Source organism: Empidonax traillii, unplaced genomic scaffold (assembly GCF_003031625.1).
Source record: "Empidonax traillii isolate 1590-97213 ecotype Southwest subspecies unplaced genomic scaffold, ASM303162v1 scaffold20:size5563877, whole genome shotgun sequence".
NCBI classification, from domain to species: Eukaryota; Metazoa; Chordata; class Aves; order Passeriformes; family Tyrannidae; genus Empidonax; species Empidonax traillii.
In genome coordinates this window covers 2380669-2431348 of record NW_020955213.1, presented here as the reverse complement: position 1 = coordinate 2431348, position 50680 = coordinate 2380669, and the positions used below count along the sequence as shown (strand labels likewise).

At 44.9% G+C, this 50680-nt stretch overlaps 5 protein-coding genes across 13 annotated transcripts in view; 3 read left to right on the top strand and 2 right to left on the bottom strand.

Annotated features, from left to right (window-relative positions):
* PGRMC1 (progesterone receptor membrane component 1) overlaps positions 1–4978 on the top strand; it is a 5293-nt gene extending 315 nt beyond the window's left edge. Inside the window, exons 1-3 of the mRNA XM_027898699.1 lie at positions 1–40; positions 1796–1951; positions 4045–4978. The exon at positions 1–40 is cut by the window's left edge and continues 315 nt beyond it. Of these exons, the coding sequence (XP_027754500.1) occupies positions 1–40; positions 1796–1951; positions 4045–4145 (297 nt within the window). The 3' untranslated portion in view covers positions 4146–4978. The remainder of the gene's footprint in view (positions 41–1795; positions 1952–4044) is intronic.
* A 2442-nt stretch (positions 4979–7420) lies between these two features.
* Positions 7421–17245, bottom strand: LOC114065059 (A-kinase anchor protein 17B). 7 transcript variants are annotated; one of them, XR_003572868.1, is made up of 5 exons: positions 14346–14532; positions 12290–12526; positions 11250–11441; positions 9941–10105; positions 7421–9379 (listed from the first exon to the last, which is right to left on the bottom strand). XR_003572868.1 is itself a non-coding variant. In XM_027898657.1 (5 exons), exons 3-5 carry the CDS (start codon positions 12377–12379, stop codon positions 9243–9245), a joined length of 1728 nt encoding a protein of 575 aa, XP_027754458.1. In that variant the 5' UTR covers positions 12380–12526; positions 15826–15922; positions 17189–17245; the 3' UTR covers positions 7421–9242. The 7 variants fall into 7 exon arrangements, 5 of the variants coding, with proteins under 5 accessions (XP_027754458.1, XP_027754482.1, XP_027754466.1 ...); XM_027898657.1 differs by lacking the exon at positions 14346–14532 and adding exons at positions 15826–15922; positions 17189–17245 and having other exon boundaries at positions 9941–11441; XM_027898681.1 differs by having other exon boundaries at positions 10391–11441; positions 14346–14527.
* A 4910-nt stretch (positions 17246–22155) lies between these two features.
* Positions 22156–40849, top strand: SLC25A43 (solute carrier family 25 member 43). Its single transcript, XM_027898610.1, has 6 exons — positions 22156–22454; positions 24979–25220; positions 26190–26362; positions 37321–37455; positions 38492–40323; positions 40428–40849. Exons 1-5 carry the CDS (start codon positions 22183–22185, stop codon positions 38693–38695), a joined length of 1026 nt encoding a protein of 341 aa, XP_027754411.1. The 5' UTR covers positions 22156–22182; the 3' UTR covers positions 38696–40323; positions 40428–40849.
* SLC25A5 (solute carrier family 25 member 5) lies at positions 38656–43668 on the top strand. 3 transcript variants are annotated; one of them, XM_027898636.1, is made up of 6 exons: positions 38656–38770; positions 40680–40745; positions 41644–41809; positions 41922–42408; positions 42524–42664; positions 43280–43668. In XM_027898636.1, exons 2-6 carry the CDS (start codon positions 40696–40698, stop codon positions 43435–43437), a joined length of 1002 nt encoding a protein of 333 aa, XP_027754437.1. In that variant the 5' UTR covers positions 38656–38770; positions 40680–40695; the 3' UTR covers positions 43438–43668. The 3 variants fall into 3 exon arrangements, with proteins under 3 accessions (XP_027754437.1, XP_027754429.1, XP_027754422.1); XM_027898628.1 differs by lacking the exon at positions 38656–38770 and adding an exon at positions 39297–39399; XM_027898621.1 differs by lacking the exon at positions 38656–38770 and adding an exon at positions 40465–40550.
* A 4838-nt stretch (positions 43669–48506) lies between these two features.
* CUNHXorf56 (chromosome unknown CXorf56 homolog) overlaps positions 48507–50680 on the bottom strand; it is a 4932-nt gene continuing 2758 nt past the window's right edge. The window contains exons 2-3 of the mRNA XM_027899890.1: positions 50463–50677; positions 48507–49709 (exon numbers count right to left, since the gene is read on the bottom strand). Coding sequence (XP_027755691.1) covers positions 49647–49709; positions 50463–50677 — 278 coding nt within the window. The 3' untranslated portion in view covers positions 48507–49646. The remainder of the gene's footprint in view (positions 49710–50462; positions 50678–50680) is intronic.

The following is a 50680-nucleotide window of genomic DNA, read 5'->3' as shown; positions in this document are numbered from 1 at the left end:
GTCTTCGACGTGACCCGCGCCAGGAAGTTCTACGGGCCCGGTGAGGCCCGGGGCGGCGGGGCGGGGCGGGGAGGGGTCGGTGCTGCCGGGACGCGTTCCCTCGGTGCGGGCTCAGCGCGCTCCGCGCTCCTGCCTGACCCGCATCCCGGCCCGGCTCCCGATCGGGAGGTTCGGGAAGGGCACGGCCGGCTCGGAGCCGGGAAGGGTGCGCGCACCTCCCGGAGAGGCGGAGGGCAAGGTTAGCGCTGCCGCCCGGGCTCCAGGGTCGGTCCTCGGTGGTGCAGAAACTCCGGCTTTGCGAGCTTGCGTTGCTTCATTATTCTGTGTGTGTGCCCATGGCAGGTTACATGTACCGTAAGGGGCTGGGCGGCTTCGTCGGCCTGGGGTGCCTTTGCCCGATGCCAGGCGGCAGAAGCCAAGTGTTCTCTTGGTGTTTACATTCCCTTCCCAACTTTTAGTGGACATCACTCTGTTGCATAATATTTATACTAAATACATACCAATTTAGATTAAGCCAGATTCCTAGCAGGAGCATAGTTCAAACGTGCAAAGATTGAATAACCTATGCTCGTAGAGCAGCCAGTGATGAGGGGGGTGGGAGTATGTGCACCCAGGTACAAGAGTTTAATCACCTCCACGTGGGCATGGGGGTTTATTTTTAACAGAGGCTGCCTGTTAGCCTCACTCAGGCTTGCTGATTTGTACCAGGACCTGTCTGGCATAACCACTCCTGAGCTGTCCAGACAGCTGGGAGCTGCAGTGTTACTTAGAGACAAGGAGAATAGTGCAGGACGCACAATGTATTTGTAACTGTTATCAGTTGTACTTTTGGTCCAGACATAGACTGGAGACTGTCACTGAATGATGCCAGACTGTAACTTTGCATTCTGCAGCAGTCAAGATGATACGTACAGATGAGTTAGATGTGCAGTTTTGTATTTGTGCAAATTAAAAACCACTTAAAGTCCATACTTTGGATGCTGCCTTCCCTGACAACAGTAAAAGCTGCCCCTTGGACCTAATTTGGTAACTGCTGAATGGTTCACCACAGTGTCTGGCTGGTGTGGTTTTCATTTTAATGGAAACGTAAGATTCTTTTGAGAAATTTAGGAAAAAGCATGCTTTGGGAGGAGTGGAAGATGGCATATGCTCTAGAGTAACCAGCATTCACATCTAACTTACTTAAGCTCCCTTAAGAAGAACTTTGAATGTGTAGTTGCAACATGCAGTATCTCAAATTTTGGCTTGTCATGCAAGCAAGTTAATCATTACTGAAGTTTATCAAGAGTCTGTCTTGGTATCTCTGATGTTCTGTGAGTTGTATGTTTTGATAATTTGCATTCATCTCACATTTTGAAAGTTTTAATAGATGTTTTTTCCAAGTTAGTAATTTTTGATATCTGCACTACTTTTTCTGTTGAACCATCCTTTCATCTCTTTAAGTCAGGAGCATCTCTGGGAAAACTTTCATTTCACCTGACTTAAAAATCCTTCCTCTGTTCCTTGTGCTTCCCAGGTAGTGCTTATCCTTACCCTGTCTGTATGGGCCATGCACCACTGTGGTTTAGCAAACTCAGCATCTTTTTCTCATTGTTTTGTTTCTTGCCCTCTTCCTCTGTTTTCCCTTATTACCAAGTAGCATAAAACTTAAAAACATTTCATAAGCTCGAGGCACCTCTGACCCACAGGTCAGGGTAGGAACTCTTTATCTGTTTTAGTCTGGGGACTCTGATCCGTGAAGATCACACAGCATCCATTATCTCTGTAATAATGCAGCTTATGTTTTTGTTTTAAGAGGGCCCATATGGCATTTTTGCTGGAAGAGATGCCTCCCGAGGTCTTGCCACTTTCTGCCTGGATAAGGAGGCACTGAGGGATGAGTACGATGACCTCTCTGACCTCAACGCTACACAGCAAGAGACCTTGAGGGACTGGGAGTCACAATTCACTTGTAAGCAATTTTAAACCTATTTACAAAGAAGTCAGTTACTGGTGTGTAAGAGGGGAAGCAATGGTTAAAAGGCTGTTACCAGCTGGAAGCATCAGTCTGGAAATTAATACCTTGGTTTAATGTTACTAGAATTACTGTTACTTAGAATTGAGAGAAATGTCGGGTTCTCCTGCATTCTCCTTCCCTCTGTTCCCTACTGAACTGGCAAAGATACAAGCACTCTATCACAGGGTAAGGTCTATAAGGCCACCCAAAAAGTAGACGAGATATGGAAATAAAGACCGTGTTTTTGATAAAGTTAAGACCCCTTCTATAGAGACTGATAGATTTTAATGCTCTGAAAAAATGAAGCTTATGTTCCATTCAGATTCTCAGAAACAACAGTAAAGTTTGAATTATTACTTGGGGTTTAGTGGTTTTGAAGACTGTTTAAACTAGGCCTTTTCCCCTTGGAGCTCTTGATAGAACTTTTTTTACTCCCAGTAAGTTATTCTGCATGGCCTTGCTGGTGACTGTAGCAGATTCATAGACAACTGTATTCAGTTGACTTTCTCCCTCAGGAAGTGATCAGGAAAATGGGCAAATGTCCCCCCTGTGCTTGCAAGCTGCCTGGTGTGTACCGTGCCAGTGATGGCCAGAGGAAAAAAAGGCAACTTGCACAATTGAGATGTTTGTTCTAAAAATAACCGAAGGAAGTCACTTTCATAGTAGCCTTGTTTTATGCTTAGTACTAAAAGTTTAAAAAAGCAATTCCGACTGGTTTGTGTCATGTGTCTCCACTTGTTGCTCAAAACCCACTTCAAACCACAGTTTTATGGAAGTTGCTGTGCCGACCTTGTACCAGGGCTTGCCCACTAGTATGATTTTTTTCCCCTCCTATTGCATATCTTGTTGATAAAAAATAATTTCTCCATATCTCGTGATGCCTTTTAAGTGAGTGAACACCAGGGCAATTATTTCTATTCATGTAAGACAAAAAATAAATATGTCAGTTGCGTGTCCTGATGAATTTATATTTCTATACCCATGAGGGAAATTGCATATACCAAAAAGTAGTACAGTGGAAATCAAATGTGTTTTGTTTTTAAATCTAGTGTTCCAAGATTTACTATAACTGGCTACAGTGGAGTTTTCCTCCACATCATGTCATTAGAACATCTCAGTCCTGACCTGATGTGCCCCTACTATTTTGGCTCTCTTCCTGTCTTAATCAAGACTGTTAATCATGCCACACTGAATGGCTGTTTTATTTTGCTAACAAGCTTGTAGCAGAAACCAGAACTATGCTACCAAATATCTGACCTAAACTGGCGTTTCAATGTACCTTTACAAGAGTTGAGCATCAGGACTGACAGTGAACTGCACTCTTTTTATTACTGGGTTTCTATTAAATATGCCAACTAGTTGTTTTCAATTCTTGTAAATTATAACAACAGTGCTAGGCCCAGATACCTGTAATCAGGGGCATCTTTTGCTTCGTTGAAGTTGACAGATGGGCAACGCAATATAGCTCTTAGTTCTTACATGTACACAATCTTGGTGTTTTTACATGTTCAGAATGAGATATAAAATAAATCAGAGGCTTAATCACATAATTGGATAACAGGTCCATCTTTATCTTCGAGAGAAAGGATCTCCCTTCTGACCTATTGCATATTTTCAACACACGTTACAAAAAATAAAAACAAACCTTCAAAGTTGTGTATATGTTGTGCAGATGCACACATGTATGTGCATGTTTAATATGTGATGTAAATACTCCAGCAGTGCCATTGGTTGAAAAACCACCTTTGACACTGGCAAGAAAAATAATCTAATCCAAGATTCTGTTTGTTGTCTTTACATTCATTCATCTTTTGGCTTAGGCAATAGAATGAGAATTACAGTTACATTCACTTGGCATGATTCTTTCACTTACTACAACATTAATAGTAATTCAGGTAGTTGATTTTTACTTTCCTCCTTCCCCACACTGTTGAACAAGTTGCTCAGAGTTATTATAATACAGGCATTTTGTTAATTCAGAAAACAGAGTTTAAAAAGGTACATCTTCAGGGCAGAATAATTACTTGGATTCTTTTTTTTTTCCCCAGTTAAGTATCATCATGTTGGTAAGCTGCTGAAGGAGGGGGAGGAACCCACTGTGTACTCTGATGAAGAAGAAAAAGATGCCCAGAGTGCAAAGAAAGAGTAGAAAGCGCAGTGAGGAACAATCTGTGTTTGAATCGTAAAGGATCATTTGTAACATTCCACTTCTGTTTAACAAGGTGCAGCAGCAGCAATGCTTACAAAAGGTCCAAGAGTTACAGTGAATTGTTTCTCTTCAATGTTTTCCTTCTCAAATTCAGTGGTAAACTACTGAAGGTCTGTCTTCCTTTAAACCCACGTAATCAGAAGAGTGCACAACAAATATCTGTGCAAAAGTAAACTGCAATTTTGGCAATAAAGGACTATTCCTGTTTTTCTGCTATCACCATTTAGTGCAGAGTAGGTCGAAATCCAGTTTTTCATTAACAACCTACCACTGTGGACACAAACTCGAGTAACTTCATGTATGCAACACAAATTCCACTACATCTTTTGTTTTAACTTCTGCAGTGTGTGGCCCTTGGGCTGTAGTTCCTCTAGAAAAGGGACTATATTTTATTTGTCCACAAAACACTGTACTCATTTGTTGTGCAATGTAATTCAATATTATATAATTTGGCTTTTAAGGGTTGTGTTAGTGGTTTACAGATGAAACACTACCTTGCTTTTCAGAAAGATCAAGAATTTTTCAGAGGTTAAATCACTTTTAGATACTTTAAAATTAATAAGGACTGATGAATACTTGCTGTATTCAACATGCATAATTCTGCATGGATTAATATACTTCATTCACATCTGAAGTGTTACAAAGGTTTAGATACTGAGTGGAACTAGGCATCCCTAGAGGTACACCATGAAGTGTGACTGCACTAGACTGCTGTTCATTCAATTTTCTTAGTAAAACTCTTCTGTTAATTTAATAAAATTATGTTAAGTATGGAAGATCATCTGCTCTTGATTCCTATGCTTAAAAAAACCCACAAAAGTTGCTCGTATGGCATAATTAACAAGTGCTCTTGTACATGCAGCTTTAACTAGCAGAAAAATGTTGCTGGTCAATGTAACTCACACAAGTTTCCTGTACACAATAAAATAACATGGTGTAAGCGATTCTGTGCTGAGGCCCCTGTCACTTTGGAACTTTGCCATTGGAAGAAATGGCACAATCTCATTGATAACCAGCAGTGGTATACCGGGGGATGTGACCTTTGAGTTGCTTTTTACTTACTTGCTCTCTTGGCTCACATCTATGCTTAATTACTGTGTGACCTGCCTCCTACCAAAGAGGCTGGGTAAATGAATCTGACCACGGAAAAATGTAAATGTGCTCCATCATCATCCAAAATACTTCTGTGAAACTTTCTCATAAATTCCAAGATCAATAATGATTTGCTGATCACCTGTGAATGTTTTTTGTGTTCAGGTGATTCTGCTGGTGCAGAATATATCCCAGGGTGCCTGTCTGGTATAGTTCCCTCTATTTCATTCCTCTGGCTTGGCTGTCTGGTCATTTCAATTTGGCAGCACGACCAAAATGATGAACTGAGTCCTGAGTGGGAAGGTGTAAACTAGGCAGAAGTGTTCAGAATAGAGTGCATTGCACAACAGCAGCTTTCATAAACAAATTGACACAACACGGTAAAAGTGTCTGATACCATCTGTGGTGAGAACAAGTGACTTTCCCTCAGTCCAGACATTTTCTATTGGTTGCACTGGGCCTTCCAATGAAGAACACGATTGTTTGACAGCATGAATAAAGTGGTACTGTATGAACTACTTAATGAAGGTCTAGAGACAAACATAGATCTTGTCATGACCTTTGTGTTGCTGTTTTATTTTTAGAGACATTTATACTCTTTGCAAACTACTACTAATGGTTTACCTCAAATTGGAAATGTGTTTTTATTTGTTTAAAGCAGAAAATAAAATACTCTTGCATAATGGTGGTGTTTGTTTTTATTAACTGCAACCACATGTGACACCTAACCCTCCTCTAATGTCTTTCTCCAATGTCTTAGTTTATCCAACACAGATGAGTGTATGTTCTAATCAAATGCCAGTAAATGCAGTTCTGTGTAGCATAACTTTAGCAGAATATTAAATAGACAACATGTTCATGTTGTACAATATGCTTTGCTGTTGCAAAAGACTTGACCAGGTCTTGCAACTTGATCCCTCCCTTCAAGAGTGACTGGCAGCAATGACTATACAAAAAGAACCACGCCAGGCAGCTTATCAGGCTGTCCATTAACCAGGTAGGACATGATGACACACTAAGTGCAGAGACTGTCACCAGTCTCCCTCATCTGAAGTGTCCAACACCTGTTAGGAGTGTCATAAAGGAATACTCAAGGAGCTCCAGGACAAATCAAAACAAATGAACAGCATCTCATTTCCAACCAGTTCTGTCATACTGTCAGCTGCTTTGTAAAATTCAGATATTCTTTTATCTGGACTCTGCCTGCTCTTAATCACCACTATTAGCTCTTAATTCCTGCTGTTTCAGCTAAACAAAAGTTCAGTAACAAATGCTTCTGTTGAGAGTTATGTAAGGGACTTTACAAAAGGTGAGGCATTTCTATGCATTGCCTGGAACCCCTGGATTAAGAAGAAAGGGCTTTATGTCATAATTGCTGTATTGTATTTCAAGCAGATGGACTGATGTAATAATGGGCTTTGTGTATTTCTGCTTTAAAACCAGCCTTTAGGATTCTGACTTCAGTATTCAGTACAAGGTACAACCCACAGGTCACGTATTTTCAGTAACAAAGCCTTGTTCAACCAACTTCCCTGAGAGGACTTCAGTTCTTACCAGCTCTATGAAGAGGCATTTGCATTAGTTCTGTACAAAAAGTCAGATTTGATTGCAAGGTCTGCAGTCTCAGGGCCCTAATTCATAGGTGTCTGTCAGAGTAAAATGTTTCCATAAAAAGAACCCAGCCCCCCCAAACACCAGGTGGGCACAACAGCACACACCAGGCTTGAACTGAAAGGTGTTCTGCATTTCCACTGTTGAACTATATAAATGCTGCCTTGAATGTATATTTTAACCTAATAATTGTTCTAATTGCCAAAATATTCTGAGAGGGTGGTGAGGCCCTGGCATGGGTTGCCCAGAGAAACTGTGGCTGCCCATCCCTGGAAGTGTCCAAGGCCAGGTTGGACGGGCCTTGGAGCACCTGGTCTAGTGGAAGGTGTCCCTGCCCATGGCAGAGGGTTGGAACACGATGGTCTTTAAGGTCCCAATCCAAACCATTCCATAATCTTGTGAAAAGTAATGAGTTAATATTAAAACACTGAAAACAGGTTCTAAATAATGTCACCAATAAACAAATAGGAATCACAAAGGTTCTGTTTCGGTATGAAGATTACAATGGTGTCTCAATTTAAAGTGCATGCATATTTTATTTACTAACAAGTAAGTTTTACACAGAATGAGGTCTTGTAGACAGAGGATTTGCTTTATCCATTTAAATCAATATAGGTGCAAGAAGCAATTGCAGAACTGGAGTGTTTATTTGTTATTGAATATTGTGACAGCACGTTGATAAAACACTGGAAATTTACACTGAAGGAAATCCTTTGTTCCTTCTCCCCCAGATTAACAAAAAGAAATAACTTCCTCACCTTTAATCGAAAGGCCTGTCTCATGGGAAATGGGTACTCATGGACACAGAACTGTCTATAGATTGACAGAGGGGGAAGTTTTGTCATCTTTAATCTGCAAATATTGCATAGAGAAAAAACACCCTTGGTATGTCACATCAGTGCAACTGAAAACATTTTACACAGTCAACAAGTACAACAGTTGATCTTCATTAGAACTGTATAAAATACTAAAAAGGAGACTTAAGAGGGGCATAAATGTTCTCCAAAACAGTCAGAAAATATTTCTGTCAAGAAAATAAGATCTTTTTAGATCTTTAGATTAACACTACTTTGAGTAGCAACCATTTGTCATTCATGACCCTGAAAAGGCACTCAACATCTGAACATATGAACAGAGAAGACTAATAAAACCTGGCTTAGAAGCCTGCAGGAATCACCAGTATTGAACACTGGAGGAAAATCTATCTACCACAAACAATTACAATTATTCTTTTTTATTACTATTTATTAGAGCAGAAGTTACAAACATGGGTAAGATTCTATGTAATGAAGGCAACGTTTTCACATTAACTTAATCTACTGACATGTAATAAATAAAGCATAATAAAATGAAAGCTGCAATAATCAGCGTATTGAACTTTGAGCTGGTCCTCTATATCTTGCTAAGGAACTTTGTCCAAAAGCAATTGTGGCTGTCTTGTAGATATAGCCAGCTGAATAAATATGGATATAACTCAAGCTCCTAGACAGCGTTTTCACATTTTTACCTACATGCAGCACAAGTCCGACAACATTTCACAATTCCTCTGGAAATTATTTGTAAGCAAACTCGTACTAAATAGCTACCTCACCACATGTGCCTTCAAAATTTTGTGAACAAACTGTCAACCTGCATTTACAGGGGACTGTCAGCAGGCTGAGAAGCATTGCCCTTTCATTATCGAACACTCAGAGCTTTGCTTAGACGACCGTTCAGATTCCTGGGATCACTACATGGAGCACAAGTTCAGTGAAATCCTTCCTCCCAAAAACCAGCAAGTTTTCAGAAACACCTCTAGAATTGTGAATAGAAAATAAGGATTTTCCCAGTGTGGGTTTTATAGAAGATGGGACTTTTTTCATACTGGAAATCTATTACTTCACACAATTGAGTATATATGTCCCCCACACCTTTCAGCCCCATCATTAGAACAATCTGATTGAGGAGGCACTTCATATGCTTGCTCTAGGATTGACAAGTACGGTTTTTTCCAATGACTCATTATTACTAAATACTGCGATTTTGATATTTACATGATTCCCTACATTTAATCAAAGTGTAACACTCCAAGATCTCAATCCACGTCCTTTCAAATTCTTAGCAGCTGTTCCATGAAAGTTTGTCTGGCCCTGGGGAAAGTTTTGGTCCTCTGTTATCCAAAAGGCAAACACAGATTCTGCTTTTGTGGCTCACTGCACCAGTTAGATATTCTAACCAAAGGAATTCCTAAGCAAAAAAAAACCCAAACCAGTATTTCAGATACCTTTTAATGATCAAAGGCCTTTCTTCTCCCACTTCTGCACAAAAAATTCAGAACTATTATATCATAGGTGTTCAGCATCCTCTTCTGGGTTCTGTTCCACAGAAAGTATCTGAGCAAGGGTTTGTCTGAATTATCTCAAGAGGAAATAGAGGGCATCCTCTGACATCTGCATCCATCTCTCTTCTCAGCATTAGTTTCCTCTCATCTCCTGTAGATGAGAAAAAGTTACGTGAAATGAGTTTGTCAAGCAGGCAGGAAGGGAAAAGGATCTGGGGAGGTGACTGTAAAGTATCCACCAACCAGCTGAAAGCACAGTAAATTGTGAAAGGGCTGTAACAACTGTCAGTAGCAATCCTGTATGAAGATCAGATGATTACCTACACAGAAATTCACTCACCTCTGACAGTACTTCCCACACAGCTGTGCCACATATTAAGTGCATACCAATGTTTTATTTGTCTAAAGCATGTTGTGCACATGGATGTTGTTTTAACAGAATAAGCACCCATCTGCAAACTCCCCTGCCAGATACTTTGCTACCCAATTAAGTAGATGAATACTACTCTTCAGCTGCAGCTGTGTGTACTGTTTCTGAGCTAAACTGAAGAAATCTGTAATTGCAGAGAAGCTGCACTGTTTCTTTATGCCACAGTTATAATTTTGAAAACTCTTTTTTAAAACACCATTCATCACTGTAAGAACTGTGGCGACCTCACCTGCAGAGTCTATCAAATTCAGTTCCCTTAGTTGTGGTGTCCCTCTTTCTCACCTCTCCTCTGGAGGGTCTCCTGAAGGGGTGAGCCATCATGAGGGGTAACATCTGGTGCTGCTATGGCAGTGTGAAGTGTCTTGAATTTCACTTTTTTGTGGAACATTTTCTTACATTTTCTCTGTATCTTTCTGAGTGATTCCAGCTGCATGCAACTGTCTGTCTCTGAAAAGCCACATTCATCAGATAAAAAATTAGGAGAAAGCTTTTTTCGCTTTTTCTTCATTTTATGAGCATTTCTCTCCTCATCTGTGGATTGTCTCTCACTTTTCTGTCCTTCATATCTTAATTTACTACTAGACCTCTTGCATGACTTTTTAAGCTTCTGTTCCCACTGCCTTGCCAAGCCCTCATGGACAGAATTAGAACAGGAGTTACATTTGTTGGTTTCCTTCTCTTGACCTTCCAGAGCTACATTTTTATGGTAAACCAGCAATTTTCTTTCCCCACCTCTTGCAGGCAAGCACCCTCTGTTACAATTGCTGTGAATTTCTTCACACCTTTTTTCTGCTCTCTTCATTGAGCCACCACATGGCTCTCTAAAGTACTCGGAGTCACTGATCTCTTCCAACAAATCCTTTAATCTGAAAGCAGATCTACATGTTTCATATGGTACAGCGCCTTCATCTCGACCATCTTCTTGTTTGAATTCCTTATCACAAGAAACAGCAGTGCACTCCAAAGAATGATTCAGAACAGCATGTGGTAAGTTATCAACAGTGAGTGAGTCATTCCTCTGCACTTGAAACTTTTTTGCAAGCTTGCCACCATGGGCTTTGTTGTCTGACACTTTGTCTGTTGATTCAAGTTCCCCAACAGTGATCACCAGTCTATAATTACTACTACAATTTGTTTTGTAGAGGTTTTGTGCAGGACTCACTCCTCTGAGGTGCTGCCCATGTTTGTTACTCAAGCTGATGTCAAAACCACCACTGTCACCAACCACCACTCTCTTCCACCAGGACTCGCTCGCCGTGTTTTTTGGCTCTAGGTAGACACGTGCATAATGTGGTGTCTGATAGTAGTTCAGTAAATAATGGATGAATTCATCAGTCTCATAAACCTTTCGCTTTTTGCAATCATCTTCCTCAGCCACTGCCTGTGTGTGAGCTGCATTCAGCGCTGGGTGGTCCCTTCCACCGAGAGGTTCGATGACCCTGCCGTCTGGGGTGACCGTAATCAGCAAAGATCCACAGCCAGAGGAGTCGCACAGGTCTCTGCCAGGCAGCCCCTCAGAGCCCGGCGCTGGAGAGGGCTCATTTAACACCGTCCTGACTATGTGACAAGCAGTTGCATGGAAATTACGCACATCTCCCTCCTCACTACACAAACCACCACCTTTTCGGGTTAACAGGCACTTAAACTCTTCCTCATGTTTCAGCTCTTTGTGCGTGTGATAGTGGGAGTTAATCAGTTCCTGGTGTATGCCTTTTAATGCTGTTTCAGAAAAAGAACTGTCCTTCCTTATGCCCAACGAAGGATCCACTTTTTGACTTGCCAACTGTGAAACCAAGAGAACAGAAGTTCATTTAACACGTTACCTTCATAACTAAGAAGGCCAATGTCAGATATCACGGGGCCCTAAAATTCATGCAGAATGGCAAGGGTAGCCTCTGACTTCAACTCATAGTGCATTATAGACCTCTAGAAATCTTTTTACATCTAGGACTGGGGAAAACATACACTTGTTAAAAGCTTGTAAGCTAATCTTTTTGAACAAATAGCAAAGACAAAGTCATGTTAGAAATCGAAGCCCCAGAAAAACTAAAACCCGTTTTCATTTAAATTCTTCTTTTTAGCCCAAAGCACTAAACTAAACCTCCAAACATTAATCTGTGTGCAAAACACTAAAATTTTTCTTGCTCCTCTACTCCCTTTTTCAAGACATTAGCTGAATCAAACTGAAATAAACTTGATAGATTAGTGTTGGCCCCCCAGAAAGAGAGGCTATTAGAAATGCAACTGGCATAATCTGTGCCAATTTAATTCAGTCACTTGTAGACCTGAGACCAAAACAAGCAGAGTCCCCACCCCAAAACTGCTTCCTTGCAATGCTGGATCAAGTCTAATAGAGCTGATACAGCCCTTCCACCCCTATTTTTTATTCAGTAATGAAAATGCCTCGAGAAAGTACCAAAAGCAAAGTTTCTGGCTGCAAATGCACTACATTTGCTCTCAGGGAAAGACTGAGAAGAGATTGTCACAAGACACAGAACTCAGGCCTTCTCACTGTTTGGTCAGCCCCAAGGAATTTTTCTCAATAGCATCAAGACATCAAATGTCTAGTGAATTATTCAAGCTCTAGTAAATATCCTTCAACATTTAAAATATGTTTTAAAATAGTCTTACTTTCACACGATTTAACAGCACTGTAAGCAGTCTGATAGACTCCACTCTTCTCTGAGCTAGCAGGGATTTCCTTTCTTCCCATTCAGGCATATTCTCTGGCCACTGCTGTTCTTCAGCTGGTACCTTCTGCTGCTTTGGGGGATGTTTCTCATCTCCATCTATCTGCCTCTCTTCTCTCCTCTCGAGCTTAGCTTTCTTTTTTCTCTCTTGAACTTCTTTTCATCACCACGACTTTTTCTAGGTAATTATCAATATGGGACAATTTAGATGACACTTGTTTTACAGTTTGAGTCCTGGAGAATTGGATATAAGTCTTTGAAGTGCTAATTATAAGCAACCAGTTGCCAAGAATCTCATGTGGCTAACAAGGAATCTTGTTTGTTAAAATAACATGTTTAAAAAAACATGGCATAAAAATTACACACACACAACTGATGCCCACAGTTAGAAAGTTCTTTGTTTCTTCAAATTGTTTGTATTCTAATGTTTTCTTTATAAGCACTGCCAAGACAACAGCATCACATGATTCTTTGTCTCCAAGGACACAACTAGAGACTAATCATTTGGATCTAATTCTTAGATTAACAAATCTCCCCTACAGATTAGCAGGAGGGTCCCATTTAAGAGGTATTACCAGAGTAATGCGGGGGTTACTGCTGAGCAGAGCTTACCCAGAGCCAAGGCCTTCTCTGCTCCTCACCCCACCCCACCAGAGAGGAGGCTGGGAGGGCAAAAGGAGCTGGGAGGGGACAGAGCTGGGACAGCTGATCCCAGCTGACCCAAGGGATATCCCAGACCATATGGCCTCATGCTCAGCAATAAAACTGGGGGAGAAGGAGGAAGGGGGGACGTTTGGAGTGTTTGTCTTCCCAAGCCACCATTACTCATGACAAAGCCCTGCTGTCCTGGGGATGCTGAACACCTGCCTGCCCTTTGGAAGTGGGCAATGAATTCCTTGTTTTGCTTTTCTTGTGCACATGACCTTTACTTTACCTATTAAACTGTCTTGATCTCAACCCATGAGTTTTTCTCACTTTCACTCTTCTGATTCTTCCCCCCATCCCACCAGGGAGTGGGAGGGAGGCAGCAGCTGTTGTAGGGTATAATTACCAGCTGGGGTTAAACCACAACAGGCTGCCACTGCTTTTTGGGAACCTTGCCCTGCACAAAGTAGATCTACCAAATAAATAATCAACATGACACATCACGAAAAGCTCCATAAAATTCAAGGAACAGTGTTCATACAAATAATAAGTGTTTAAAAATAGTTTTTAAAGAAGCACTTGAATAAGGAAGAAATAACAACTAAACCTTTTAGAGACCTAGCATGCTATGCTTCCACTGCATGCCACTATGCTCTGCATTCTGAGTGTTGGGGTTTTTTAAGACATGAAGGTATATAACATGATTAATTACTAATGACAGTTTAGGATGCCATCCAAGCACATTATCTAGAGAATCAAAACTTCAATATGCTACTATTACTCATATACAAAATTTAAGAACACTGCCCTAAAGATATCAACGATGGAAAAATAACATGTAAAAATGGGTAAAGACAGAAAAGTATTAATTTCTAGCTTTGGACCTTCCAGTCATTGGGAGGCACCTAGAAACGCATGTCACTTAATTTTATTTAAGGGCTTAAAGACATTATTTATGATGTTGCAGCATGGAGCAATACAAAAAGTCCATGTGCAGAAATCTTAAGCAATCAAGCCTCAGATCAATTTGAGAGAGAGAGCTCTCTGATTTCACTCTAGGTCCATAGAGTCATAGAATAATCCCATCTGAAAGGAACCTTGGAATGACTCCAGTCCCACCTTTCTCATAATCCAGACCCCTGCATCAGATGCCTTACACAGAATTATCAAGATGTTTTACTTTCTGACATAAATTAACAACTGACACATACATAGTAGTGTTTTAAGTTCTCCAACTCCTGTTTCCTCAAAGCCTGGATTTTCACATATCTGCTCTTCCTCTATTTTACTCGGTATGAGGCAGTGTAACAAATCTCAAGAAAATGGGACATTCTCTAAAAATATACTCTCACCTTTCAACCCCCTCTCTTTTTTTCCCCCTTTTTCGAATGTGCTCCTGTTCTTGCAGCTTTAGTCTTTTCAGGCTTCTCTGTCTTATGGCTCCTTCACTAAAATGCCTGGTTGTATCAAAAGTCACCTGTCACAGAAGAAGCAGAATCAGACTTAGCAGTCCAGTTTGCTGTGTATTTTTACAAACACAGACAACATGCTGAGCAAATACAAGACCCCAGGAAACTCCCAAAGCACCACTACACTCATGAGAATGTCTCTCTGTACCCTGACATACCAGAACATCTCCCACAAATGTACTGAGGAAAAGTTAGTGTAATTAAAATTAAATTAAAACAACCAGGAATCTCTGGAAGCAGCAGCTACAGCACAGACTGCAGGACTGAACTGCTCCTCTTAGGGAACTGCTGCCAAATGCACTCAATCAACCACAAGTTTGTCAGGCAAGGCTGAATCTCTCAGGATTAATCTCTGCATACAGGAGAACATGTATATAGACACACCTTCAGTATCTCATATAAGCAAAGTAGATACACCCAAAGTACTTACTACAAAACTGAAGCAGTCAGTAATCTCTAGAATCGTTTCTTCCCACTACGCATTAAGATGAAGAGATTCCTAAAGCTAAAGTGCAATACCAACTACGCTTCTTCCATCACACTAAGATTTGTGGTGCAGCAGGTTAAAGCATCCAGGACACTGCTGTTGCAACCTGTAGAGATATGAAAGTCAAGCCTGAAGAGCAGTTGCTGTACCCAAAATCTCGTTCTGTTTTGCAAGTACATCTCCTATTAAACCAACTGGTATTATCCTACCCTTGCAGATCTTCCTTCATTTATATCCTTACACCACCATGGCTGCAACCATGTTGCTACTGCTGTAATAAATCACCTAAAAGTAAGCCCAAAACTCTCTTCACAGAGCTCAGCAAGCTATAGTGGTTTGACAGTGCACAGTTACCCTTGTTCTTCTTCGCAGCCAGGTGATCTTCAAGCACCAGAAATGTATTTCTCATCATGCAACTGTGTACAAAGCACAGAATTATCTACTGCCTGATCTGCTGAATTGCCGTTCAGCAGCATGGCCTTTTGGAATCAACCCTGACATATCAATAAGCTGTTATCTTAGGCTTTAACTGTTCCAAATGAATAAATCACAAGGAAGATGACATTCCACCTCTTTACCAAATTATTATTATTTTCTTTTAACTATTCTGTTATAATATTTGGAATACATCTGCCCTTGCACTAGGGTTTATTATGGTAACTGCAGGCTGCCCTTATCTTACAACACCCTAATATGTGTTACCTAAGTTCATACTTTAAACAAAATTACACTCTAGGGAAACATTAACAACCTGGCAATATCTGACCTGAAACACTCCTACAGTCCACATGAGCAACATGCAAGTAGTGGGAATACTTTGATCCAAAGGTGCCCCTCATATTTGCTCACGGTACTGCTAACTCAAACAGCTCTTACCATCCCCAGTTTCCCAGCTGGTCACTCATGCCAGGCCCTGGGCCATCACAACAGTTTCAGAGACCATACCATCTACTAAGTCAGGAAAGAGGGTTATCTTGAAGAAACAAAAATAAAATATTTTGCCAGGTTACTTTTCAGACAACTGGTTTCCCTGCCTTCAAGCCCAGAGCAGTCCCAAAGCCCGAGAGGAAATATCCTAATTCTGCAGAGGTGGGTATGCAAGAGCACCTACCAGCAAATGCAATGTGGCAAGTATATAAGTTGATACAAAGCAGCAGAGAGTTAACCACACAGGGAACAAAGCTGCAGTTGTTTGGCCTGAAGAAAAGGAGGCTCAGGGAGGTCCTTAGGACTCTCTACAACCACCTGAATGGAGATTGTAGCCTGGGGGTCAGTATCTTTTCCCAGGTAACATATGACAGGACAAGATGAAATTGTCTCAGGTTGCATCAGGGGAGGTTTAGATTCGATACTAAGAAAAATTTCTGCACTGAAAGGCTGATGAGGCATTGGAAGAGGCTGGAATCACCACCGCTGGAAGTGCTCAAAAGATGCGTGGTTGTGGCACTTGGGGACATGGTTTAGCGGTAAACATGGTGGTGTTCCCAGGTGGACTCCACGAGCTTAGAGGTCCTCTCCAACCTTAGTCATTCTATGACAAATGTCTACCAGGAGACAGTCACATGCAGAAGTTTAAACAAGAGGTTTAAGCGGATTTTTAACAGATGAGAGCAGTTTATCCACCTAGCTCTGTGCAAAATTAAGTGAAAAGGAGAGATAACCAGATGCATGACTGCTCGCACAAACATCTCAATAAAAGGGACGTTTCGAAGCGAACGCTCCCAGCACCGCCGTGCCCCATCCTGCCTGCCCGAGGTAGGGATACAGCAAAGCGCCCGCCAGCCCCGGCCCGAGGGCCGCCGGAGGCCGCGGTGCCCGGAGCTCTGGCGGGTCGGCAGCGGCCACAGCGGAGCCCGGCCCACCCCCGCAACACCAGAGACGGCGACCCGGGGGGATCTGCCCTCTCTCCAGCCCCGGAGAGCTGCGGGCCCAGCTCCGGCCGGTCCGAGCGCTACGGCAGCCACGGGCCGGGCCGGGCCACTCCGGGCCGGGCAACCCCCGGGCCCGGCACCTCCGCACGGGCCGGGCTCCTCCGGCCGAGCCCGGGGCCGCAGGAGAGGCCAGGCCAAGCCGGCCCGTCCCAGCGGGCCCGCAGGCTCCGGGCAGCCCCGCTCCGCCCCCAGCGCCCGGCGGCCGCGGCATCTTCCCCAGCCCAGCAGGGCACCGCACCCCCCGCCCGCCCGGCCCGGAGCGCCCTCCGCCGGCAGCGTCCCGCTCCCTCAGGGCCGGCCTCCCTTACCCTCCGGCCGCGCTGCACCGCCGGCCCTTCGCGCCACCACCCCGGGGCGGAGCGCGGCGGCCGCGGCAGCGCCGGGGGGACCCGCCCCTGGGGCGCGGCTCGGCCCGGCCCTCCCGCCCCTCCCGCTGCTCCTCCCGCTGCTCCTCCCGCTGCTCCTCCCGCTGCTCCTCCCGCTGCTCCGCCGGCCCCGGCCCCGCCCCGGGCTGTCCTGCGGTCACCGGGCTCCCGTAAGGGCGCGGCCCGGCCCTGTGGTGGTCGGGGATTTCACGGGTAGTTTTGAGGAACGATTTGCGAGGTAAATCCCGGGTGGTGCCGGTGGGCTGCCCTTCTGCCCGGCTTTTTGCCCCTGAGGGTTCGCACAGCCCCGGGCTGCCCCTGCGCGCCCGGCCTCGGCTGCACCCTCCTGGACCCCGCATCCTCGGCCTGTGGGCATCGTGTGTGGAGAGTGTATTAAAAATATGCCAAAGAGAAAGGGTTGCCCCTCGGTAACTGCCTCACTCGGGCAGTGTGAAGGCCTGGTTGTGATACGATACGGTGTTTTCCTTTGTCCTGCAACACAGGTAGCTCATCCACCACAGCTTACAGGGTTTATGTCTGGCCTTTCCCTGTTTTAGCACTGGCTCGTAGATGCCCAGTGGGAACGCTGTGCAGGTGTCTCAGCACGGTACCAAGGCTCCAAAGGATGCCAGCACATTATTCATGTGCTGCTGGAGGTACCAGCGCTTCCCAGCCCTTGGCTGTTCTGCCTTTAAGATGCCCAGTGGAATTCAAAGTAGGGTAGCCATTCATTCAAATACTCCCTTTTTTTTTTTCAGTGTTGTTTTTGTATCTTGCAATCTTCCAAATGTGACTCTAAAACATAATGTATTTTTTTATCTCTCATCCCTTGTGTTAGACACTTTATCTCTTCTCCTGGGGCAGTGCAGTTGTAAATATGATGGGTGAAGATCATAGGAGATACACAGGGCTTGGGCTGCAGGCAGAGTGTCATTTGCCATAGTGGAATATCCTGCCTGCTGGGATTGAGCACTGTGCTGGAGCAGTATGGAGAGTTACTCCGGGAATGAGCAGTAAATTGTATTTCCTCTGGGAAAGGAGACAGGGCAAACTGATGTTAAGGAAATCACTCTGGCAACATTCTCATGTTATGAAGAAGTGTCTTGTCATATTAATTAAACATGCCAAAGCCAAAACTAATAAAAAGATGATTCACTTTTACACAGTGGATGAAAGAAATTATCCCATTTTACAGAGTGTACAATAAAACGGTGGAAATCATTACTACAAAGAACATGGGAGACTGAGCACCTTGCTTCAGGTGCAGGTTTGATGTTTACAGGAGCAACAAGACAATACAGAGTTGTTTTGCAGATACAATTTTAAGCCAAGATTAGTTATCTCATTGTATGCAAAAGATACAACATTAGAAAGAGATCTTGGGAGTATAATTGTCCCATCTTTCCCTCTTGCAGAGGAGTTACACCTCCCTCTGCACCCCGCAAGCTTCTAGGCTTTATCCCATCTGTTACCTACCTAGATTTGCTCTACTCTTAGAAAAACTTTCTTCTTAAAACTGGACATAGCAAGGAAAGAGGAAACCCTTGCCTGAACAAGTCATATGACATCTTTGAAAATCAGTTCAGGGAAAACTGGTGTAGAGCCAGCTCATTTGTTTGTTCTGGGTTTATTGTCATTTAGCTAAAGTGGATTTGAAGTGAATCAACTTTAGTGCAGAGAAATTGCAACATCATAACCAGCTACATTTCAAATGGGTTTGCTTTAAAACCTGGAAATCAATGCACATAGGCAAGCTTCTCTGGAAGCTTCAGGATTAGGCTGGGGAGGAAAATGGTTGGAAGAAGACTCGAACATGAAGTGTGTTTATGTATGTGGAAGGAAGAATCTTCGCTCTGGTTCTGCTTATGGCTTGGTAATGTCATTCCAGGAGCTATGTCTGTATTTTATATACTGCTCAAGTAATTTAAAAGCTAAGCTAATTTTCCCCCTGTTGAGACTATATATGTCCCTACCTCTAGGTTGTACAGTCTATAGAAGAAATCAAACCTCAGAGTTGTATTTCATTTTGAAATAGAACACTGAGACCTGTTCCAAAGGACAGCAGGAAACCTGCACAGTTTCAGTTCATGAATAAAAGTGATACAGCCTTGCTTCATGCAGATGGCTGTCACTGTGGGTTTGACTCGGGAAACTAATTTGTGCACTGCTGAGATATTCTTTCCCTAGATACTGATGTGATCAGTTATTGAGTCCAGCTGACACTGTGAGTCGCTCGTGGTACTGAGAGGCAGCTCGTGATGAAGTCACAGGAGTAACAGTGTGAGGTTCTATTTCTGGCTCAGTCACAGACGTCCTGGGTTATCAGAGGCAAATCTGCTAATTTTTGCTATCAGGCATACAGACAACCCAGCTGCTTGCTAGAGTGGCCTCTCCTCCCACCACCAATGAAGGAATGGACTGAAAACACGTTGTGCTCTAGGAATCTCCAGCAAATGTCCTGGAAAGCAGTGGCAACTGAATGCCTCTGAGCAGGGCTAAATATAGAGCTTTTCTACCTTATATGTGGGGGTGGCATGGGCAGAAAAGTAGGTTCTTTGATAGCTTTTTTCGTTCTCCCTCCCTCATGTCAGAAGATTTCCGGGAAACTTTAAACATATTCTTGTTATGTACTGACGTGGCACCCAAGGAAGACAGTGTCAGAGTAGAAAGGAGTTTCATTTAGAAAATGACAACACGCTCCAACATCACCTTTACTAATAAAACCAGCGTGTGACAGATCTCAGTGCTGTGCCTGATTCTGATGTCAGCCATCCCTGTATCGTGCTGAAGCAACTCACTGATAGTGATCAAACTATTTGCAGTCACAAAACCAAAACCAAACAAACTCAGGCAACCAAACAAAAACCCCACCAAACCCAACCCAAACCAAACAAAAAAACCACCCAAACAACAAAACCCCACCAAACCCAATCCAGGACTTGATGTTTTCACTGTAAGGGTATCTGGGGCAAATTATAAGGGTGGTCTTTCCCAACCTTAACAATTCTGTGATTCTATGTTGTCATTGATTAAAAGATGTGTAATAAAGCAGGATGATGTCAGTGTAGGAATGTTTAAAGAATTAACTAGTAGCTACTTTAAAGACTGTACATTGTTCTTTATTAACTACAACTATGTAAGACAAAGGGTAAAGAAATACACAGCAATCTTCTAGTAAAGAAAAGTTATGTTCAGAATAGTTCTCACAAATTACTCAATTGCTTAAAATGTTTGTTCTGTGAAATTCAGTCAACAACTGTAATAAAAATCTATTTTTATATAAATAACAAAAATCCCTCAGAGGATTCACTATTGGTTTTTCCAGTGATAGCTTTTGAGATATAGGAAACTAAGCAGTATATAAACAGTATAAACGTGATTGGGCTGGCAGAAGTGGTGAAAATAAGGTGCAATTTAAAGTATTTATTTTTAGTAATCTTAGATCATAGGACAGAATGGCTTGGGTTGAAAGGGGTCTAAAAGACCATCTAGTTCCAACCCTCCTGTCATGGGCAGAGACACTTTCCACTAGACCAGGTTGCTCAAAGCCCCATCCAACCTGGCTTTGAACACTTCCCCTTTCTGCTGGTGAAAATCAATCTTTTATTTTAATTTTTTTTAAAGATTGGTTTTCTTTTATCAGGTCTCTTTATACAACGGAGAATCTCACACCAACCACCTTTTTCTCCATGGATTAAATTGTGCTGTGGAAAGCTGAGGTAACTTGGTGATTCATTTCATCATGCAGAACAATTCTGTAAAAACTTGCCCCAAAATGAGTAATGGAAATGGGAAGACTGGATGGAAGATACCAGTGCTCAGAATCTTAAGCTGAGGTTTGTCTTGTGCAGACGAGCAAGAAAAGCAAACCTTAGCAAGAAATATCACCCTTTTATGGTTAGAAGTCTTCTGTTTCCAAGCAGTATTAATATATGGCTATTTACATCCATTTATCATTGTTTTTTCTCCTCTCTGGTGATTAAATGGTTTCTTCCTACCAAGGAAATACAAGACCAGAAGTAGTTGAGCTCCTGGCAACTAAAGAGATGTCTTTTCTCTCTCTTATTGATCTGGGAATACTCCATTGGATCAGGAGCAGAGCATTCTTGCCAAAGGCAGGCTAAGGGCCACTTGATACTATTCTGTTGGATGCACTGTAAAAAGATACTGAATTTAGGTTTCAATTTGGGCGGGGTTTTTTTTTGTTTGTTAGGTTTTGTTTGTTTGTTTGGGCTTTTATTACAAGAAACAGAACAGTAACAGCATCCTGTTTTGGGTCAAATCACTGCTACTGCTTTCTTGCTACCCATTATCTCCTCAATCCATAGATCCTGGTCACTACTTGTATCTCAATTCCACTTTCTTCTCCTATATTCCTGTGCCCTTTTCCCCTTTTCTTTGGCAGCATATCAACAAAACCTGAACTAACTGACCTTGTAAATCTCATTAATGCCTTTCACTCTGTCCCTCACTTTTAGCATTAATGCACAGTGCTTTGAAAGCAGAACTCATTAGTTGGGATGCGGTGTTTCTGTCCAGGCAGTGCAGAGAATGAGCAGCAACCGGTGGATGCATTTGATCCCTGTGGGAACATGTTAAGACGAAGGGGAGTATCCTGAATGCTTCTGAGTCACTTTTTACGCCAACACAAATGGAAATTGCATGAGTTCAGGTGCCAGCAGGAGCACGGGGCGCTGCCGGGGCACGGCCCGGTCCCAGCAATCCGCTCCGCGTTTTCGCTCCGCCTCCGCACAGCGCACCCGCCGCGCGAGCGCCCCCCGGCGGCCGAGGCGGGCGGCGCCGCCTCCCCCGACCGCGCCCCGCCGGGCCGGGCCGAGCGGGGCCGCTCCCTGCGCTCCGCTCGCCGCGCTCCGCTCCCTCAGCCCCCGCCGCCCCGCTCCCCGCGCTCCCTCCGCTGCGGCGGGGCCCGCGCGGCCATGGCCACCCTGCGGCGGGACGGCCGGGTGACCGCGCTGCAGCGGCTGGGCTGCGCGGGGCTGGCGGGCGCGCTCAGCCTCAGCCTGACGGCGCCGCTGGAGCTGCTGACGGTGCTGGCGCAGGTGGGCACCTGGCACTGCCGGCGGGGGCTGCGCGAAGCCGGGCGCTGCCTGTGCCGCACCGAGGGCCTGCGGGCCCTCTGGAAGGGGAACCTCACCGCCTGCCTGCGCCTCTGCCCCTACAGCGCGCTCCAGATCGCCGCCTCCCGCCGGTAAGGACCGGGGGGGCTCCCGGAGGGTCCGCGCTCGCCCCGGCCCTCCTGTCCGTTCGAAAGCGGGGGGGGAAGGCGGAGGGTTTGGTCTGATGTCTCTGGTTGTGCGGTTGCCCTCTCTCCCCAAAGGCACGGACCCCGAATCGTAACTTATTAATAAGTTGTTTACTTTATTCAGTAGCGGTTCTTAGGACCTGGTGGTATGCCAGCAAATGCCTATAAAACCGTAGGTGTTCTTCACCTGCAACTTCTTATGAAGTCATAGGTGTTCTTCAAGTGATAAAGGGTCGATAGTCTTAAAACTCTTCTGCTCAAGTTCCTTTAGAAATGCAGCACAATCTCCAGATGTGCATCTGCTCTTTGCATCCAGTTTACTTTATTCATTTATATGCTCTCGAGTACTTATATTGTCTGTATCAAGGAAAATAGCGAAATCACGAATCAAATATTTTACCCCGTCGTGCAGCAGTTGTTAAGCAAATTTGATCAGTTTTGACGTTGATACGTGACATTATTTGTTTTAAGGTCTTGTTTTTGATAATGCACTGCCATTAAACCAAGGTAAACGCTGGAAGGGTTGCAGCAGGATCAACATGGAACAGTGCTGACCGAGCTCTGCCGACTGTGCTGTCTCCTAGGATTCCCTTCTGCTGCCAGTATCTGCCAGTATCTCTCATTCCTTCCAGGGAGTGCCTGACTGCTCGCACGCACCAGCATGTTTTTCTGCTCAGGGAGGCTGGGCTTCATTCTTTTTTTTCTCTTTTTTTTTTAACACAGTCAGCTGTTCATGGCAGCACATGACATTTCCGCCCAGCTGGGCCGTGGGTTATTCGGTTCTTGGGCAGCAGCCTGGGCTCGCTGGCACTGCCAGCCCGCTGGGTTTGTCACTCATCTGCCCCAGCAGGTCATCCCCCCAGTGCTGCCTGTGCCCTTCAGGAGACCTCAGGTGAAGTGACCCTAAAACTGGGCAGCTTTGTTGTGCCATAATACGTACAGTGGTCAAGCAAGGGGAGGGATAATGGCAGTGGGAAGGCACAAACAGTGATTTAAATGTCATTTAAAATTCACAGAAAAGGTGGTGTGTTGCACCAGTATAAACCAGTTGGTTTTGAGCAGAATTACTAACGTCATTGTTCTTTTAGCTTGAAACAGTGTATTCCCTGTGCAAGGCCATACTTCGTCTCTATTTGCACAGGGTGTTCTGAACGTCAGGTTGAAGTAAGCTACCAGGAAAATAAATAAATGTGAAAATAAATACTTATTCCTCGATACGTCATTTGGGGATTTTTCAGTGTGTTTGCTAGTAGGAGAATGGCATGTATAAAGGCAAGAAACAAAAAAAGAGAGGTGTTACAGGGCAGTTTAAGTAAACAGTGACTCCAGTGGCAAGGAGGAGTGGGGCTGATGACAGCCAACACCCCAGGGACAGTGGTGTAGGTGGAGCTGGCTGGGCAAGGGCGGGTTGGCTGACTCCACTCTCCATCAGCAATTACTGGGCAGGGACTGTCATTCCGTGGCAGTTTCAAATGTTATCAGGGTAGTACCTGGAGACACCTCCCCACGCGTTTGTGCACGCACAGGAAAATCAGGCACTGTGGGTTTGAGGACTGTACAAGACACGTAGGAAAAACATTTATGCACTTTTGCTTGGCTGGGCTTTCTGCCCCAGGCTCTCCCAGGGCTCAGGACTAGTAGATGCAGGGATCTGTCATCCAGTAGAAAATGCACATTCCTGTGAAAAAACATAAGCTGAGCAAGCAGTGACTTGTGAATATTTGCCAATCATTTTGTTTTGGACATGGTTACACCATGTGGGTTAAATGTAGATCTGCTGTTTAGGCAGTTCAGTTAATGCTTCTAAAATAGGATAATAAGTTTCTTTACCTTTAGCTAAAACTCTCCTTCTGGATGTTTTTACTTGCTTCTTTCTGTCTCTATAACACTGCTCCCTGATGTAGGAGTGCCCTGCCATGTAAAAGTCCTTCTGTGCAGCACAAATGCACGAGTTGTGTGTAGCCTTTAAAACTCTGCTTCAGTTTCAAAATTTCAAATTTAGACTTAACCTCCTGAGCATAGTAGTGCCTGGACATAAGTCTTCTATAGAGGCATATCCATGTGGACCCTCCCGTTCTAACACAAGCAACAGAGGAAGGTTCAGTTGTTCTCAGAAGGCCTGTGATGACATTATCTACATATTTCTTCTTAGGAGATAACTTTGGCTGGTGTGCTGGACTGATGTCTCTAACCGATGATCAGATAATTTCATGCAGACACGTTTTAACTCATGGTAATTTTCATCCACTAGATGAAAAGACAAAAGAGAGATTTTCACCCTGTAGATGGATGCTTGTGCAGTGTTACGTAGAGTAAGATCTTGGATGATTTACACATTAAAGCTTCAAGTCCTGCTGCTGAAGAGGCCTGTGGACAGAAGAACAATTGTATCAAGAATTATCTTCCTTGATTTTTCACGTGTTTTATTCACAGTGTCACTAATAGGACTTCTTTTATGTATTTACTTTAGATTTGTTATACTTTTCACGGATGAGCTGGGTCATATCTCCCACTGGAGAGCCATCATGGCAGGAAGTCTGGCTGGCATGGTTGCAACCATCATGACATACCCCACTGACGTGATTAAAACGCGGCTCATTGTGCAGAACCGACTGGAACCATCTTATGAGGGAATTCTTCATGCTTTTTACAAAATTTATCATCAAGAAGGACTCCACGCTCTCTACCGTGGTGTTTCACCGGCTATATTAGGTAAAATAATAACAGGGGAAATCCCCTCACTGCCTGTTGGTTGTTGCAGCTGTGTAGTGGGTTCACTTGCTCACTTGGTTTCAGAAGCAAATAGAAATGTCTTCTTGTAGAAGATGTGTAGATTTTTGAGGCACTGCAATGCTGATTACCTCTGCTGCAGATTTATTCCTTCAAATTATGACCAAATGTTTAGCATTTCGTGTATCCTCTTTACCTTTTTTTATAGATGGTGTAGTTGTGCTTGGGTGCATGATTTTCACCATTAAACTCATTAAATATATATATATATACACACATACACACTGTTCCTAATTCCTGTCTAGGCATGAGAGTGTCTCTCAAGCCACTCAGCAAAACCAGTATGAGCAGCAGTGCATAATTGATGTGAAAGGTGAAGATTAGTTATATTCTCTCTTTACTTGAAATGACATTTTAATTATTCATTTACTCTCCATAGCCTTTAAAAATGCCATTTGAGTCCACTTTTTCACAACATGACACTATAAAAAATGCATAACAACAATAATAATACATATATAATCCCACTATAAAATTGATGAGAGCATGAAACAAGCAAAAGAGACCAGAATAATACCTCAAGAGCTTGACTGAAGACAGCTCTGTTTACCTGCACAAGTGCTAGGGTTGGTTTGAACTGAGGAAGAGCTTGTCAGAAAAAAGATAACCTGGAGAAAGAACTAACCTGACATGAGACTAAAACAGTTAATTCTGATAACATGCAAGTTTTAATACGTAAATGTGTGCCCCTAACAGCACATCTTGATGCTACAATGTGAGTGTTTGGTGGCAAACCAGAGACTAAAGTTCTTCAAAATCCGCACTGGGTTTTAGGAATGCGAGGTATAAACTGGCAGCAGCTCCTGCCATCTTTCTAGGCTATGGGATGAGCAGCTCTGTTCTCTTAATGGACTGTGTGTTGAGATAAACCTGTCTTGATTTGCTTTCTAGGTGCTGTCCCATTTTCTGCAGGCTCATTCTTTGTTTACATCAGTCTGGACAAAATCTGGCAAGAGCCCGTAGTTCGGTTCACTCCTCTCCAGAACTTCATAAATGGCTGTGTAGCAGCTGGTGTGGCACAGACACTTTCTTTCCCCTTTGAGACTGTCAAGAGGAAGATGCAGGTACAGAGCATTCATGTTACCAGTACTTTGTTACAGGTGCCTGTTGCAAGAGCTTGGGACAAGACTAGCGAGGTGATCATGAGTGCTGCTTTATTTCTCTCACCAGTAGGCTACATAGACTTTGGGTTTGGTTTTGTTGGGCTTTTTGTTTATTTGGGCTTTTGTTGGTTTGTTGTTGTTTTGGTTTGGTTTTAGTGTGGATATTATTGCTACAAGTGGTTTGTTACACTTTTAAGGTGGGTTCAAGTACTACCACGGGATTTATGTGTGCTCTCAGACTCTGTGTAGCTTTATTTCTTTTCTTCTTCATAGTAGTTCCATCAGATTCTCAAAGTTCAGAACTGGCAAACCTTCTGTGAAATACATGCAGAAAGTTTGCCAGCTGCAGGAATTCAGGCCCCTTGGCGGTAGGCAGGATGAATGAGATCCATGTCATTTTCAGAGCCTGTGTGTCTGCCATTTATGCCTCACCCACAACAGACTTACACAGCAGGTATTAAGTCTGAAGGGTCAAAACTGTCCTTGTTCTTATTTCTGGCTCCACTGGTTAACAAGGGACTTAGCAGCTGCTGGTGCTGCTGTTTTCCTGGAGCATCAGCAACATGAGAGTTACCGTATCTTGAGATCCTTTCTCCCAAAAGTTTGATAATAATGATATAAAAAAGACCCAAACCCCACAAAATAACCCCTACCCCACAGCTCCCATCTGATGTAATTCACTTGATACCTGTCATCGTCTGGTGGCTCTCTGACTAGGGCACACGAGTTTGGTTTTTCAGCCTGGTTCATGGGCCTGCAGATTTATGGGAAGCTTTTGTGTTCTTACAAAAACCCAGTCATTTGGTGTGACATCATTATATAGGTCCCTCTCCCCTTCATCAAGTTTTAGCCTGGTTGACAAGCCACAAGGCAGCAAAAGGTCAGTGAAACTGTGAATTTCCCTCTCTTGCTCCCCGAGTTCCCCTTTTCAGGGCTTAGATGTCATGTCACAGAAGCCTTCACTGCTCTCTCTCCATCTCATTACAAAGGATATCAGCAGGAGAAGTAATGGCTTTTATTAGACCAGCTCATGTAGTTGATGTGTCCAGAAGTCAAGTTTTAATCTGAGACCTTTCATTAGGTATCTTACAAAATGTCTCAGGTGAGAGACATTCTGAGCACGAAAACTTGATCATTTTTTCCAGCTGTATCAGTGGGTCTAAGAGAAGCAATTACTCCTCACAAGTCATCTTTTCCTTTATATCCTTCAGCTCACAGCAGTACTGTTGTCCTAAAGAATAAAAGAAAAGAAAGGCATTTACTGTGCTGTTTCCCTTTTAATGTCTTCTCTTGATACAACAGTTACTTGGATATTCAGTTTTTGGAATCAGTTCAGAAGTAGCTTTCAGCTGTGACTGGTGTGAGGTTCTGTTTCAAGCTATGGCAGGCAAGTGAAAAAGTGGGACGGGCTCACTTTTCATTTTCCTGCCACTAGGCCGTGCTCTTGAACCAGAAGGATGCTCAAGTCATCTGATCAGCACTTCCAGAAATAAGGAAACTGGATTTACTTGCTAAGTATGTAGGAAGTGGAGGTGCTAAAAATATTTAGCATGGGGAAAAAAAAGGCTCATGAAGAAAGGATTTTTTTTCCTCATAAGTACATTGCAACAACTGAGTAGTTTTTATCTGAGCTTAGAGAAACACCTCCTGTTCAGTGGTTTATTCTAAAGGCATGGGAGAAGGCAGAGGTGTCTCAAAAAAAACCAGCTGCCTAGGTGTGAAATTCTGTAATTTGTTTGATACTGCAAATGATTTAAATCATGGAGGCTTGATCAGAAAAGAGACCTGTTTAAAATCACACCACAACTGACGCCAAAAGCTCACTGGAACTCATGCAAGGTCATCCAAGAAGTTTGGTGTTCACAGTTAGCACCAGGGTATGGCCCAGCTTTGAAGGGGTCAGCTCTCTTTTGCCTTTACCTCCTGCTCTGTTCAGTTTGTGGGGCGGTGATCAGAAGAGAGAAATGTCTAGTACAGCACCAGAAAAGGTATCAAGTGAAGGGATGGACCTAGAATGGGAGAGAATAAAGAATGGGGGGAAAAAAGAGCTTAAGACAGTTCAGAGTTCTATAGGAAGCCGGAAGGCAGGTACTTCTCAGTATCTGATCAGTTTTTCTCAGACACCTTATTCTGATCAGCCTCCATTCAGTGATTCACCTTTCTGGCTGATAGAAAGAGGAGATACCAAAGCCTTCAGCTCCCCTGGGCCTGGTGTGTGCTCTGCAGTGAGCGTAGGGAAGCGCTGGCTTTGTTTTGGAGCAGTGAACACTGGGTTTGTGTGTGGAGAGCAGCCCAGCACACTGGGAAGGTCAGTATCAGATTCCTCTTCCCTCCCTTCTGTCCCACTGATCTGACAGATGGAGGGAATATGTTACTAAAGAAGACTTTTCCAGTGAGGCTGGTGGTAATGGGGAACAGGGAGTTGTAAGGCAGTGTCAGGAGCTTCAAAAAATGAGAAACTAGGACACAAGGCAGTCTTCATTGATTCAGGGATGGAGAACAAGCCTGAGACCAGGACATCCAGCTCAGATCTTTATCTGATATGCTCGGCAGTCTCTGACGAGTTAGCTCCATCCATCTCCTCACCTGGACAATCTGTTTGATTTGTTTGCGTGGGCTAGCAAGTTAATTCTGCTATGGGAGGAAGGATAAGGTGCTATTTTTAATCTTCGTTGTAATAATTTTGTTTCGTCCTTTCTCATTTTGCATATCTGAGTCCTACACTTCTGACGTCAGCTGCTTCTGTCACTGACAGCGGTGGGAGTAGGAGCTGACTGTCAGCGAACAATTCTTCCTCTGTGCTTTGCTGATGATTTATGATGTCAGATTTGTTCTGTAACCATGGCTCCTTCCCCCTTTGCTGTTAGAATTATCTTCATCGGGTTTGCTTTTTTTTCTGTACAAAGATGTATTTGTTAAATACACTTTAATGTTTTCCTTATAAGAAATGTTAATTAATGTGAGCGAATCTTACTGAATATGTGAGTCCTCTATGTTGTGCTTATCCTAATTTTATTCCTTTGTCTTCCTTTTTTCACTTTGCTCCTGATTGGCATGTTAGAGAATTCAGAGGTACTGTATGCATGTTTCAGCATGGAAATATGGCTTTTGTTGTGCTCCTGTAGAAGGGGATTAGTAAAGGAGAGGGTTATTCAAAGGCATGTTCCATACTAAATGTTTTCCTGATTCACTTTTATGATGTATCCATTTCTGAACAAAAACTTACTGACCTTTATATCCTTCTGACTGTTGTTCTTGACTTTCCTTCCTTAATTCACAGTATCATTTTCTTTGTTAAATCCAGTTTCTAAGCCATATTCAAGTACTGGACTTTTAACTTGCAGACTTGCATCCAAGAATGCTTTTTTCTTTTTCATTTTTTTTTCCACCTTCAGTAGGGAAATATCTTCCTTTGAATGAGTCTAAGGGAAGCACTGGTAATATGTTTCCACTCCCCCACATCATCTTTTTGCCTATGATAACATTCATAAATGCCTGTTGGACTGAGCTGTGGCATTTCAGGAAGGGAAGATGAATTTAGAGCTGTTACAGGCTGTACAGAAGATTATTATTAGAATGGCACCAGTCCCAGGCTATGAAAATCTACAAGCATGCAAATGGTCAATGCAAACCCAATACCCAAGTTTGGCATTTCCCTCTGGGCTCCTGACATGCAGAGGTGGGCTCAGATACCCCGGGGTGTCACTTCTCAGCCTCCGTTCCAAACTGACCTGTGACTTTGGTAGTTTTTTAAGGCAAAAGGCACAGAGATGTCCCCAAAGATTCACAGATATTCTACCAACTGTACAGAACTTCTCACCCGCTCAGATGAACAAATTTTGCATGGCTTTCAGAAGCTCAGCCCTCTCCCCATATTTTGATGGGTTTTGATATCTGTGACTAAAACTTGCCTTAAACTCTCCTTCACCAGTAAATGCTACTCAGATACAGTTTTGCAATAAAACCCTTGTAATACAGAATAGGCATACTGTTAGTACACTGCAGGATTCAGCACATTTTTGGTGCTGACTGCACTGCATCCTCAAGCTGCGAGGACATCTCTGTGGGAAAAGCATTATTCAGTACTGATCTTTCTCTTTTAAAATCCAGGCTTTGACTTCTCTTCATTCCCACAAACAAACAGGCTCACTGGTCTTGGTTAGTGTAGACTGTTGCCATGTGTCACCCAAGAAGTGGCCTCTTTTCAGTGACAAAAGTGAATCAGTTTGGCCTCAGCTGCCTATAAATCTGCAATGTGTTTTGTTTTTTTTGTTGGTTTTTTTTTTTTTTAGTTCTGGGGAACATGGGGTGCTCTGCAAATGTGAAATCTGTTGTAAATGCTATCAGTTCTTAGTAACCTGGAGAAAATTAGGAAGTTATTCCCTTTGTGAGGTAGCTAATTTAAAGTGAAAGCCTCTCTTTAAAAGTAGCAGTTATTTAGTATTTATTTAAAAACAGTCCCCTATGTTCCTTGCATGATAACAGTTGTTGTAGTTAGAACCCAGTGGTGGGGTTATGAACAGAGTTGGGGAAAAGAAAATGATAAATGGTCCTCCTGCCTGCTGAGATGAGGAGATAGTGCTCCTGCTTTGCTTAAACATGAGTCACTTGCAAAGAGTGCTCTGTCTTTGGGATGGTCTCTGGGCTGGTGTGGCAGCCTCAGGAGGCTCACAAGCTGTGGTGTCACTGCTGGTGCTGAGATCTGTGTTCCTGTCAGCTGGGAATATGACAGTTATTGGAGTCATGACCTGATTTAAAAATATAGAAATCCTTTTTGGGTCATGTGGTTCACACGACATCTCGAAAGCATACGTGCTCTGAATCTTTGTGCAGGGAGACCCTTTAACAGTGAATGGCATGGGAGCCTTGAAAATTCTCAGAGATGGAGCCATTTGACCACATAGAGTGACAAATTCCATTGTGTGGAAGCAAATAAGTAGCAATATTACCACTTCTAGTATGATTTCCTGTGTAAGTAAGGCTTATAGGGCCGCTAGCTCCCTGTCCTTGTCCTTGCCCCCAGTTACTTTTGGTCCTACTGTCCAACTTCCAACTAAACTTGACAGAAGAGTGGAGATTTCAGATATATTAACTTCCTTCAAGTGTGAAAATAAGCGCACAGATAGGTGAAACATTTTGGAGTCTTGTCTCTAAGGGGAGGCTACAGTGTGAGTTCTTGTCTTACTTCTCCCTATGGTCTCCCCTTCTTGCTGCTGGGATTCAGGCATCAGCCAGGTCCCCACATCCTGAGTGGTAGATGAACTTGGGGTCAGCCTGGCTCCTCTGATTACCAGCAAATAAGGAATAGATATCAGATTCTGGTTGTGGTAAAATCCATTCCTTCCTTCTCTTTTCTGCTGTGTCTAAATGTGTTGAGCTACCAGCATTTTCTATTGATTTGTTGATGTTGACATAAAAATATTTTATATTGCTTTCTCTGAAGCTGTTGCAGAATAGTGCCCTACTGTTTTGGGAAGTATTTGGTCCAATAAATCATTGAGACAATGCCTGAAAAAAGCTAGAGAGCATAACATGGGCTTTGCTTTCTGTAACCGCCTAGATTAGCTTTAGTGCATCTGAGCAAACCTCAGAAGCATTTCTCTTAAATCCCCAGACTTCCATAGGAGAGAATCGTGAAGACTCTCAGTTAAGTTGAAACAGTGAAAAGTATTAGTGGAAAAACTGAATAAGAGAAAAAAAAATTGTAAATCAAGAATTGGAAGCAGGACTGAGCAGTGAGGTCTGCCTTGTGACAGCTCGTGCCATGCCTAGTCGTCTCTAACCCTGTTCATCCAAGAATCCGTGGTGTGATAATTACGTAATACTCACCCTGAAGTAGAATACAGCAGTAGCTTACAGCAGTAGCACTGCAACACAGTGGCCTGCTGAAGAAAAGCAGGAAACCACTGCACCCGTTTGAAATGCAGGAAGTCTGAGGGAGGGCAGCATGGAATTCTCTCCACATCGTTTTCCCAGACACTGAAGTGGCCACACGCTCCCAGTCCTGGATTTGGTAGCGCCAGCTGAGCATGGCTGCCAGCTTCTTACAGCCTCTGCAGCCCTGTGATCAGTGTGGTGTGAGTGAGAGCTCTTTAATCTGCTTTGGGCCAGATCAGATGGGTTAACTCAGCCCACCGTTTTTAACTCAGTAAGCTCACCCAGCTGGCGCAGCCTGACACAGGTTGGGTTCACTGCTGTGCATGCACAGCTATTATAGCCACCACTTTCAGCCAGGGGACAATAATGTCTCTGGAGATACAGCTATCACTGTTACCCCAACATGAGTACTTTTGCATCGGTTATACAGGACAGTTTTGTATTCAGTTGTCTGTGCTTAGAATGATGTGTCCGTGACATGTGAGGTGATGACTAATTATGCAAAATACTCCATAAGGAGGAGCTGAAACTTGATGGACACTTTGCTTTTATATCTGATTTATTTTGATTTGATGTAGGTCTCATCCACATAAGGCCAGTGGAAATATGCCCTCTTCAAAGCTCCAATACCTATAAAAAAATTAATTTTCTCCTCTGTTCCTACACAGGCAGCAGAAGATGCAGGAAGTAGCATTGCTATCCACTGTGTGAAGTGTGGGACCAAGCTGTTTTGCCTCAGGTTTTGCACCGTTAAATAAACTAGTGCATGAAAATGGTGCACCCATTTGTAGGGCTTGAACTGAACCATCGTGGCATGTGGAAGCCACCCAGAGGTGCCCATGAAAGGGAACCTTTCCTGCCTTGAGGAAAAAGACTTCTGTACTAAAGACTTCTTCATACCACAGGTGTTAAAAGCAGGGAAAGTTTAGGTTCAGTATTAAAGGAGGGAGTCTGCCACAAGCCATGAAGCCTCAAGGTACAACAGGCCTGGTGATAATGTATTTAAAGCAGAGTCAGACTTTTTTTGCTCACTCAGAAAGGTGAGATGATTTGGCCCCAGTTCAGGTTACAGAGGACACGGTGTTCCTAGAGTGCAGGGAGCTGGAGGTCAGCAGCTGTGCTCTGCTCTGAACTGATTGTATCCTGATAGTTGTCATGGTTTATCTCCCTACGTGCGTGAATACCTTTGGGTGGACTTTAGCCAGGGGTATGTCAGAATTACCAAACCACTGACACAGAAAAGACAGTGAATGCCAAGTAAGGCTGACCTCTAGGAGGAAGGATTGATTAGCCCAAGAGAATGCTTCCCCCCCCCCAGTATTAATAATTTTTTACATTTTAATTCTTTCTTTTTGGAATGGATATAAATACTCTTTCAAGCATTCAGCTTTCACTTGAGTGAAATTTCTGATGACTGGAGTGGCATTAACTTGAATGAGAACTGCAGTCTTTGTCCTTCCTTTCCTTTGAACTACAGCTGCACTTACCCTTTGCGTGTGCCCTTATTAACCCAGACTGCAAAGACTTCTTCTTTTAGCTTCCAGATTAAGAGTGTGAACTCTTGAGCTGCATGTAAAGTGTCTTCCTGTACCTTTTTTTTTTTTTTTTTAATTGATCAGAAGTGTAGGACACCTGAATCTGTTGAAAATACAGAAGGAGCAAGCAATTTTATTCTATCTACAATCAGGGTACCATACTAGTAATGGCAGCTATTCGCTGTTACTTGGTATTTCATCCTCTGTGCAAACAAGTACTGCTTACTAAAAAAAGAAATAGTAAATATTTGTACCAACAAAATTTATGAAGAGGGAAGGGGAGGGAAATACATGAATTGAGAGGGAAGTATTTTCAGACAGTCTCTGATACATGTAAATTGAAATAATTGCAAACCAAAATGTCCCAAAAGGCTAGTGAAAAGCTTTTATTTGCACAGGAGAGAGGCTGGGGGAAGTCACTGAAAGGGTCTGTGAGATTAGTTCCCAAAATGGGATTATGTTGTTCTGGCAGTCACCTTGTAACGCGGACAATGAGAGAGACGATGTCTGAAGAGTCTTCAGGTAACAATTAACTATAACGATTAACCTGAGTTTTGTTAGGACATTTCATCCTAATTTAAATATTTTGTTTATTAAAAAAAAAAGTGAGTGCAGGTAGTTGGGATTTTTTTTTTGTGTATGTCTCTCTTGGGTTTAGATTGTCACTGTAGAGCAGAGTGCTGGCTTTGAGGATGTATTGCAGTGACTTGGTAGACTTGGTGGCCTCTGGCTATGAAAATACTGTGTTTGTGAGAGAGCAGATGGAGCCAACTCTGCATTTGATGTGCTTTAATCATTTAGACATCCCACTGCCCATCAGAGGTAAAGGGATAAGCAACTTAGCTCTGCTCCTGCCATGACTAACACCTTGGCACTCTGTTCTCAGCACAGGGAGTTGTATCTCCAGCCTCCTGCAGTTTGAGACAGCTGTAACGGGGGAAGGAAGTCTTTAAAAGTGCTCATAACAAGCAGGTTTCCATGCAGCAGCCCATTGCATCAAGGGGTATCAAAAGAAAGGAATTCAGGCTGCTTTGAGGTGCGTGAAATGTCTCTGTCATAAACCTGACTTTTTGGTATGAGATTGGCTTTGATTTGATTTGTATGTCATAGTAGGTTCCTGCAAAAGAGGTAGAGAAACTAGTTTGATCTGTTTTGTTCCTTCCATTTCTGGCTCTGTTGCCATGGGGTGGTTGTGAGGATTGCAGTCTGGTGGACGTGCTTAGATGAGGAAGAACCACCCAAAACCCACAGTTATTGTTTTCATTAAAAACAGTGCCAAATGAAATGCCTTGGAAATATTTCTCTTTTATGAATGCATTTTAACTTTATTCAGCTGTGTTCCAAAACACTGAAGTTTTAACTATACACCGATACAGTTTTTAGGTTTCCTTTTGCAGTAGGTGATTCTGTGGACAAATAGTTACTTCAATAACTAGAGTCCTAAAAACATACAGCTCCTGTGAGGCAGAAAGACTGGCAACACATACTTCACTCCACAGACTGAAATCTTGAAAACGGCTCCGTCTCTGGTGAATGTTGCTATAAATAATTTTTCAGCAAATCTCTTAAGAGGTCAGTGTCTGTGGGCAGATTGGAAATCTGGGGGGTTGACTTATTACCTGTTCCTTTAACTGTCTTCTGGCAGTGTTTACTCTGTGCAGGATCTTACTGAAACCAGCACTGTGCTTGTTGCTGGTTTTGGTGTTGTAGGCAGAAGTACTGTAAACAAAACCTTTGATGTGTGGCTCTGCAGTGTATACAGTAATGAAGGAGATTAAGTCAAGCTCATGCAGTTAATTTTGGCAGGCCATGCCCTGCCTACCACAAAGGGACTGATAAAGGAAGGGAATTGCGTATTAACAGCATTCCTGTCTTCCTGAAGCTTTTCAGAAACTTGTCCCTCTTCACTTCCTGTAACTTTCTGTACCAGAAAATCTTGTGGAACTTGACTGACATTCCAGAAAGCAGAACAGGCTTTTGAATCCAGCTCTCCTATGACTGCTGTTGCATTTTTAGGAATACTTACATAATTTGAGTGTTCTTCTAAGCATCGCTGGTGCTGATATACCACCATTCTTAGTGGAACTGGTTCCTGGAGTCTCAGATGCAGCATTCAGCATCTTCTGCAGTACAGACATGAAAGTCTTTGTGCAGGAGGTGTTTCTTTTGCCATAAGAAGTATTTCACATGCAATCAATCATGCACACAAAAAAAAAAAAAGGAGAAAGAGAGAAAATGATGATGTGTGGATTTGATTAGCAATTTCTCTTATACACCTAGAGCATGAGTTTTGATCTGTTTGCATTTTTCAGCATCTCAGTTGCCAAGTCCTTGAAATGCTATAGCTGAGGCATCTAGAAAATGTCATCATCACTTGTAGATTTATGAAAGGCTTGTCATAGGCTTAGCAGCCCTGAGAAGCTGTAGGTTGGTCAGGCCAAGAAGGGAGAATTTGCTACACTATATGGTGTTTCAGCTCAATGTGGGGATAATGACACCCATCAATAAGTGAACTGTACAAGTCCCATTTCTATCAGACTTCTGCCTTACGATGATCAATTTGCACATACAAGTCATCAACCCGTGTCCCGGGGTCCCCACTCACCCCTGACTGAGAAGTGTCATTTGCCATGTGTTGGAGTGAAACCCTGATTGGACAATGCAAAATAAACCCATGGCTTCATGTGCACAGATGGATGAGGAGGGGATTTTTGAAGGTCAGGTTATCCTGTCTGTGCTAACGCAGTAGGAGATTAATGAAGAAAGGATTTAGCTGTTAAAAATGACCAACTACTCTTCTTCCATGTGAACAGACACAGTCTGTACTGCAGCTGGAAATGTAACTGCAGCCCAGCAGGATGCTCCTAAGCTGACTTTTACCAGCCTGTGTGAACCGAACATGTTGATACTGAGCATGGGCACCAGCTGCTGCCCTGCAGCCCTTGGTGGGCTTGTACAGCCTGGGCTGAAATCTCTGTCCTTGCCTTGCTGCTGCTGCTCAGCCCATTGTACAGTTCACCCTTCTCAGTGCCGTGCAGACACAGCCTAGGCAGCCAGACTCAAGTCAGCTGCTCCATCAGAGTTACAGCAAGTCAGTGTGGCATCAGGAACCAGCTCCAAGCTTCCCTCTCATAGGTGCTCCACTGCCAGGGATGTGAAATACCTCTACCCAGACCTGAGCAGCTGGCAGACATGGATCTGAGGGGATATGTGGCTCTGGTTAGGATGGTTTGTCTTCACAAGGGTGGGATTTATTCCATGTAGTGACATGGCACAAAAGAAAGTGCTGTGTGAAATTACTGTTCTCTTTCATACCTATCAGAGAGTGAATTGCCTCCCTTTTTATTTTGTATTTCAATGCAAAATAGCTGATTCTTTTGGGAAGAATCCAGATCAGTCTGCTGAAACCTGGCATTGAGTGTTCCTTATGTACCAGAATAGAGAAAATAATTAATTACTTTGGTTTTCCTCTGCTTGCTCTAAATTCCCATGGGTGTCTCTTGGCAGGCCCAGAGTCCGTGGCTTCCCCACTATGGAGGAGTTGATGTCCATTTTACTGGCATGGCTGACTGTTTCCGGCAAACTGTGAAGCACAAAGGTGTGCTTGGACTTTGGAGTGGACTCACACCCAGTCTGCTCAAGGTGAGGTTTTGCTTTCATCCCAATCCAATGCTATCCTAAAGTAATCGAGATAGTTTTGGGCAGTTGGGGTTATAAAGTTTGTGGCATTCCTCTGTACTTAGTAGCAGCTTACGAACAACTGATCTGTGACAGAACAGGTTAGAAACCAGCCTTGGAACTTGTTTGTATTGAATTTCTCCAAATGTAAGTTGGCTTCTAAGTGTTACTACTTTCAAGCTCATATGAATGTTCTTAGCCGAGGGAGTGCTGCTAACACACAAGGTAGGAAATGGATTGGGGAGTGCAAGTGATCCACTTAGGACAGCTAAACGAGTTCTCCTCCTCAGCTGAGCCCCAGTAATTTGACGTGTTGTATTGAGCTGTAAAGAAAATTGTGCTTGTATAAACCAGTTCCCCAGAAGTCCAAAGCAGCACTTCCAGCCAGCAATCTAATGCATGTGTATTGGTTACTACAGCCCTTGCTGAGTTGAAAGCATGAAATAAAGCACAGTAGCTTAAACAGAATGTAATTTAGTTTACATAAATACGTTTTATAGTGCTGTGATGAGGATTACCTACATGGCGTAATACAGGTCAGCTAATGAGTGCTAATTGAGTGACAGTGTGATTGATTCTGATGGGCTGCCTGTGCCTGCCCTACCTTGACTGGTGCAAAGCCACACGGCACTAGAGCTGCTGGTTCTGCATGGGAAAAAGAAGGAAATTGAGCAGTCACTCTGCTGTGTGTAGAATAAATTCCACATTTCCTACCAGGATATGCTCAGGGGCTTAGGTATTTGACAAGTTGTAATAATCTATAGTCTAGCATAGACCTTGTTCCTCACAATATTATTATAATTAGTTATGTACCAATAATAACTCCTACTTTTAGCATGCTGCAAGTGCCAGCCTAGTTTGAGGTGAGACTCTGATTGTATATAAATGAGGACAGATCTATTAGCAGATCAGATCTGAAGTCCTAGAAGTTTCCTTTTTCATCTAAGCTGCGAATGCTACTAATGACTCTAACATTGCTTTTTCATTATTATTTTGTCAGATTGTCCCATACTTTGGTGTTATGTTTAGCACCTTTGAATTCTGCAAGCGGGTCTGTCTGTACAGAAATGGTTATATTGAATCTCCCTTAAATTACAAGCTGACTCCTGGCGTGGACCAGAGCTTACGGCCACAAGAACTGAGAGAATTAAAGCGCCTCCGAAGGGAAAATTTTGAGCCAAGGAAATCGGCTCTTGAAAACTGACATCAGAGTGTCCACTGCAGATACACAAACTACCTTTCTTAAGGAACTTTGCAAGAAAGACATACTGAGCTGCAGGTACCGGCTTTTCGGCGGATTGCATGATTTTAGTACTGAGACACCTGTGACAGGAAAGAATAAACCTTGTATTTCATTTGCTGACTGGATATAAACAATATAAATAGCAGCCGCATACTGAAGAGGAGACTTGCAACCCCTTTGAAAACTCTTTACTCGTGGAACTTGAAATGGCATTATTTTAGGTGTTTTTTAATGCCGAGTAGCCACTTGAGATTAAAGCACTTGCAGAAAGGCAAGAGAACAGAGATGAGATTATAAATTGTATCTTCAAAGCCATTAAGAAAAAATTCAAATGGTTTTTCTTAAGCAATCTGAGATGCCAAGTCAGCCAAAAATGATAAAACAGACTAGAATCCATGCAACATGCAAGAATTTCTGCTGAAGTCTCCAGGTTTTTTAGTGATGCTATGTGGACATGGCATTCTGCCAAGCCAGAATTAGTCTCAGTTCAGTTACACTCCCAAATCCACGCCTCAGTTTCTGAGACTTACTCAAGAATAATAATTGTGTGTGAAACTCCAGAACAAAGATGAAAATATGCTGCTACAACTGTGCTTTTGCTAAGGGAGAACTGTAATGTGCAAAATGGACTGCAATATACTGGAACGACAATCTTGCAAACTTAAGTGCATACTAGGAGATCTTCTTCCCTTTCTCGTGTGTTGTTACTGCACCTATGTGAATTATTTCAGTTTGAAAAATAGTTTTCCTGAAGTTCTCTAACTGAAATATTTCCTGAAAAATGCAGTTCTTAGGTGTGTTAGGTATTTCAGAGCCACGAGCCTTGTCGTGTTGTTTCGGTATTCTTAAAGCTCTATTTTTATATTAGATCACCTTTTAGTTCTGTTGCACAGACCTAGGCCTGCTGTGCTGCCTGGAACGTACCAGCAGAATAGCACCATGCACACCACCTGAGATTGCTCCACTTTAACTGCTGTGATCCAGGAGCTGCAGACAGATCCTGTATGTAGGAACCTTTCTGCCGGACCACAAGGTTACTGCCAGTGCCAGTGCAGCTGATGGGCCTCTGACCAACCTTGGACAATAAAAGATCATCTTGGTGTTATACCTGAGGACCTGTGATATTGCTCCATTTCCTTTGTAGAAGTTCAGCTATGGAACAGCCCCATCCCAGTGTCTTCTGATAGAAAACCCAAACCCTGTGTCCCCGTGGGAAGGTGGCTGTGCCCCCTGCAGCGTGTCTCAGAGGCTCAGGCTGTGGCAGGGTGGGAATCACGGCATCTTGGGAAAGGGTGCCCACACCAGCTCTGCTCCAGCCTGAGCTGCAGCAGCCTGGGTTCAGTACAGGGTTTGCTGCTGCTCTGCACAGCTCCCTGTGTGCATTTTTGCACTGTTTATAATGCCTGATGGGTGGAAATAAGTAAATCTCAGAAACTGCTTGGTTAGGACAGGTCACAGTGGGATAAAGCACTGGCAGATCGATACATGAATAGTCTGTGACCGTGGAGAGAAACTTGCAAAAAGATTTGGGATAACTGTAGGGCCTACCCTGCACCTAACACTCATTGCTGATGTATCCTACAGCTGAGGTCTTGCCGTATCTCTTAGTGGACTTGCTCCATTGTGCTGCAGTGGTGCTTCATCCTGGTTTTCTTCTTGGAGAAGAAACACAAGCATTGATAGGAAAAATTAGGATGGTAGAGAGGAGATCTGGTGGCTTGTGCATCACACTGAGGCTGTAAGTGCTTTGGCTCTAATCAACCTGCCTAGTGAACATGTTTCTCTGTGCCTCAGTTTCCCTATCAGCACAGTGCAGGTAATAATGCTGGGACCTATTGGAGATGTATGAATAAGATGTGACTTATAAGTGTGTTGGGAAGGAATGGATTTCTTACCTTGTCCCAACATACCTGTATGTTTTTACTGATACTGTATTTCTGAATAGATTTAAAGATTGAACGATGGGTGCATATGAATATCTGATCAGCTCTTCAAACCTCATAAGAGTCAAGTGAGTCAAAAAGGTACCTCTAACTTGTTTCTGATGTGCTAATACCACCTTTCTATTGTAATGCACTCCTACGACCTATAAATCACTTACTAACCTTTTATCAACCAAGCCTCTCCTTTGTAATCACATCTGTGCATGATGAACACCCCAAAAGGCAGCACTAATATTTGAGACAGCTCCAAAAGAAAGTGCTTCAGCAGTGGATCACTAACATGTGAAATGGTGTGTGATCACGAGCAACCACTGAATAGCAAGGCTGAACTCTTGGGTAGGTGAAGCGTCACTCGAGTGCCATTTGGATGCCGCTGTGCGATGGGGATGGTGGGTGGTACCTGGTGGGGGGTGTGTCTGGGCACCCCAGCTGAGCTCAGCAGTGACTGACGGAGGGAATCCGTGCAATACTTGGAGGGATTCCATATAGTTCTTGGAGCTCGGTGACTCCCGCAGCATCATGTGTGCAGGGGGGGCGGTATCCTGAGAGGTCTCTGAGCGAGTGTCTCGGCTGAGGTTCAGGGAGCGGTCAGATGTGGGCCTGTGCGTGTCCGTAAATTAGGGAGCCTCGAAGCCTTACATAGGGTGCCCGGGATGGGGATGAGCTGGGGGAGAAGTGGGGGCCGTATATAGATATAACTATAACCCTGTCCGCCCGCGGTGCCGGTACGGTCCCCCATCCCGCTCTTTTGCAACGCAGAGTGCCCCATCCCGGTCCCCTCCATCCCGGTCTCCCCGATCCTCCCCCATCCCGGTCTCCCCGATCCTCCCCCATCCCGCTCCCCCCGCCCGTTGCGGCGGCCCCGCCCCCTCCCGCAGCCAACGGGCGAGCGCAGCGCGCGCCCCGCCCACGCGCGCGCCCCCGCCCCTATATAAGCGGCCATTGCGGCGCCCCCTCCCTCCTCAGCGCCGCCTTCGGCCTCCCTCGCCCGGCATCGCCTGCTGCTCCCGCCGCTCCCGCCATGACCGATGCGGCCGTGTCCTTCGCCAAGGATTTCCTCGCCGGCGGGGTGGCGGCCGCCATCTCCAAGACCGCCGTCGCGCCCATCGAGAGGGTGAAGCTGCTGCTGCAGGTGAGCGTTGGGGGCCGCCGCAAGGTCGCCGCAAGGAGATGGGGGGGGGCGGCGGCGGGCCCGGGGGGTCGCGGGGTGGCGGCGCTGACGGCGGCGTGTGGGCTCCCCGCAGGTGCAACACGCCAGCAAGCAGATCTCGGCCGACAAGCACTACAAGGGCATCATCGACTGCGTGGTGCGCATCCCGCGGGAGCAGGGCGTCCTCTCCTTCTGGCGCGGCAACCTGGCCAATGTGATCCGGTACTTCCCCACCCAGGCCCTCAACTTCGCATTCAAGGATAAGTACAAGCAGATCTTCCTGGGCGGCGTGGACAAGCGGACCCAGTTCTGGCGGTACTTCGCCGGTAACCTGGCGTCCGGCGGTGCTGCCGGCGCGACCTCCCTCTGCTTCGTGTACCCCCTTGACTTTGCCCGAACCCGCCTGGCAGCGGACGTGGGTAAAGCCGGGGCCGACCGAGAGTTCAGCGGGCTCGGTGACTGCCTGGTCAAAATCTTCCGCTCGGATGGCCTCAAGGGCCTGTACCAGGGCTTCAGTGTCTCTGTCCAGGGCATCATCATCTACAGAGCTGCCTACTTTGGCATCTACGACACCGCCAAGGGTAGGTTGACCAAAATGGCACTGAAAGGGAGACGCTGTTCTGCAGTAGGCCTGCAGTGCATTTCAGCAGCGCTGGTGGCTCACCTGCCGTGCTCATCAAAGCCTCTCTCCCGCAGGCATGCTCCCAGACCCAAAGAATACCCACATCGTTGTCAGCTGGATGATTGCTCAGACCGTCACCGCTGTCGCTGGTTTGGTCTCCTACCCCTTTGACACGGTTCGCCGTCGCATGATGATGCAGTCTGGCCGTAAAGGAGGTAAGTTTCCACTTCATTTTATAGGAGATATAGGGCATCCCTGAATCAACAGTTGGTGTTGGAGCTGAGGTGAGGGCAGAGTGGCTTAGCTTTCACCAGCTCGTGTAGATATCCTCACCTCCTGTAAGCAGGGTGTGGGAGGGGCTGCAGAAGCAGGTGACAGGCAGGGGCATGGGTGGGTTGGCCTGCACAGCACACCTGTAAAGGGGCTTGCACAAGTCCCTATGTCTGTCAGTAGGGAGGAACAGCAGAACTTGCCCAAGGATGTTGCAAACTAGTGTCTCTGGGGCAAGAACAGACAACCCTCGTAGCAGGCACAGCCTGGCTAACTGTGCAATAGCTTTTGGGTCTGGAAGTGTTGGTGTCAAAGCAAACAGTTGCTGCCTTCTGCTCAAACCAGTCCTTCCAGTGTCTCCAAAGAGTGAGGCAGCAGCAGTGTATCTCCTGGATCTCCTGGGCAGTCTTATCCTCCAGTGCACTAATACTGGAAAAAGTCAGTCAAGAAATGGGGGGATGCACTTGAGGTTATGAAGCTGTCAGATACATCAGGCCATTTCTGACCTGGATGTTGGGGGTCTTGGGCATCCAGTTGCTAAAGCTGTCTGTCTTCTGCAGCTGACATAATGTACACTGGCACTCTTGACTGCTGGCGGAAGATTGCCCGGGATGAGGGCTCCAAGGCGTTTTTCAAAGGTGCATGGTCGAATGTACTCCGAGGAATGGGTGGTGCTTTTGTCTTAGTCTTGTATGATGAAATCAAGAAGTACACATAAGTTGTTTCCTGTTGTGAACTGGCATGTTGTTCTGTGTAGTCTATGACCGTTCATGGACTTGTTTGAAAACCATCTAGTTACTAAACAGCGACGGCTGATGTTTATACAAGTTGGCACAGGGCAGGGGCGACGGCCTGCCCTGCCTTTATTCCCCTTGATGGGACTCATGATGGTTTCTATTTCAGTCACTCCTGCTTAAAGAGTACAAAGGAATAAAAATCCAAAACCAATTTTCCTCATCTCATGTTTGTTCTTGCAGCAGCTGCAGCACGAGGGGGGTGGGGGTCTCGGAGATTGTAGAGAAGGAGGAGGGTGAACCATCTGCATCCTGCAAGCCTTGCTACCTGCTAAGTACAGCAGGTAAACACAGTGCAGGCTGCCGAGAAAGCTCCCTCCCTAGAGGGAGGCCAGTGGTGTGGCTGACATGGGGACTGGCAGCTCTGAAGGACCCACCCAGCTCTTCTCCCTGAGACCCCCGGAACCAGAGACAATGCACTAACTGTGTGCCACAGTCCTGCCTCTGTCCTGTCTACTCCTGAAGCTGCTGAAACCTGGTTTTGAAAGGAGCCTAAACCACCTGCAAAGCACAACACTCCCCATGGCACTTAATGCCTGAGAGGCTGGAGAAACGCTGTCTGGAGGAACAGAGCTGGTCTCATGTTCTTTGACTTAGAAACAGAGCTGCCTACTTGGACATGTGAAAACCCATCAGAGAGCACAAGTGCAGGTAATTGCTGCTGTTCTGTAGAGCCCCTGGCTAGCCTCGCCCTCACAGGAGGTGGTGTGCTATGGGCATGGAACAGCTGAACAGAGACAGCTTCTGTGCCAGCTCTGCGTGCCAGCTCCGCGTGCCAGGCAGGGAGCTGCATCCCCAGGCTCATCCCTTACCCTGGAAGTTAAGCTTCCAAATTCCAGAGAAAGGGGAGAATTCCTTCATGCTGCCAGGGTCGTTTGTGGAAAACACTGCAAGATTGAGCAGTGTGGGTGGCTTGGCCTTTACACAGATATCTCTGTGGGTCTGTGAGCCACCCCAGTGAAACTGCCTGGTTTCTGCCAGGGGATGTGGAGTGGTGAGGGGATGCTCTCCTGGTCTCCTGCCCTTCAGATCAGTGAGTCTCCTTGCTTCCCCTATGCCTTGGCTCCTTTCTGGCTGCCCAGGCCTGCTCAAAGCGGTTGATCTCGATCACTGAAACTAATCTTAACTGCTGCCCAAGGCAGCTAAGCAAGACCTTGTATTGCAAAGGGTTAGAGTGATTTCTTGCTGAAACCTAAGGGCAGCCAGGCATGAGAACAGAGCACCGTCCTGCTGCAGGTGTTGGCTGGCCAGCGTGCCTATAAATGGGCACGTGCATGCCTGAAGGGAGATGGTGTTGAGCCAACAGTCCTGGCTGACCTGGGCTGCTGTGGTGTGAGATCCCCCACTGTCTGTTGGAGAAACAAAACAGGCTGAAAGTTGCCGTGTGAGGTGTGGAGCAATTCCACGAGCGGTGGGCCGTGCTGGGGGTGCAGGCAGCAGCCTGGCAGGGGGCTCTGCCATGGGGCAGCTTTACCAGGGAGCCCTCTCCTGCTGCACAAGTGCAGCTGATTAATTAAGGGCTCTTGGCCGTTATTGCCTCCTGCTGCTAAGCTCTCCTGGATTTCAAAGGCTGTTCTTACGCTGCTGGTTGCTGAGCATGGGGCATCCCTTCTGTCCTTTCCTCTTCAGAGGATGTGTGGCTGGGCTGTTAGCACAAGGAGGTAAGTGCATAATTTCTTCCTGCACACGGTGGGGGTGACCAAGGTGCTGAGCTGGGCTGTTGTGCCAGGCAGCAAAGCTGCTGAGCCAGGTGATCCCACAGCATTGTGCACTGGGCTTGGGGTGCAGGACTGGCACTGAAATGGGTTGTAACTTCCCACACCAGTTACTGTGTTGGGCACTTGGGAAACAAGCCTGTGCTTCACAGTTTTTTTTTAGCTCTGGCATGTGGGAGATGCAGGGCAGAGCCCACAGTGGGTTTTACGTACACTCTGCTGCCAGGGAGCCCAGGCTGGCAGCCCTTCTGGCACTGGGCCCCTGGGGCTTTAACTTCCCCCTCCTGGCAGTTCCCTGGGAGCAGCTTTATCTGGGGAAGCAGGTCGGGGGTTTCAGCCACTACTGTAGCCTGCCACAGGAGCACACCACACAGGGATTAAGGGCTTTCTTCTTGTGGGGAAACTGAGGCACAGGAAAGGGACTGGAGCCATCCAGTGGCAAGGCAACAAACTGACTGCAGCCCCTCCAACACAGCATTTTGGCCACCAGGATGGGCTGCCCCAAGGACAGCACGGACAGAATGGATTTTCCTTTGAACTGTGATTCTCCTGTGGGAGGGCCTAACATCTCATATGTCATATTTCCTCCATAGGAGCCATGTCCTGGTGTATCAGCCCCTTTGCTGGCGGGGACAGGTGGGCAAACGCCTCTAACACCACTTTTGTCTCGGCCCCTCGCCCAGCAGCTGTAAATCCCAGGCTAAGGAGGTGTTGACACAGCATGGCTGTGCATGGGATCGTATGAAACACTTGTCAGTGGCTGGGGCAGGTGGCGAACAGTGCTGGATAGTTTGGATGGCTCAGTGTGCGCCAGTCTGCCCTGGCTGTGATGCCTGATGTGTGCTGAGTCGTGCAGTGGAGAGCATCCCACCCCAAGGACTCGACTTGTAAAAGAGCAGCAGAGTGCCAGCTCATCCACTCCACTGTCCCCTTCAGCAGTCCTTGGGTCACTCCAGGCTGTGTCTCTGGGAGTCATATGAGCTGCTGGAGAGGTAGCAGTTTGGGGAACACTGAGCACTCAGGAGCTGCCCAGACCCAGACCAAGACCGGCAGCATCAGGGAGGGTCTGGGAGGTGTCATCCCACCAGTGGTTTGCTGTCTGATCCTGCTGGGATTGACAGGAGTTACAGCACTAGCTGCAGGGATAGGGCAGCAATTTTCTAGCTGACAAGGAGATTGGCCACTTGTGCCTTGAAATCCACCCAAAATACCAGCACACTGTGGCCAGCTAGGTTCATAAGAACTCAGTGGAGAGAGCTACAATGCTTCCTCCTCCATCCCTTGGATCCCAGCCCTGCAGCCTTTTAAACAGGCCCATCATTTTATACTTTCAAATGCCTGGATGTAGCAGTGCCCCATGGACTGTGGGGTTCTTTAGGAGAACACCAGCTAAAGCTGAGTCCAGTTTGATTCAGGCTGACCAGTCAGTGCTGCTCCCAAGCTGATCACTTTGTCATACACATTGTTAGTGTGCAGTTATCAATATTCATTGCCATAGTCTATGAAGTCAGAATTAGCCATCTGTATGCCAGTTGGCAGGTGAAATAGCACAATCAGAGAGCACAGCCCAATGAGAGCTGTAAGAACTGACCAGAAACATTTCCCCTCAGGAGGCAGGCAGAGAGGACGCCCCAGGTACAGCTGCAGTTAACACCGACAAGGTCGGATTCAGCATTACCACTTCTCTTCAGTGTTTACAAATTGGGGGGGGGGGATGGGGGTGTTGTACTGGTAACGGGGAACAAGGCAGCATTTTTGCACCCAGAGCTTTTCTGACATGGTAAATCAGACCAGGGTCTTGTGAAGGTGCCTGGTTATTGGTCTGGACTAAGCCATGAAACACAGGAAGGTAAGTCTGGCCATGTGTGCAATTACTTTTGGAAGAGATCCCCTCCTCCACTTTTATTTCACACACTATTTTGCTTTGTGATACCTCTGCATCTGGACAGGTTCTTATGTACAATATGGTGCTCAGTTAAACAGGTTTATATTATTATGTTGACTTTTACAGTAATGCAAAATCTGAATTTGCTTTGGCCTGAACTCTGCTGGAGATTGCCCATTTTCTACCAGGGTATGAAAAAACAGCTGTAGAACGGCTGGTTTTATCTAGTATAGGACATTTAATCAAGTGTTTGAACTAGGTGCCCCTGCTTCCTGTTGCTATAGTCAGCTAATATTTTTTAATTCGTTTACATCTAAAAATTAAAAACCCAACTTGATTTAAACTGTTGTGAATTAGATCTAGTTAGAGTAAGAAATATACATAATAATGTATTGGGTCAGATCCTCTGTGTTGGAGTTGTTTCAGGCATTGAGTGTGTAACTAGAGTGTATCAAAAGCACCTCAGAGACTGCTGGTGCAACAATTATGTACTACCCTTTCTGACTGGATCCATGCACGAGTTCTGAGCCAAACTAGGCAGATCTCCAGTGACAAGAATGACAAGCACTGACTGAGTATGGGCTGCCCTTCCAAAATCAAGAAGTGCCTCAAGGCTCTGGGTACACAGCTGAGGAAGTTGGTGGCACTTGGTAACAGCTACTTTGGACAACTTGTGCTGAGTGAGGCACTTACCGTATTTTCTTTGTGCCTCACCAAACTGCAAAGATGCTCCTAACCCACCTGGCAGCCCCTTGACAGCCCACCCTCAGCTGAAGGCTTTTGTCACTCCCAGCCTCAACCCTGACTGTAAATCATGCTATCCCCAAGTCAGCTTGTGGGCTGGTGTCACTTGAAGCAGGACCGCACTTCATCCTTGGACAATTGGAGACTCAGAGCCTACATCCCAGCAGATCTTATGTGGTTCAAACCCTATTTTCAGATGTCAGTCTTCGACATGTGCTTGGAAAAAACTTCCTAATTTTTATATAGACCGACTTGGGGCTTGGATTGCTTCCAGAGGAGCCGTGAGGCCCTCGCCTGGCTGGACTGTGTTACCACACTGGGGAAAGGGATTTGTGTACCAGAGATGTACCCACAAACACCTCCTGCCCTTCCCAAGTATGGCACACCTCCCTGTAATTGCTTAACTGAAGAGCTTCTGGAAATAGGCTTCAGATTAACAGGTGATAAGCACGGAACAAGATCAGCACTGTGAGTTAACCTGAACACCTGCTTACCCAGCCTGGCATTAAATTGTCACAGGATGTATGGACACATCCCAGCCTGCCAACTCTGGGGCAGAGTTCACTCCCTCCTTTACACCTTGTTTTTCCAAAGGAAGGAAAACAGATCCTAAGGCGAAGCAGAGCTGAGTTTTCCCAAGCAAGGTAATAAAGCCAGATGGAAAATCTTTATTGATTATAGGAAGTTTTCCGTAATAATTATGGGACATGAAGCATCTTTGCTCATGTTATTTTATGATACTTGTTAGAGTAAGAACACCCTAGGAAAGGTATTTTAGTTCAAATCCGTAACATGGCATTTAATCTCAAGTAGAGCAACAAAGACACGGGCTATAGAGCACTGCTATTACATCAACAAGAGATATAAAATATTATTCCCCAAATAAGGTACTTTAAAAACTGATGTGTAATGTTGTCTTTATCCAAGTCCTTAGTGGTCAGAACATTCAAAACAATTTTTCTTCCACATTTCACAACTCCAGATACTGATGCTGTTTTGTAGAAGGGGTTAGTTCAGACATGCAGTGGTATTCTAATTCAAATGATCACCACCCGTATCAGTAGCTTCCAACTGTATATTTGAACTCATTAGTGGCAGTTTTTGTTTTCATTTAATTTAAAACAGGCTTGGATTTCATGTTCTTGTATGGGGCAGTAGCTATTGGGACAGTGCAATTCTCTACAACTGCAGCTTTCCACTGTACCACAGGAGCTGAGGCTGGAGTGCAGCAGCCAAGCCTGTGCTGGCTGCCTCTGGTGAGGGTGAGCAGCAGAATGATGCCCAAGCCTTGCATCCCAGTTGTTCCAGACTGTTGGAATGGCATGTCCCTCAGGCTGCTGCATGTTTTGGACACAGTTAAAATAACAAAATAAGTAACAGGCACAGAGCATACTTTTGTAAGGATGTTTTTTACAGTTGACCTGTTGTTCTAATACATTCAAGGAAATCTTACACTACCAAAATAAAAAAAAAAAAACAGTTATCTAAAGGTGAACTCATGAAGGCACCCAGCAAACGTTTTCCTGAAAGTAAATATTCTGCCTGGAACAGCCTGCTCATAACACTGGGTCTGTAGAGAACTGCAGTTTCAGCAAAGTCTCCGGTGCTGCTGGAGTTATTAAAATTGGTACCAGAGTATCATTTATGACAGAGAGGTTCTCACCCTCCAGGTTGTCTCAGCACAGTGCAACCCTTGAATGCTGTCTGTTACTTCTGCTGTGTTAACAGATCTGTGATAGCTCCTGGTAACCTTCTCCTGTCTCCTAGTATCCAGCAGATAATTAGCATTTCATTTGAACTGGTTATCAATCAAGGTTCCCTTCATCTTGGCTTTCTTGGCTTCCAACTCAGCCTGAATAAATGAAAATTAAGACAGAATGAAATAATGCCTGGATACATTTCCCTTCAGTGCTCCAATGAAGTTTGCTCTTCTTGTCTGACCACTGCAAACTTTCCAGTTCCCAACTGAGGAGCAGGAGTAGCCCAAGTGCTTTGCTGACTCCCCCCTCCCCTAACGCACAAAACAAGGACCACCCTTAAAATCATAAGAATCCTAAAACTGACTGCCCATGAGACAGTATCATACTTTCTATCCCCAAGTGGAAGCTGCACATTTCCTCCCCCTCCCATCGACTACTCTGCTGTCACAGCAGGTAAGATCAGCTGTGATGTTCCTGCCATTCTTCAAGTGCTTCTCACTAGGGGCTGAGCTGCAGGTTCTCCACAAGAGCCTTGGGTTGCTCTGACACCTCATGGCAATGACCTGCTCTGCCAGGCAGGCACAAGAGCACAGTATTAGGGGCGTTCTGGTTGGCAAAGCCATGGCCTTATTTCCCCTTCCCTTGATCCTTGTCCAGCAGGTCACAGAAAGCCTCCCTGCAAGCACTCTGCTGGCTGCTCTTGTTAGCTCTACAGGTAATCAAGTACTATCTTAATTCTAGAAGAACTAGAAGAATATTTCTATAAAACCTGTAAAGGAAAACTCATCCTCACAAAGCTACAAGTTGCCTGTGATTGTACCAGGACCTCTCTATACTTGCAGTCTAATCTGCAAAACAGTTTTTGTGTACAGGGACTTGTGCTGAACACCAAAGAAAACACTCACCAACTCCTGTAGCCTTTTCTTGCTCATGCCTTTGCGTTCCAGCTGTTTCTCAATCACTTTCGCATTCTGTGCATAGGAGTCTGCAATCTCCCTCTGAAACACACACACGTCACTTTGCAGCAGCAAACCCCAGAGTAACAGTACCTCATCCGGGTGGTGAGACCAGCGCTGGCTCTGCCCCATGTCCCAGACAGCTCCCAGCTCACATGTGGGTGCCG

What these genes read in the sequence shown, in the direction of transcription:
- SLC25A5 (XM_027898636.1), top strand. Translation starts at nt 40,696, where the DNA reads ATGGGTGCATATGAATATCTGATCAGCTCTTCAAACCTCATAAGAGTC. An exon ending in CATCTACGACACCGCCAAGG is followed by an intron (nt 42,409 to 42,523) that starts GTAGGTTGACCA and finishes TCTCTCCCGCAG; the next exon opens with GCATGCTCCCAGACCCAAAG. An exon ending in GCAGTCTGGCCGTAAAGGAG is followed by an intron (nt 42,665 to 43,279) that starts GTAAGTTTCCAC and finishes TGTCTTCTGCAG; the next exon opens with CTGACATAATGTACACTGGC.
- LOC114065059 (XM_027898657.1), bottom strand. Translation starts at nt 12,379, where the DNA reads ATGCCTGAATGGGAAGAAAGGAAATCCCTGCTAGCTCAGAGAAGAGTG. An exon ending in TGCTGTTAAATCGTGTGAAA is followed by an intron (nt 11,442 to 12,289) that starts GTAAGACTATTT and finishes TTGGTTTCACAG; the next exon opens with TTGGCAAGTCAAAAAGTGGA. An exon ending in GGAGACCCTCCAGAGGAGAG is followed by an intron (nt 9,380 to 9,940) that starts GTGAGAAAGAGG and finishes TCTCATCTACAG; the next exon opens with GAGATGAGAGGAAACTAATG.
- SLC25A43 (XM_027898610.1), top strand. Translation starts at nt 22,183, where the DNA reads ATGGCCACCCTGCGGCGGGACGGCCGGGTGACCGCGCTGCAGCGGCTG. An exon ending in CAGATCGCCGCCTCCCGCCG is followed by an intron (nt 22,455 to 24,978) that starts GTAAGGACCGGG and finishes TATTTACTTTAG; the next exon opens with ATTTGTTATACTTTTCACGG. An exon ending in TCACACCCAGTCTGCTCAAG is followed by an intron (nt 37,456 to 38,491) that starts GTGAGGTTTTGC and finishes TTATTTTGTCAG; the next exon opens with ATTGTCCCATACTTTGGTGT.